The sequence below is a fragment of the Vulpes vulpes genome, chromosome 14 (assembly GCF_048418805.1).
Source record: "Vulpes vulpes isolate BD-2025 chromosome 14, VulVul3, whole genome shotgun sequence".
Taxonomy (NCBI): Eukaryota; Metazoa; Chordata; class Mammalia; order Carnivora; family Canidae; genus Vulpes; species Vulpes vulpes.
This window is the reverse complement of record NC_132793.1, coordinates 20,989,418-21,060,089: the sequence shown is the minus strand read 5'-3', so window position 1 is coordinate 21,060,089 and position 70,672 is coordinate 20,989,418. Positions and strand designations below refer to the sequence as shown.

Below are 70,672 nucleotides of genomic sequence, written 5' to 3'. Positions count from 1 at the left end.
GATAAATAAGGGGCTCAACAGTTGCTATTACTATATTTAATAATGAATGTAGGTGTTTAAATGCACCTATAACAAAATGTTAAAATAGATGTTTTTTGGAAAGCAGTGATAGATACCTGATACCTGTACCATATGCTGTGTTTACAGTGGAGATGGTAAAATACCTGTAGCCTGCTTAAACTTTTTCACTCATGTGGAGGGTATAAGCCAGGGGTTAAGAGTTGAAGGAGGAGAATTTTTGGGTGCAAATTTCTTTGAAAAGAGCCATGGGTGTTTTGAGTCCCCCAGAAGAGAGAGTAGTGGATGCCACATGGCCCCTTACCTTCTGGTTAAGGAAGAGGGTTTCACCTATAGGGTGACAATCCAATGAATAGGACAGACCCCTGCCTGGAAAAATCCAAAGGATGGGATGCTAGTAGCAAGGTGCTTCGGTGATGGAGCAAGGGAGAGGCGGCTGAGTCAGGTGTAGTCTCCTAGAGTTTGCCAGACGAGCAATGCTTGTCTGTCTCCCAAGGACCAGACGTGGGCCATACATAAGAGAACTGGGATGAGGTCATCTCAGATTCTAACCAAGAGGAAAGGGGCCCCCTCAAGGTATAGTGCTGAGGAGGAGAAAACTAAGAGCTGGAGGTGTACATAGAGGAAGAAATGTTAATAGGTACATGCGTGTGGGGGCTTGGTAAATCCAAAATCTGTAGGGTAAGCCAGCAACTGGAGACCCAAGAAAGAATTGCATTTGAGTCCAAAGACAGTCCGCTGACAGCATTTCTTGCTCCAGGGGATGTTGGTCTGTTTTATTTATTAAGTCCTTCAACTGATTGGATGAGGCCCACCCACAAAGAGGGTTATCTAATTTATTCAAAAGCCGTTCAATTTATTATTTTTAAAAAATACTTTGTTTATTCATGAGAGACAGAGAGAGGCAGAGACATAGGCATAGGGAGAAGCAGTCTCCCTGCAGGGAACCCAATACAGCACTTGATCCCAGGACCCTGGGATCACAGCCTGAGCAAAAGGCAGACATTTGACCGCTGAGCCACCCAGGTGTCCCAAGTCCTTCAGTTTAAATATTAATCTCATCCTTAAAGCACCTTCACAGGATACCCAGAATAATGCTTGACCAGATAGCTGGGTTCTGTGGCCTAGCCCATTTGACACATAAAATTAACCATCACACTTGCCAAGACTATTTTCCATTTTAAAAATTGTAGCTACATTTGCATCCTGAGGCTCCATGAGAAAGTACCAGAAACCAGGTGGCTTAAAACAACTTTATGGTCTCAAAGTTGTAGAAGCTTAGAAACCCAAAATCGAGATGTTTGCAGGGCCATGCTCCCTCCAAGGCCTCTAGGAGAGGCTCCTTTCTTGCCTCTTCCAGCTTCAGGTAGCCCCAGGCATTCCTTGGCTTGTGGCAATATAACTGTCATCTTTGCCTCTCTCTTCACATGGCCATATTCCCCCTATGTTTTTGACCAAATTTACCTCTTTTTATGGCCCATCCTGATGACCTCATCTTAACTTGATTAAATCTGCAAAGACCTTTTTTTTTTTTTTTTTTAAGACCTTATTTTTAAATAAGGTAACAGTCACAGATACCGGGACTTAGGCTTTTAACCTTTTTTTAGAAAGGGACACAATTCGACTCGTAATAGTAGCTATCCTTGTGGGTATGAAGTGATTTGCATTTTCCTGCTGGCTAATGGCAGTGAGCATCTTTTCATGCGCTTGTTGCCATTTGTACGTCCTCTTTGGAGAAATGTCTACTCAAGTCCTTTGTCCAATCTTTTGAAAATATTTTATTTATTTGAAAGAGAGAGAGCACAAGTGGAGGGAGGAGCAGAGGAAGAAGCAGACTCCCTGTGAGCTGGGAGCCCGACGTGGAGCTCAATCCCAGGACCCCGGGATCATGACCTGAGCTGAAGGCAGACGCTTAACTGACTGAGCCACCCAGGCGCACCCTTTGCCCATTTTTGAATTGGGTTGTCTCTTGTTGGGTTGTAAGAGTTCTTTATATATTCTAGATATTAGACATGATTCGCAAATATTTTCTCACATTCTTTAGGCGTGTTTTCACTCTTGATAGTATCCTTTAATATATTTAAGTTTGTAACATTAATGCATTCCATTAGCTTTTCTTTTGCATCTTGTGCTTTTGATGTCACATCTAAGTAAACCTTGCTAAATGTAAGGTCATGAAAATTTACTGCTATATATCCTAGGATTTCGTACTTTTAGTTCTTAAATATAAGGCTTTGATCCATTTTGAGTTAAGAGCTATGTCTTGATCAACTCACAGTAACCTTGAAGATCTCTTCCTGGCTCAGCTCTTCATAAAATCTTAAGAGAGCCTGGCTTCCTGGTAGAGTTGTAAAATTCAAGAGTATTCATGAATTAACTCCAAACACAATTTTCTTAAAAGGTCTATAGCAATCTTTGGTGAAGTCACCAAATGTAAAATATTAATAAAATGATATTTTGAAGTTTAACCCCAAATTAAAACAGCTAGGGTAGAGATTTTCAGTTCCATCTATGAAGGAGTAAGTGCTATGGGAATTGTCCTCAGCCATAAACGATTGGAAAAGCATAAATTTGTGAAACAAATGTTTTCAGACATTGGACATCAGGAAGCAGAGAACTGAGTTCCCGAGAAGGGAAAGAGATAAGGAGAAGCAATTGCCCCATCTTACTGAGGGTGTTTTCCCAATCTGCAGCACAGACTGGGGAGCCCGAGCCTCACCGAACCACAGAATCTAGGAGACAGACTTCAGAGTTCAGGAAGGTGGCAGTGGCTAGAATTTGTGGGAAGAAGTAACAGAGATGAGAGAGCTGCACAGAGACTGAGCTCCGAAAGTCTGCAGAGGGTTCCCTTGACCCCTCAAGTGAGTTCTGATTAGGCTGTGTGGACTTGAAGCCCGTGTGACCAAGGGAAGAACAAACAAAGCAGCGGCCCCCCAATAGTTCTGCAGCTCACAGAGAGGTCAAGGAATAGTTGAAGTTTCTGTTAGGCAGAGTAGACAGGGCTTGTAATACACAGAGCATTGGATAAAATCCTCAGGTCATGCCTTTGCAATTGGACTAAATTAGTACTAGAACAAAGGCTGCTGGCAGCCAGCCATAAATAAAGCTTGATAGTAAGCCTCCAACTGGTCTGTAACTTAACTGATTGGCAAAACAAAGCCCAGCTCTATTTAAAGAAATACAACAAAACCTAGCACTCAATCGTATAAAATTTACACATTGGCATCCATAAACAAACAAACAAACAAACCCACACAAGCAGACATAGAAAATACGACCAGAGTCAGGAGAAAAATAAACTAGTAGATCCAGAAGGGCACAGATGCACAGATGATGGAATTAGTTGACAAAGATCTTAAACAGTTGCTATTAACATGATGCCCAAGGATATAAAGGAGAATATGAACATAATGAGGAAAAACATAGGATAAATATTTTTTAAATCCAAGTCAAATTTCTAGGGATGAAAAGTACAGTTTTGGGACACCTGGGTGGCTCAGTGGTTGAGCATCTGCCTTCGGGTCATGGCCTGATCCCAGGGTCCTGGGATAGAGTCCTGCACCAGGCTCCCCGCAAGGAGTCTGCTTCCCCCTCTGCCTATGTTTCTGCCTCTCTCTCTGTGTGTGTGTCTCTCATGAATAAATTTTTAAAAAAAAAGAAAAGAAAAGAAAAAGTATCTGAAACTAAAATAACTAGATAGGATTAACCGCAGATTGGATCCTGGAGAGGAAAAGTGTGAGGGAAGTTAAAGGCACAGAAATAGAAATTATTCAGAGTGAAGCACAGAGAAGAAATATCAGAAAAGAAAGAAATAGAGTAACCTATGGGCACCACCAACCACCAAAAATATGTGTCAGGAAGAAAGGAAAGAGGGAAAGAGAAAATATATCTGAGGAAATAATGGCCATTCCCCCAAATGTGATGAAAATTATAAAGCCATAGATCCAAGACTCAGCACCTCAAGAAGAATAACCCTGAGAAAGCTGCACAAGCTAACACACATCATAGTCAAGGTGCTGGACCAGTGACAAAAAAAGAAACATGGAACAGATAGCAGCCAGGTGCCTGCCAAATGATGCACATTCTTTTTTTTTTTTTTTTTTTTTTAATCTATTTGAGAGAGAGAGAGAGAGCATGAGAAGGGGGAGGGGCAGAGGGAGAAGCAGACTCCCCGTTGAGCAGGGAACCTGACATTGGGCTCAATTCCAGGACTTTGGGATCATGACCTGAGCTGAAGGAAGATACTTGACCAACTGAGCCACCTGGGTGCCCCCATGACACACATTCTTAATCAGAACAGAGAGGTATACATCAAGCCCACTGGAGGGGGAAAGATACTTTCAAACAAGGTGCCCAGCACTGGCTATGAGGGCTCTTTATGCCATCTCTGGATTGAGGTGAGGTGCACACCGGCTGCCATAGACCATTGTTGGATTGTTGGATTATGAATTAATGAGGTCTTCATGTATTTCCTAACGTGTACTCTTTTCAAAATATCAGATGCCTGCATTGGGTATTTCTCCTGCCCCCAGCCCAGGGGCTATCGGGTCATTGTAGCCTCTCAGATATGTATGTGGACTCAAAGCCAGGTTAGAAGGCATTTCACTTCCCTCCATAGGTTCTTTGTAGTATGGTTACCTTGGAGGAATTCCACTTCAGTTAACCCTGAGGAGCCCATGAAGCATGCTCTAGACTGGAGCAAAGAGTCTGGAAAATGGAACTCGGTTGAAATCCTAGCTCCATCACTGCAGAATGTTATGACTTGAGACAAGTCACTTCACATCTCAGGGTGAGTCCGACTTCTCAGGAAGACAGTATTCCAGTTCTTCCCAGAGGCCTTCATGTTCAACCTTACAGCACCTGCTCCAGGCTCCAGTGGTCTGAGTTCAAGGCCCAATCCCTTCACCTCACTGACACTCTGATCAAGTGACTTCACTTCCCTTCATCCTGATATCTTGATTTCATAATCTATATCCTATGAATGATAATAGACTCTATCTCCAGTGTTTATGGGGGTTTCATGAATCAATATTACTAATGTAAACTGAACGACATGGGTATGTGCTAAGTAAATAAAAGCTGTGTGCTGATATGAAACAATTTGTACAAACTCTGGGCATGTGAGCTGGAATGTGGCACAGCTGGAATCAGCCTCTCTTCTCTCTGGAGGTCCATGAGCAAGAACTGAGCCCTCCTAAATTCACAGCTGTTGTGAAAAGATGCTAAGGGGAGGTGGGGGGATGCTCATCTCAGCATCAAGGCCTCCCAGGTAGAAATGGATGACCTGGGATGATTTAGCTTGCAGATGAGGGGAGGACAGGTGTGGTGGTCCTCAAAGACTGTAGATGAATACAGGCACAAAACCAGTTCCTACTCTGAGGATAAAACCGGACATTTCAGTGGAGAGAGCATCTAACCTATCATCAGGAAGTCTGGTTGCCCCGCCAAGGCTGGCTGACCATTCTTGTCTGGGGTTCTTGGAGGGTGCTTCTCAATGAAGCTAGAGAGTCATTCAAGATAATACATATGCAGCCCCTCCCAGACCTAATAGTCCTGGACTCTAGTATTTCTATTGGCTTTGAGATTTAACTATTGATAAATGTGCTATTCTAAAGTTTCAAAATTTGAAGCTTGCCAAGAACTCTATGAAAAGCGTCTGGCCAGATTCCCTGGGCTGCCTCCTAATGAAGTGCTCATTGGCCTGACATTGCTGGAAGAACCTCTCCCCCCTCCCATGGATTATGAAACACAGGGGTGGTGGTTTCAGCTTCTGGCAAGGTCATAAAAAGGCAATTTGTCCGAGAGCTGTCATTGCTCAAGAACCCAAAGACAGACCTCCAAACCCTCTTTTGATATTGCCGGTGGATGCCCTTGAGACATCTGGACCTGGACCTGAGTATGCCCATAATCCAGTGGCATCTGGACTTCATTTCAATGGCCTAGAGGCCTGTGAAGTCATTCCTAAGAGTGCTTTCTTATGTGCCTCAGCCAAAATAAGCGTGGAGAATCCTGGTCATGAGGTACTTAAAAATTTATTAGGCTCTGGTATTAAATTATAGTGTGACCTGTTATACATGGATTCAGATAAGCTATGGTTCAAGTCAAGCTCTCCCTCCCACTATGGCTCTTTGACCAGCCATGGAACAGACTGGTAGTGATCCCTCTGTCCCTGGAGGCATCACACAGTGCCTACATGACCACTTATGTGGAAAATACTCACAGAGAGGGTTCTCGAACCCAGTGGCATAAAGGCTGTAAATGAATGCATTGAAGGCCTGGGAGGGGAGTGTAAGGGAAGAAATGTGGCCAGCCGTGGACTGGTGAGTGTGTGACAGCCACTATGCAGTTGAGCCAAGTGTCAGCATGCTGGGAGGCAGTGCCAGTATGGCCAGATTGTCTGATTTTTCTAAGAGAAGGTGGAAACCTGGATTTGTATGTAAAAATCTCTTGATTTTTAGATGTTGGCAACTAATAAGAATACCAGTTGGAAATTCTTTTAATGCTGATGTGTTGTTGTTGTTGTTGTTGTTGTTTTTGCCATACCAGTTTGTTTGCAATATCGTTTTGTTTTAGAATGTTTGTTTTAGAACGCCAGTTGGTTTGCCACTGATGCAAGCGAAAGTTATTCTGTGCTAAAGACCAGTGACAGGAACCTGCAAAGCCAACCACAGGCCGAGAACAAATGCTTGCTCTAAGGAGCATCGGTAGGCCTGAAGTCAGAGCCTGCAGGTGCCTTCAAACTGATCTCATCTGGCTACGTGTAGCCCTGCTGTGGAGACAGGAGCACTGGCCTGAGAGTGAGGAGGCCCAGGTTCTGGTCCCAGCCCTGATGCTGCTTCCTTGTGTGACCTTGGGAAAGTCTTGGGACTTCCTTGGCCTCAGTTTCCCCTTCTGGAATTGGCCCAGAACATCTCAGGTCCCTGATAGTTCAGATGGTCTAGGGTTCCTGAGAGGAACCCAAAAGGAGAATCTTTAAAAATCAGGGCTTGTGGTTCATTTGGGGTGAAATGGCTATCCTCAGGACTGGTTGTGCATCTCTAAGGAGTTCCAAAGCTAAGAAAAGACTTCACCAGACCTTCGTGCCAAGGGCTTAAGGCTGATGGAGGTGATGGGTTGGCATTCATGAAGCACCAGTGGTGAGTTTAAGTGGTGATAGAAGGCAAAGTGGGGCTTCCATGACAGATGGAGTATGGCAGGTGGAAGGTCACGTTGGAGGCCTGGCTTCTGCTCTCTGCTCTCATTCACTCTGACCTGAAAAGACCTTTCCTATCTGTGAGCCTCAGTCTCCTATTTCAAAATGAGGAGTTTGGGGGCACCTGGTGGCTCAGTGGTCAAGCCTCTGTCTTTGGCTCTGACCATGATCCTGGGGTCCTGGGATTGAGTCCCGCATCAGGCTTCCCCTGCCTATGTCTCTGCCTCTCTGTATGTCTCTCATGAATAAATAAATAAAATCTAAAAAACAAACAAACAAACAAAAACAAAAGCAGAGGTTGGCTAGCTGGTTTCTGAGCCCCTTTGAACCCCCGGAGTTCTATGATCCTAATGAATTATGTCGCAAAGTTGTAGTTTCATCATCTGCACAAAGATACAACTTTTTTTTTTAATTCAACAGCTCTTTCTTAAGCACCCACCGGTGACAGGCACAATGGGTGCAGCTAGCACACCCTGCCTTCGTGCTGCCTACTGTCTTGAGGCACAGACGCGACCCGTCAGGTAAAGGAACAGTGAACCTAGCAGAGTACAGTGAGGGGAGCACAAGTTTTCAACAGGAGCCTGGAACCTAGTTGGGGTGGCACGGGGACAGCTTCTTTGAGGAAGCGACTTGAGCTGAAATCCAAAGGGTGCTGGGAGGCTAATGAGGTGAGGGGGACAAGACGAGCACTGCTAGAAGAGGAACAGTGGTATAAAGCCTACAACCAGAGGGTACAGACATATTTGAGGCACTGAAAAGACCCAGCGCTGCTCTGAGCAGAGGCTGTCAAGGTTCGGGGTGAGCCAGGCCCTGCAGAGTCTCGTCATCCTTGGAGAAAACTTGGATCTTCGTGCTGAGCATGTAGGAAGCCTCTGGAGGGTTTCCAGCATGGAAAGACAGGGTCCGAGCTGTGTTTTGAAAAGACTTTTCTGGGGACCCCTGGGTGGCTCAGTGGTTGAGTGTCTGCCTTTGGCTCAGGGCCTGATCCTGGAGTTCTGGGTTGGAGTCCTGCATCGTGATCCCTTCAGGGAGCCTGCTTTTCCCTCTGCCTATGTCTCTGCCTCTCTCTGTGTGTCTCTTGTGAATAAATAAATAAAATCTTAAAAAAAAAAAAAAAAAAGAAAGAAAGAAAGAAAAAGAAATGAAAATACTTCTCTGAATCCTGCCAGGAAGAGACAGGTGATGGTGAAAGGGGACGATAAGTGGGGATTGAGGGGAACAGAATAGATTCAGGGGATGGGTGGGGAGGTGGTGACGGAGTGACAACATCCTGGTGAGACACAACAGGGGCCTGCCTGGAACCATAACAGCCAAGAGAGAGAGGTCAGACTTGAGGGTGCTTTAGGATTTTGACCCCTTGGGGCTTGGGGGAGATGGAAGGAGGAGTTGGGGGCTGACTCCCTGCAGTTGGGGCAGGTGCACCTGCTGGGCAAGCTGGTCCCAGGTCTCTGTGCCCATCCCAGCCACCGTTGCTGACATAGGCAGCCTCTCAGATGGCTCCCAGCGCTCCCCTGCTTCTGGGTTTTGTGACCTGCTACAAAAAGAACACATCAGAGCTGATGGGTGTAGAGGTTGGGTTCTAAAGGGACTGTGACCTCTGTTTGACACTTTCTCTCCGTCTCTCCATAGCTCGCGCCAGGGAGAGGCCCACGTGAGTGCACTTGGACGTGGATGTTCAGAGGCCTGTCAACAGCTGCCTAAGTGGGTCTGGAATCTGATCGCCCCCCAGTCAAGCCTTGATATGACCACCACCGAGGCTGACACCGTGATTGCCGCCTTGCAGAAAATCTTGAGTCAGAACCACCCAGTGAAGCCACTTGCAGATTCCTTAACCCACAGAAACTGAGGATTAATAATCATGTGTTATTTCCAGCTGCTGAATTTCGGGGTGATTTGTTAGGCAGCCATACATCATCAATACAGCCCTCCCTAAACCGGACCGCACCCAGGGCTTCCCTGGGGCTGAGAAGGGAAGGGTTAAACGCAGAGCCCAGGCCTCCAGGCCAGCAGCAAGGTTAATGCCTCCAGCTTGAGGGACAGTTCATTACAGAGTTATCTAGTGGCTCAGCCAACATTTGGGTCTGCTGCCAGCTGGGCCTCAGCCCTCCCGTGGTGCCTGTCAGAGCAGGGGCCCTGGAGGGGAGGCATCCTGGAAACAGACAGATTTATTAATGGCCTCGCTTCCCTGCATCTGCCCATGATGTGCCAGCTGCAAGTAGAGCCAGCAGGGTGCTGTGGCCATGTCCTCGGCGGGGGGTCAGCGCTGCCTCCACTCCTGCACTGCACTGCATTCCAGAGCTCAGGGCCCCAGTCTGCTATGTGGTGTCCACAGAGGGGTGCTGACGGGGCAACCCCAAGCCCCAGACGCTGCCAGTAACCACACATGTGTATGGAGCACCTCCTGGGTGATGAGCCCTTATATTCATCATTTCGTTTTACCCTCGTGATAACCCTGCCAAAGTGGGAATGTGCCTGAGCTCTGCCCCTTTGCAGGTGAAAAAAAACAAAGTCCAAGGTCATGTAGCTGGAAAGCACAAGACCATCTGACTCCAAAATGTGTGTGTCTCCATTCTGCCTCCTTGGTTGGCTCTGGTGAGGAGGGATTTGGTGCCTTGGTGGTTGGGGGAGCTGCTTCAGGGAATACGGTGGGAGAGCCAAGGAGGCAGGGCCCCATCTGACTCCAGCAAAAGCAGCTCTCCTCTCCCAGGTTGTGCCATTAAAGGGACTATGTAAAATTTCATTTCACAAATAGGTAGCATGGTGTTTCAGAAATGTGTGGTCTGAACTGAGAAGAGACTGGTCCCAAGTCCCCATTTACTGTATGACCTGGGGAGCTAATAATAGCCCTACTTCATGGGAACCCATGAAGGATTCGATTAAGTCAAACAGGCAAAACCCTTAATACAATGCTGGGAACGTAGCAAATGCTCAGTGGTGATGGTGATTGCAAGGAAGAACCTGCCTTTATAAAACGGATCTGTGTTGGGCACCTGGGTGGCTCAGTCAGGTAAGTGTCTGCCTTCGGCTCAGGCCCTGATCCCAGGATCCTGGGATTGAGTCCCACATCAGGCTCTCTGAAGCCTGAAGCAGGGGAAGGGGAGCCTGCTTCTCCCTCTGTTTCTGCCTTCCCCCCATCTCTCATGAATAAATAAATTTAAAAACCTAAACAAAAATAAAATAAAAGGGATCTGTGGTGTTGGCAAAAAAATGGTGACTTTAGGTAGTTGGGAGAGTTTGAAGGTTTTGAACAGAATGTGCTCCCTAGAGCTTGTGCTTGTTGAGAAGCCCCTACCCCAACACCTGCCACACTCGAGGGAGCTCGATGGTCTGCCAGAGAACTTAACTTAGGAAGATAAGCCTGGTGGGGCTGGGGCAGGGAATAGAGGACAAGAAATAACCATTGTGGGTTTCCTCTGACAGCAGAGTCTAGGAGAGGGGAGTGGACAGCAATGAGATTACAACTGTTACACACATTTCCCGGAGCCATAAATCCTGATTCGTTTTACCCAGTTTACCAAAGGATTAAGCTGACACAAAAAGGAGCCAAAAGTAAGAAGATGGGCCGCCTTCTGGGACTGACTGTGTAAAGACCTGAGGCCCAGCCTGGGAAGGGACAAAGCTCCTGCTCTGAACCCTGTTCTTTCCCCAGCACCTCTGGACACAGCCTGTCCTGTTCCTACTTGAACTCCTCTGGCAAAGAGGAGCTCAGATCCATAGGGAGTAGCCACCTCTCAGTGCCCAGAAGAGCTTCTTGCCCTGCAAAAGCAAACCTTCCCCCGACGGCTTCATTCAGTAGTTCAGTGGGTTGTTACGTAGCAGCACACTTTTACTGTATTTATTTCGAATCCAATAAAAATACCAAATTTTCTTGTCAATTTAAGCAACACAGTTGTGAGTTATTTTGAGGTGTCTTTATAGAGAAGTATGTTACTTTGGAAAGACAACTGTTTTGTTTTTTTCTCCAAATTTTACATCTTTTATTGCTTTTTCTTGCCTTACTGCACTGGCTAAGACGACCAGCAGATGTTGAGTAAATGGGTGCAGTGAGCATTCTCGACTTGCTTCTGATCTCCAAAGGGCAAACTTGCAATATTTTATTATCATGTTAGCTGCAGACATATCTTTATCAAATTATTGAAATTCCCTTCTGTTCATAATTTCCTAGGTATATGAGTTTATTAGTTTTAAATCATGAATAAGTTTTAAATTTTCATTAAATGGTTTTCTGAATGTAGGTTTTGTCCTTTAATCAGTTTGTGTGCTGAATTAACCTGAATTCCATTTAATTTAATGGATTTCTTTCTTTCTTTCTTTCTTTCTTTCTTTCTTTCTTTCTTTCTTTCGAGAGAGCGAGTGAGTACAGTGGGGAGGGGAGGGGAAGAGGGAGAAGGTGAAAGAGAATTTCAAGCAGACTCCACGCTCAGTGTGGAGCCCAATGTGAGGCTCTATCTCACCAAACTGGGATCATGACCTGAGCTGAAATCAAGAGTCAGAAGCTTGACTAACTGAGCCATTCAGACACCCCAACCTTAATGGACTTTCTTTTTTTTTAAGTTTATTTATTTATTTATTTATTTAATTCATGAGACACACACACACACACACACACAGAGAGAGAGAGAGAGAGAGAGAGAGAGAGAGGCAGAGACACAGGCAGAGGGAGAAGCAGCCTCCATGCAGGGAGCCCAACATGGGACTCGATCCCGGGTCTCCAGGATCATGCCTTGGGCTGAAGGCAGCATTAAACTGCTGAGCCACCTGGGCTGCCCCTTAATGGACTTTCTAATGTTAAACCAACCTTGTATTCCTGGCATCAGTCTGTTTGGATTGTGGTATCCTTTTGTGTATGATGGATTTTTGTGGCTAACACTTTATCAATGATTTTTCATTTCTATTTACAAGTAAAATTGGCCTGTAACTTTCCTTTCTTGCCATATCTTCATCCTGTTTTGGTATGCAGGTTAGCCTCATAAAGTGAATTAGAGATTATTCACTTGTTTCCTACTCTCTGGAAAAGATTGTCAAAGATAAAAATAGTTTCTTCTTTGAAGTTGGGTAGAACTTGTCAGTGAAGCCATGAGAGCTGGAGTTCTCTGTGTGGAAAAAAGTTTTTAACAACAGATTCAATATCCTTAATTGTTGAAGAATTATATAGGTTTCCTATTTTGTCTCAAGTCAAAATTGGTGCATTATGCCTTTCTAGCATGTTGTTCATTTCATTTAAATTTTCAAACATATTGACTCAAAGTTGCTCGAAACATCCTCTTTTTTCTTTAGTGTTGGCAGTATCTGTAGAAACGTCTCTCTTTTCATTCCTAATATTGGGGTATTTGGGGGCCATTTATGTTTTTCTCTAGACCAGTTTCATTCAGGGGTTAGTCAGTTTGTCTTTTCAAAGAACCAACTTAGTCTTTGTTGAATTAGTTCTGTTTTCATCTTTGCTTTCTTATTTTATTAATTTATGTTTTTGCCTTTATCACTTCTTCCTACTTTTATTGGATTTGTTTTGATATTCTTTTCCCAATATCTTAGGGTGGATGTTTATCAATTTACAGCTTCTTTTCTTCTTTGACATATGAACTTAAGACTATAAATTCCCCTCTACATACTGATTTACCCCATGCCTACAAATTTTGATATGAATTTTCCTCATTATCAATTAATTAAAAATATTTTCTAGTTTCTTGTTTTAGCCCATGAATTATTTAGAATTATATGTTTACATTTTCTAGCATTTGGAAAACTTCTAATTATCTCTATTGATCTGTACCTTAGTTATAAGGAATAGCAGTTTAGATAATATGCTCTATGGGCTTTTGGTTCTTTGAAATTTGGTGAGACTGGCTTTATAGCTCAGGTCAAATTTTGTAAATGGTCTTAAGTGCTTGAAAATAAAGTGTTGGATGCAGTTGTCTGTACATGTCATTTGTTTAAATCCTTTGAACAAAGACTATTAATGCTCATTCTTACCAGATTCTTCTCTTTTGGGGGTGGATATAGGTGGACTACACTTTTCCATACTCTTGGAGACAAGAGAGGCCATATGACCAGTTCCAGGTAAAGAGGTGTGAATGGAAGTGACAAGTTTAAACTCTGGGCCAAAGCATTTAAGAACCAGAGTGCCCCCTCAACGTTTTTTTCTTCTTTAGAAGTACATTGAGATGGTAAGGCAAGTGGTAAGAGATGCCTGGATCCCTAGGTCACTGCATGGAGGAGAACTGCCCTAAGAACTGCCTGACTACTGCACTTTGTGTGAGTAAGAAATAAACCTTTGTTGGTGCAGCCCTGGTGGCTCAGCGGCTTAGCGCTGCCTTCAGTCCAGGGTCTGATCCTGGAGACCTGGGATCGAGTCCCACATCGGGCTCCCTGCATGGAGCCTGCTTCTCCCTCTGCCCGTGTCTCTGCCTCTCTCTCTCTCTCTCTCTCTGTCATGAATAAATGAATAAAATCTTAAAGAAAGAAAGAAAGAAGAAAGAAAGAAAGAAAGAAAGAAAGAAAGAAAGAAAGAAAGAAAGAAAGAAACTGTTGTATTAAGCTACCAAGACTTTGGATTTTTTTTTTTTATCTCTGTTGCAAAACCTATCCCTATACTGACTTTTTCCTCCACATCCTGCCAAACTCTGAGAGAAATGTATTGAAGCTTCTGTTCCGATTTGGGTTTGACCATTTCTAATAGTTCTGTCAGTTTCTGTTCTGTACATTTCGAACTGTCATTAGATGTTTTAAAATTAGGATAGTTTATTAAAACACTTTTTATCATACAGAGCCCTTCTCATCTCAGGTCATACTTTTAATGACAAAACTCCTTTTATTTTATATTAATATAGTCAAGCCACAATTCTCTTGCAAGCTATATTTTATTCCATTCTTTTACTTTCCATCATTTTATATCCTTATGTTTCCCAGTGGGAGGGGTGATGTGAGGAAGGGGAAATTTAGGGTGAATTCCACATAACTTCCTTGAGTGCCCCTGTGTATCAGTCACATGGCTGAGTTCTGAGTTCCTAGAAGGGAACAAGATACTGTCTCCTCTCTCCAAAAGGTTACAGTAGTAGCAGAGATGAGTTGGGTACTTAAACAATCATGTGAACTTTAATAAGTGCCAGACACCTGATATGCGCCTTTGTAAATCATCCCTGAGTGAATGATGTGAATTGCCACGAGAGTGCCGAGAAGAGAGAAATTATGTCTGATGGGAATGGATCCAGGCAATCTTTGGAATGGCATTTGAGTTGGGCCTTGGAAACCAGTAATTTTCGGATGTTCAGAGAAAATGGAGAAGGTAAGAGCAATCCAGGCACGGAAGCAGCATGAATAAAGGCATGGAGTGTCTTTTTATGTTTAAACAGTTTTATCGAGACATACTTCATATACCATAAAGTTCATCCACTTAAAGTGTACAGTTCAGTGTTTCAAAGCATATCTAAGAGTTGTGCAACCACCACCATAACCTAATTTTAGAACTGTTTCATCATCCTCAAAAAGAAAGTACTCATTAGCAGTCACATTCTATCCTCTTGACCCCACCCCCTTCCTGACCCACCCTCTGGCCCTAGACAACCGCTGATCTACTTTGTGTCTATTTTATCTATTCTGGACATTTCACATAAATGGAATCATCCAACGTATAATCTCTCATGCCTGGCTTCTTTCACGTAGGCCTAAAGTTTACCACGTCCATCCATGTTACAGCATGCAGTAGCTCCATATTCCTTTTTGTTGCAGAATAACATTCCACTGTATGAATGCCCCACATTTTATTACCCACTCGTGAGTTGATGGACATTTAGGTTATTTCTGCTTTTTAGCTAGTGTGAATAGTGCTGCCATGAGTACCTGTGTTCAGCTTTTGTGTGCAGGTATGTTTTTGTTTTCTGATTCCACTAGGAGTAGAACGGGTTGAGTCAAACAAACAGTAACTGTGTTTAACCTTTTGAGGAACTGTCAAACTGTTTTCCAAAGTAGCTGCACCATCTCCTTTCTGGCAGAAGCCTATGAGGGCTCCAGTTTCTCTACATTCTCTCTCACATCTGTCTTGCTGATCATAGCCATCTGGTGGGTGTGAAGTGGCATCTCTGTGATTTCAATTTTCGATTCCCAGTGGCTAATGGTGTCGAGCCTCTCTTCATGTGCTTATTGGCAATTTGTAGATCTTCTTCTGAGAAATGCCTATTTAAGTCCTTTGCCCGTTCTTAAATGAAGTTACTTGACTTTTTATTGTTGAGTTGCCAGGGTTCTGTATATATTCTGGATACTAGACTCTCACAAGATACATGATCTCAGATATTTTCCCCAACTTATGTGTTGTCTTTTCACCTTCTTGCTGGTGTCCTTCAAAACACAAAAGTATTAAATGTTTATGATGTACAATTTATTAGTTTTCTCTTTAATCACTTGTGTTTTTGGTGCTGTATCAGTTGTTCTATTTTGTAACCTAGGTGCTGTTCCCCTGGGTGATTCAGGTTGTGGAAACCCATCGGGCTCTTATGGTTTGTGCACTTCCCTGCATATGTACATAAGACTTCCATAAGCAGGGGATCCCTGGGTGGCGCAGCGGTTTGGCGCCTGCCTTTGGCCCAGGGCGTGATCCTGGAGACCCGGGATCGAATCCCACATCGGGCTCCCGGTGCATGGAGCCTGCTTCTCCCTCTGCCTATGTCTCTGCCTCTCTCTCTCTCTCTCTCTCTGTGACTATCATAAATAAATATATATATAAAAAAGACTTCCATAAGCAGGTTTTAAAAGAAGCTGATAATAATAATTGCAGCTTCCTCCACTGTGTCACGGTGAGGACTAGATGAATGAATGCATGTACAGTACTTGGCATAGGTCTGGCCCCACCTACCGCTAACAGATGGCAGCTGCTATTGGCATCATTGTCAGCTCTCGCTCTACTCCTTATTGAGTGGGTGATCTTGGCCCCAAGTCACTTCACCTCATCAAGCCTCACTATCCTCATCCGTAAAATGGGTTAGTGCCATCCACTTCATCAGGGCCAGCAGGGGCCTCGATGACATAAGATACAATATCGTCAAGCTTGAAGTCTGCCCCGAGGAGGCCCTCATGAAGGCTTAGATTAATAAAACAGGAAAAAAGGAAAAAGAAAAACCGGAGTCATGACTGAAGAGAGACAAACTCTCAGCACCATGAGAGTCTGAGTGGCTGCCAAGAGCTGGCTGTGGGCCCCTCTGAGATTGCATGAACAGGGCTGGCCAGGCCCTGGGAAGGAATGAAGGGGGGGTTGGTTTCCAGGTGAAGCCTAGCCTGGTGGTGCCAGGGCACCTGATTCTTTGTGAAGTCATCAGAGAGACCAGGCCTCCTTCAGCCCCTCAGCCCCCCACACTGGTTGCCCCTGTTCTAATCCAGGCTCCTCTTTGCCCAAACAACCCCCTCACCTACCCCTGCCCCCTACCTCCACATCCCCTATACCTATCTTGCCCTGGAGGTTCCACCAAGGAAGATTTCTCTTCCCTTTCCCCCTTCCTTGGACCACTCCACATCTCCCTGCTAAGTCACCACCCTGGTGCTCCCACTCCCTCCCAGGCAGCTGGAGAGAGATTCCTAAAGCACCAAGGGGAGCATTGTCACCCACTGCTCAGCACCCTCCAGTGGCAATGGTTGCCAGAGGATAAAATCCTTCTCTGGTCTCAAGGGCAGGAGCAAGTTTTAAAGGCCTTGCAGATTTTGCCATTTTGTGTGTGTGCATGTGTGTGTGTGTTTGTGTGTGGTGGTGGCGGTGGGGTGTCATTAAACATAACAGACAGATAGAAGAGTTACACATAATAAGTGTATGGCTTGATGAAGTCTCCCAAATGAAACATGTATGTGTAAACTGGCACCACACTCAAGAATCAGACCATTACCCACATCCAGACACCTGCCCCCGGTGCCCCTTCTAGTTATCACCCATCCCCTAATGGTAACCACTTCTTATATTATAGAAGAGTTTTGCCTGGTATTGCACTTCACAGGAATGAAATCATTCAGTGTGTACCTTGTGTCTGGCATCTTTTGCTTATTAACACGTCTGTGAGATTCAAGCAAGCTGTTGCCTGTGGCCAGACGTTGTCTTTTCTCATTCCTATGCGAGGGCTTAGAGCCACTACACCACTGTGTATATGTCTAGTCCACTAGGGCTGGGCCTTGAGGTTGTTTTCAGCTTTGGGATATTATGAAAAAAGGCCATTCTTGCACATTTTGGAGGACATATGGACTCATTACTTTGTGTGTGTGTGTGTGTGTGTGTGTGTGTGTGTGTGTGTGTGTGTGTGTGTAGACTTATTTCTGTTGGGTAAACATCCGTGAGAAGAATTGCCACCTCATCGAGATAAATGAACATTCAGCTTTCGAAGATGCCGGCCACAAAGAGTTTTCCAACATGGTCATACTGATTTACACTCCTCTCCCAGTCACATATGAAAGTTCTTGTTCCATATCTTCATGCACACTTTGTGTGCATGTGTGTGTAATATAGACAGAGAGATTATAAATATATATACTCTCTTTTTCATTTTAGCCCTTCTGGTGAGTAGGCTGTGTTATCATATTGCGGTTTCAATTTTGATGTTAGGGAACTCTCTTGAAGAGAAAGAATCGAAAATAGGATTTTGAATATAAAATGAAGTACAAAAGTGAATATTTATTAAGAATGTGAAAAGAAATCATAACAAATTTCTGGAGATTTTCAAGCTTCAGATTCCTTTCTTGTGAGATTTTTTTGAAGCCTTTTCCCAGAAATGCTTACATTGAAGTGCTTCCTGATAGCAACCTGGCTCCCCTCCCCGCCTGGAGTGCTCAACAGCTGCACAAGAGCTTTCTGTGAACAGGCCCTCGTGTAAGGGGTCCAGCAGCTTCCTAGGAAAGGACTTCTGGCCCCTGCCCATCTCCTACCATCTGCTAGCCTGATTCCTTTTCTTTAGGGTCTCAACTTCCATGTAAGCTTCTCAGGAGGCCTTTTCTGACCTCGTTGTATAAGGCCATGTCATGAGACAGATGATGACCCAACAGGAGGTTAGGAGCAGTCACTGGGACCCAGCCTGCCTCTTGACTCCACCGTCTCCTAGCTATGTAACCTTGGACACGTCACACAACCTCTCTGGGCTTCAGTTTCCTCCCTTGTGGAGTGAAGTAAGCCATGCTGGCTCCCAGTGATGGGATGTCCTGAAGAACCAGCAAGTTAATGCACGTAATGCACTTGGAAGGGTGCTTGTCCCTTGTTTGTAGGATTGTCATGATGGTCCCCGTTATCATGAGCCACGGTTCTCTCCTCTGGCACATGTCCCCTCACACTGGTAATCTGCCTCAGTGCTCTGCAGGACATGTCTACCGTGGTGCTTGCTGTATCCCCAGGCCGAATGTGGCACCTTGGCACACATCAGGGGCAAAGAAGATGTTGAGTGACTGGCTCTCCTTGACGGATCTCACATTCAGCCAGGTATCTAAAAGCCACAGCTAAAAAAAAAAAAAAAAAAAAAAAGCCACAGCTGTACCTTGGTCTATCTTCATCACTTTCCTGCAGGCAGCAGCCCCCCACCCCATGGTCACCTGTAACAGCCACTGATTGAATACATGAGCCTCGGCCACCTACCCCGATCTCACCTTTCTCGGACTTGGAGCCACAGTTTCCTGTTGGCTTCTGTGTCCACAGCCCTTTACAGTTTACAAGGCCCATTCCCTTCCATAACCACATCTCTGGGTTAGGTAACAGGGCAATGATTGGGATCCCCAGTTCTACAAAGGTCTGGAGAGGGTGAGTGGCTTCCTCAAAGTCACAAAGCATGAGAGAGGGGGAGATGTGACACACGCCCAGGACTCTGGGATGGGCTGCCCACCCTTCGTCCCAAGGTATCTCTTGTCCCTTCCAGTGAGCGTCACAGGCTGAACATAGAGTAGGCACTTTGGCTTGTTCAGAAAGAGCAGAAAGAGGACAGGCTGAGCTTCCATTGTTGGCTCTGGGACTGTGGGCATGGCCTTGACCCACCTGTGTGGCAGTTTTCCCATCTGTAAGAGAGGTTAACTTACCAAGTGAAGGCAGATCTGTCTCAACTGACCCAGGTGGTATTTCTCCTTGGTCCTTCTGTCTGTCTGTTTTCTTCAGCATAACTCTGGAAGAAGCTGGCATGGAGTTAGGACTCATGAACAATATGGAGAGAAACTGGGATTTCCCTTCCAAGCCTCTGGTGTCCTTCTTGACACAGAACAGTGTCTGGGGGCAATGCCTGGAGAAGCATCTCCTCTGCCATCTTTATTTATTTTATTTATTTATTTATTTATTTATTTATTCATTCATTCATTCATTCATTCATGAGAGACATACAGAGAGAGGTGGAGACATAGGCAGAGGGAGAAGCAGGTTTCCTGTGGACAGCCTGATGCAGGACTCGATCCCAGAACCCCAGGATCACAACCCCAGCCGAAGGCAGATGCTCAACCACTGAGCCACCCAGGCGTCCCTCCTCTGCCATCACTAAAGGCTACTGATGAAGTGTGGCCTGCTGCTGGCAAGCCCAGATGATCTGTGAAGATCTTAGTGAATGGTTAGGGGTTTACCAGCCCCTGGAAACCCCCTGCCACTGCCACCTTACAAGGTGGGCAACAAGCAGACACGATCTTGGCGCTTCACAACTCCTATCAACTGTCTCCTTTCCCAGTTGACAGTGGGAGCAACTGAGGCCCAGAGAGGGAAGGGATTTACCCAATGTCACCCAGCACCTCCAGGCAGACCTCCCAAATCAGAATTGAGTCTGTGATTCTGGGTCTCAGCCTTTTTTCCCCCCCTGCTCATATTAATTATTTTTAAAAATAGCTTTATTTTTATTTTTTAAAATATTTTATTTATTCATTTATGATAGACAGAGAGGGAGAGAGAGGCAGAGACACAGGCAGAGGGAGAAGCAGGCTCCATGCCGGGAGCCCGATGCGGGATTTGATCCCGGGACTCCAGGCCAAAGGCAGGCGCTAAACCACTGAGCCACCCAGGGATCCCCTAAAAATAGCTTTAAGATATAGTTCACATATCTTGCAATTCGCTTTTTTTTAAAGTATACGGTTCAACGGATTCGAGTACAGAGCTGTGCATCCACTGCCACAATTGATTTTAGAACATTTAACCACTCCAAAAAGAAACCCTGTACTCTTTAGGTGTCAGTCCCCTTCCCTCCCCCAGCCTCTGTGATCCCTCCATCCCCGATAGACTGGCAACATGCATCTATTTTCCGTCTCCATATGTTTGCCTTTTCTGCACATTTTGCATACGATACATGGTCTTTTGTGACCGGCTTCTTGCACTAAGCATACTGTTCTCCAGTTTCATCCACGGTGTACCATGTATCAGTACCTGGTTCCTTTCTATGGCTGAGTAATAGTCCCTTGTACGGGTGTGCCACGTTTTATTCATCCAGTGATGATTTTTTGGACACTTGGGTTGTTTCCACCTTTTGGCTATTGTGGATGCTGCTGCTATGAACGTTCGTGTACAGCTTTTTGTGTGGACACACGTTCAGTTCTCTTGGGTGTGTAACTAGGAGTAGAATTGCTGAGTCCTCTGCAGCTCTGCGTTTATGAGCCCGGGCTCCTGGCTCTGACTTTCTCAGACCTTGGGGGTGCTGACGGGAGTCGGGAGGCTTGCCATTCCCAGCATCCAGGGCCTGGGGACACAGTCCTCCCTTCCACTTTTCAGGGTCTTCTGCAGGATGCATGAGAGAGTCAACTGGATCCTAACTCCCATTCTCTGCCATCAACCTGCTAGGTTCCTGGGTAAGCTGTTTCACATTTCTGAAGAAATGAGTCTTCCCTGAGTCTTCCCATCTGGGAAATAGGGTGGTAATCTCTATGGTCCATTCTGAGGATTAGCTGAGATCATAAAATTACAGTTTGTGTCCGCCCATTCATTACATGCGTTGGTGGCTGATGTATGATTGTTCACAGCAGGGGAGATAACACAAAATCCTTGCCCTTAGGGTCCTGTATTTACACAGGAAACCTCTTGCTTAAGCCTCACAGTGGCCCTGGGGGGTATGCCCTCCCGGTATCTTATCTCCTGGAAGAAGAAAAAGAGAGAACTCTGGAAGCCAAGTCTTTTTTCTCCATCCACCTTTGGACTTAATTTTAGAACCTTGGAGTATTATATATTTTGAACTTTTATTGAAGCCCTACATGCAAAAAGAACACCATTGTGTGCGTGTAGTGGAACGTACCTGGTACTGAGTGCCCAGATGAAGAAAATCGAAACCCATCCCCATCCCCCCAAGCTCCTGAGCCCCCCAGCCCCGTCTCCCCTGCCAAGGAGAACACAGATGAGTTCTGGCCATTTGTGAACTTCGTATGAGCGCAGTTATATAGTTCACAGCCTTTTGTGTTTGCTTCTTTTGCTCAACTTCAGGTCTGGGGGATTCATTGTATCGTCGTGTGTCATCACAGAGCCCTTGTACTCAAGGCCCTGCATATCATCATAGTTGTCAAAACTTCTGCTTTTAATGGATCTCTTTGGGCTTTTCTTCTTGAACGAGAACCCCAGGTTTCACACTCTGGCGGGCGTGTGTGTCTGTGCATCTGCCTAGGCCTGCGGGGGAGGGAAGGGGGAGGCCGGGAGAGGGTATGTGCTGACCCAGTCCTGGCTCTGGGATACATGTGTTTCTAGGAGGCCGCCGCCTGGCCCCCCTCCCGAGGCCCCTCCCATTTGGACTCTGTCAACATTCTGTTATTCCAGGCTTCGCGTGAGGCTGAAGGGTGAGCTGGCAGGCATCCTAGGTAAGCAAGAGCAGCGGGAGAGGAGAGGGACTTTTAGGGGTGGGAGGATGGGCCCGATTAGATCCCCACTGAGGGCTGTCAGGGCTTGTGTGGAAGGAAGACTTTGCCCCATGCGCCCTGGAACACCATGGGAAGGGAGGGTCTGAGGGCCAAGCAGGCCTCCTCTGGGCCAGGCTGTGCGCGGGGGCTGCCTAGGTTCAAATCTCAGCTCTGTGACTATAAAATCCATAAAATGGGGCCAACAACCTGGTGGGATTGTCCGAGGAGGAAAGAGCTCGACACATGTGAAAGTTCCCAACCCCAGAGTAAAGTTGGCTCTTAAGATTATGGTGCCAGCTAGGTTATGTGCGTCATCTTACTGAACCTGCGTACCGGTAGTGGAAGTAGACGCCACACCATCCCCATTCAACAGATAAGAAATTGGAGGTACGGAGAGGCTGAGAACCTGCCTGAAGCCACAATGTGAAACTATGGCAGAGCCAAGCTTTGATCCTGGGTCTGTTTGACTCCAGCGCCCAGGCCTCTGACCCCAGGGCTGTGAGCTGCCATGGAGCAGTGCACAGCACTGTACTCTAGGGACCCAGACTCAGCCCTCCCCTGGTTCAGGGAGGAGGACCTCAGGCTCATTTTCTTTGTCCGTAAAATGGGCCTATATGAGCAGCAGGGCCTTTTTCCTTCCTGGGTTCCTGGCTAGTGGGCTCCCAGGGGTGGGACAGGCAAGGAGGTTGGCCAGGAGAGCCCTTTGAATCTGCTCAGCATTGGCAGACTTTGCTGAGGCAGCCTTGCCCTTGCTTTTTTGGAGGGAGGCAGCCAGGCCCGGAGGCAGAGGCAGTATCCTGAGTCCACTTGGTGGCCCCCCCCTTGCAGGAGGTGCCCTGACTCTGCTCTTGAGGTGCTCCAGAGCAGGGGCCAGGCAACCAACAGGTGTTCCTAATCCAGGCTGCTGAGTAGAGCAAAAGCTACCTGTGATACTCCCAGGAGAACCAGAGGTGGAAGCCACTGGCTGCCATCCGGGAAGGCTTCACATTGGAGACCCTCCTTGAAGCAGGGTTTTGAAGGCTGTTTAAGAGTCCCTTAGGTAGAGATGACGGTAAAGTTGTTTTTACAGAGGGAGCAGCAATAAGCATCAGCTACTCAACTCCATCCCCACCCCGCACCCTCGTTTAGCCATCTGTTTTTCAGGGGGCTGGAAGCCCGGAAACGGTATTTTCTAGAGCCCCTTGCCAACTAGTTTCCGGTTAGGCTCTGCCAGTGGGGTGAAGGCAGGAGGATAAGAGATGCCAGCGCACCTCTAGCTCCTGCCATGGCCAGGTTGCCTTCAGCAGACTTCACAGATTGCAGCAGCTCTGTTGGTTCCAGGGGGTAGGCGGTGAGTGCGGGCTCGGCTGGGGGCTCCCGACTACTCTGGACGACAGCCGCCTTGTAACATTCCATCTCTCTTCTTCTCTTCGTGCACTTGGGATGCCTTTGGAACCCATTTCTCTTATCCTCTTATCCTGAAATAGCCCAGTGGTTGCTGTTTTCCAGCTGGTCACTAATTGATAAAACGTCCAGGCCATGTAGGCCAGAACAAGCTGTAGTTTTCAAGTGCCAGAAGGATTCAGTACCCAGAAAATGTGATGTCATGTTTTCGTTTTGGTTTATTTTTCAGATGCATGTCATGTGTTTCAACAAGGGTTCCCCGAGGGCAGAGACTGTCCTCTATCATTTTTTCACTCAACAAACACTTATTAGTGGCTGGTCAGTGGGGACTGAGATGAGTGACCAAGTTCCCATACTTTTACAACCAGTCTAGAAGCCACCTGTGGCTATTGAGAACTTGAAATGCAGCTAGTCTGAATTGAGATGGGCTGTCAGTGTAAAATATAAGCTGTATTTCGCACACTTAGTGTGAAACTAAGAATGTAAAAGATCTTTTATATTGATTACATGTTGACATATTTTGCACATACTCGGTTAAATAAAATGCCTTATTAAGACATATTTTACCTATTTCTTTTTACTCTTTTTAACGTGGCCACCAGAAAAATTTGAATTACATAGGTGGCTTGCTCTTGCAGCTCACATGCTATTTCTCTTGGACAGCTCTGGTCTTATGGGAACTGAGCTGAAACACATTGGTTTATCGATTCAGCATTTGTTGGAGTCTATTTAAGAGACAGGCTTCAGATAGAATGTTCTTGAGGACTTCAGATAGGATGGGAAAGGGGACAGATACACCAACATAGAACTAACATTCACTGTGATATTTAAGCTGGTGGTCCATGTTCCAGGGCTTGAGGTTGCAGGGGTGGGGGAGGTGGGCTGAGAAGAAATCTAGGAAGGCTTCACAGAAGAAGTGACTTTGCGTTAAGCATTATAGGATGAGTAGGAGTTTGCCAGACGGATAAGGAAGAGGAAGAGCACTCCAGGCCCCGGGAAATACCCATGCAAAAGCTAAGAGGCTGACAGGTGCACAGGGTATTTGAGGGATTCAGGAATTTCACTGTGGTGTAAACGTGATTGATTGGAGGAAGAGGCTAGAGATGGAGCTGGACTGGGTAGAAGCTTGAATGCCAGTCAAGTTTCGACCTCGAGGAGGGGCTGAGGCTGGGGAAAGGTTCTCAGGAAGGACGTGGCTGGTCCCAGTGTGAGTGAGTTCATCTGCTTACCCTCCTCAAAAGCAGAAAAAAGGACCAGACCAGACCTCATTTGAATGTGCAAAGCAAACGCTTTTATTTCCGTGCTCACTCTTTGTGGCTCTACAGCACATCTACTGCCTGCTCCGAATCCAAAAGTATTTATCAAACCATAGATAATTACTGCAACATTTGTAAGAACATATCGTGTTGGCTTATTTTGTGATCCTTCCCTGTGCAAAGCAGAAAGTTCTACGTGCATCAGCGTGACTTTCTTCAAGTCCCCCGTTGAGATTCTGAGGGCCCTGGAGGCTGTGACCCCACTCCGGATAGAGCATGCTCCCTCCCTCACCCCTCTTCCAGCCCAGTCACGTGGAAAGAGCGGGGGACCCAGTCAGAGATGACAGCCCATGGGCTCTTGAAGTGTAGTCAGGGCAAGGGCTGTGTTCCTGGGCCCTGGCCCTGCAGAGAGGAGGTGGCTGCGGTGCTAACCTTGTTGGTTAGTGACCAACACAGGCAGCTAACTAAGGCTCTGGTGAAGTCCAGGCATTGCAGTGAGCAGGTGCATGGGTAGGACAGGGGCCTCTGGAGCTCTTCTCTAAAACTATGGTCTGAAGGGAGGTGCCTAGGTGCACATGGGGGACCCAGACAGGGCTGGGGGTGGGAAGGTGGTCATAGGTGGGGTTTCACACTCAGAGGCATCTGCGCCTGTGGCCTTGCTGTCACTTGCGAGGCTGGGTCCTCTAAGGCACTGGAAGAGCAGAGCTGAGAGGGCCTCGCACATGAGCTGAGTCAACCACTCCATTGCCCAGTGAGGGACGTGAGGGCCAGAGAGGGCAAGGCAGTAGCTGGCTGGACCTGGGGCTCAAACCCAGGGCTTTGACCCCTCCAGTCTCCTCCCCCACCTCATCCCATCCTCTCTGATCAGGTCCCAAATGGCCTCTGTAATAGTCTCAGGTCGGGCCTAGTGCCGTGAACAGGGAGCTGGACTCGGAGTCAGAGTTATTTATGTCTGTGAATTACTTTCCTACTACCCAGCCTTGCAGATATCCTGCTGCTGCAGAGGGGCTGCCTCTCCCGCCTCCAAGCCCCAGGGTCTTCATGGGGAAAGCAGCTCCTGTTGTACCATCTCCCCTGGTGACTTCGGTGCATCAGTGGCTGTGTGAGCCCTAGCAAGCACAGGAAGTGCCCGGCACATAGTAGGTGCCTCACAGTGGTGGTTGACCGGGGGGAGGATTGTTGGGCCAGGGCTGCTGAGATGTGAGGGGAACTTGGGTCTGGCCCTTCCTGGGACCCCACCTGCACCTGCTCTGGTTCTCCCAAGGGTTCCTGGGGCCTGTGTATTGCCTGGGATCTGGTCAATGGGCACACTCTCTCTTTTGCTGGCTCCAAGGGGCTCTGGAGTAAATCAAATAATATGGTGGGTGGTCAGTGGCTTTCCAACGGCCTCTGGGTTATAGGGGAAGGCATGGGTCCCTCTTCCCCCATCACAGACCCAGTCAGCCAAGGGCAGTTCTCCCACTGGGGAGGCACAGAATATTCTTCACAGTTAAAGGGAGATGGGGATCCAGGCTCAGGGGCACCAGATAAGCTAGAAGTACATTCCATTCCAAAGAGGCCTCACAGGCTCTGAGGTCGGGGGAGGCCGAGAAGGGGCACATTTGCGCACTAGCTTGGAACAAAAATGGGGGTTAAGTCAGGGGCCCTCCGCTGGCTGAGGTGGGGCTGGGCATGCACCCCTTAGGCGGGACCAATGAGGACATTCCTGAAGCCTTTCACAGCCTTTAGCTTGTCGCTCTCAAAGTTCACCACCAGCTTATGGCGGCCCACGTGGCGTGGCAGCAGGTCCACTCTCACCTTGACCTCCTCCCCTGCCTCCACGGGGTCCAGGCTGTGGAGAGAAAGAGCAAGAGGGTGAGGAGAGGAGCCCAGCCTGGTCCCTACGTTGGGGTCAGGCCAGCATGACGTGGGGCTACTGGGAACTTAGCACAGAGCCTCTGAGCGTGCAGAGCTTCCTGCCAATGAGAAGGAAACAGGCCCCACTCACTGCCCTCTAAGAGCCTGGGCAATCTGCCCTCCCACATGCAGAGGGGCCTGTGTGTGCGTGTGTGCATGTGTGTGTGTGTGCACATGTGCGTGAGTGTGTGGAAGTGGATGCTGTGCCTGGGGGGAGAGTGGGTATACTCGGGGAACTACACGTGTGAAAATGCAGAGCTGTACACACACCATCCGTGTTACCTACTGTGTGTAAGTCACAGTACAATAAACGAGTAAATACATATGCTTGTGCTTCTGAACGTAAGCATGTCTCCACGAGGACACACGCACACATTCGAGGACACTTGTGTTTACATGAGGTCTTGTGTATCCAGAGGCGGGTGCTTAGTGATTAAATGTGTTAACTGTTCAGGTTCATGAAGACACATGTGCAGGGAGCAGCTAGTGGGGTGCAGGGGTGCTCAGAGCCGATGCCAGGGTGGGAACTGTGCCTAAAGGGTCAAGGAATGGTCACATAGGCTTATTATGGCCAGGTGCGGGTGGGGGTGCAGGCAGGGGTGCAGAGACGAGAGGAGGGAGTCAGGAGCCAGGGTTTGGTGCCTGAGGGCAGCCCCTCGCTCCTTTGCACCTGCCCTGTGCTCCCAGGCCCCCAGGCCGGAGCGCCGGACACTTACACGTCCATGACCTTCTGCTCCTCAGTGAGGCCGGCCCCTTCCATGGTGAAGCTGCAGCCTAACAGGGGCGAGGTGAGGGGGTTCCGCAGGGACGCCTCAGCCACCAGCTTGCGGTTCTGCTTGGGCTCTCCCAGGATCTGGGACAATATACAGGACAGATGTCAGGGGCAGCCCTGAGGCAGAGGAGCCCAGAGCCCCTCCGGGGCAGGCCGGGGCCCGGCTAGGCCATTTCTGTATTTGCTGTGATTTGGCCCAGTGTTGGCCCAGCTCTGGCACGATCGCGCCTCACCTCTGTGCCTGTTCCCTCATCTAGAAAATATAGACGTTCGCAGACCTGCAGCGGGGCTCCTCAGGACTCGGGGGGGAGGTAGAAAGTGCCTCCCTCGTTCTAGGGTCTGGAGTGGAAAGGTCACAGGCTTTGGGGCCAGGCTAGTCTGTACCCTTCTCAATGAGTGACCCTGGGAAAGTAAACCACCCACTCTGAGCCTTGGTTTCTTCACAGGAGAGAAATGCCTTACTGCAGGGCTCTCGTGAGGGTTAACTGAGCGGAGATGTGCAAGCTCCCAGCAGAGTGTCTGGCACCCAGGGCTCAATCCCTCCCCCTCTGCTCTTTATCATTTATTTGAAACTGCTGCATTTGGGATTCGGAGGCTGTGGCTCCTCCAAGCAAATTGCTGTGATGCCGACGCTGATGGTGACAAGGTCAGCCACTATGAGCCCTTATGATGCGCTTCCTGCTATGCACACACCTAGGTGCTAGTATTAACTCCACCTTGCAGACGAATAAACTGAGGCCCAGAGGGGCAAAGTAACCTGCCCAGGGCCACCCACGCACAAACCCTGGGAGTCAGACTCCAGAGTCTGCCCTAACTCCTCTGCCTCTCCACAGCCCCCACCAGAGCTCTGGATTCTGAGATCCCTAAATTCCACACCCCTACCCACTACTCTGGGATTCTAGGATTCATTCCTAGAGGTAGGAGTCCCCAAATTCTTTTGGCTTCACGATGTCTTCCTTTGACAGAGTTAGGATTTGAGGAAGCCTGCGGCTTCAAAGATCTAGAGGCGGCAGGGCTGCTGGTGTGTGGGGGGCCTGTCCTGGGACCCTGCCCCTGCCCCCACACCCTGCCATCCCTTACCCGGATCTTGATTTCTGGATTCTCCAGATAGATGTCCCTCTCGGCCAGCAGGTAGTTGTTGGCGGCTTGTTCCACGAGGAGGCCCCGCACCTTGATGAGGTTCGACTCTGTCAGACACTCACAGTACTTCTCATAGAGGATTCGAAGGGGGATGCTCTTCTCTGCAGGAGGGGAGACAGAAGTCTCGTGATAGCTGATTCACGGCCCCCACCTCTCCTGTGGCATCTCCAGAGGCACGGAGACAGAAAAGAAGGTGCTTGAGGTCACATAGCTAGTGAACGAATGGGCAAATCCCAGGGCTTTCCCTTATTTGCCCTGGCTCGGGGGTTTCCAGGGAGGCACTGGGAGGGGAGACAGAACAGAGAAGTGCTGGAACTCCAGCAGGCCGGGGTTCTAATCTTGCCTCTCTGCCCTCTGCTGGCTGGTGATGCTGGCCAAGTCACTTCACCTCTCAGGACCTCAACTTCCTGCATGAAGCTGATGGGATTGTACCCATTTTACAGATGAACAAATACTTCTGCCAGTAAGTGCTCAGATCAGGAGACCTGGCTGAGCTCGGCCACCGACTGGCTGTGTGAGTCTGGGAAGGTGACCTCCCCTCTCTGTTTCCCTTCTATCCCCTGGGACATCGGACACTGGCTGGGAGGAACCAGAGGCCGTTTCAGAGCAAAAGCCACACAGTGATGAGGAGATGGAAAGGGCCAGCCTCTCCCACCACAGAGAAGCAAGGTGTGGTTTCTAGCCCCATTTCTCTGACAACACTGAGGCACGAGGGCATGAGGAGTCAGCTTGCAGGAGGCAGGAAAGAGCACTTCAAAGAGCAGAGGCCTGAGAATCTGCAGGCTCGTCCACTGAGTGCTTGCCCACTTGGTCACAGAGGACCTTGGGCAAACCCCTTCTGGAAGGCTCCTTGGACCTCCCCTGTCAAACGAGGGCACTGGAGGGCTGGTCTTGGGGCTCGGTGGAGCCCAGCCCACCTCTCCCTGCAGTCCAAGGGCCTCCATGGGAGACTGCCTTTTTTCCTGCCACCTGTCTCCTCCCTCCTCCACCGGTTCCGGCCACTCACCCGACTTCTCACACATCTGAGGAGAACCTCATTATTTGCTCATGGTTTTTCTCTCAGTCCACTTGCTTTCTTTTTAACCTTTTTTGCCTATGGATACTTGTCGTCATTTGTGGCAAACCAGTCTCATTTTACTATAAACAGAAAGTAACTGGCAAAAACAGATAGAAGCCAAGTCATGCTCGGTCGACTCCGGCTAGGTACTCCTGTCTGCCGAGGGCTCTGGGCTGAGGGGAGGTCGGCGAGGGGTGGGGTGCTGGGCCTGCCAGGGCCGCTGAAGGACGGTGAGGGCCCAGTGGGCAGCCACCTTCTCGCTGCTGGTCAAGGTCCTGGCCCCCCGGCTTGCCCGGAGCCCCAGCAGTTCATACCCCGGGGTGGACCCACCCCCACCTCTGAGCAGATGACGTGGGGGAAGGAAACCCAAACTTCTGCCAAAAAAACAGAAAAGGGTGAAAATCCCAGAGTTGGGGCTCTGTGGAACCGAGTGGAAACTGGCCAGCTACGTGGGAAAGAAGGAAAACACTGCTCTCCAGGAGCTTAGAGGACATGACCCCAGCTATTGAATTTTCCAGAAGGCTGAAGCCAAGGTAAGGCGGGACCTTTGAGAACTGTCATCCATGGTCTAGGGACCAGGGCCTTGGCCTCAAGCCAGATGGCTGAGAGGAGAGGTTGTGTGTAGTCAGTGTCAGTTATTCCTTAGATGACTTGCCCTGTTCTAGAAGGTGCCCTGGGCGTGGCCACATTGGTGCACTCCCAGTGACCCACCTGGAGGGGTGAGGGGCGGGGGCAGGAAGGGGAGGGGAGAGAAGCTGCAAGGAGGCAAGGGTGGGGATGGCTCCCTCGCCTAGGCCTGGTTTCCTGTCCATTAGCACATTCTGGAAATTCCCCATATCTTATCATCAAAGAATAACAAACAAGGCAGCCAAAGCCTAGGGTCTCCGGGGGTGAAAGCGTCTATCTCAGGGCAAGCTTGGCATTGAAGGCCCCAGCCGGGCATCCTGGACCAGCCTCGCCCTGCAGCCGGGGGGGCAACACATAGGACCTCAGCCCTCCTCTGAGGTCTCCTACAGGCCAGGCCCCTCACGGGTCTCTGAGGCAGGAGGGACCTCTCTGCTGTGGACACGTCCCTGGGATGATGGGAAACATTGACGGGCTTTGGCCGAGCCTCCACAGGACAGTGTTGCAAGGGCCCAGATGGTAAATGCGCGGCAAAGTGTGACTCAAGGGGAAGGAAGTTATTCTGGCATCGCTGGCCCAGGCTGGAGTTCACCCCGTGCCACACATTCCAGGAAAGACAGTCTCTCCCTTTGAAGCGGTTCTGAACATGAGAAGAACCTGATGGTGTAACAGTCACAGGGAAGGGCTGGCAGGTTCTTCAAACATGAACCAGCCTTCGTACAAGTGGGGAACCTAAGCCCTGGAACGGAGAAGACGAATACCCAGGAGCCCACAGCCCATTGACAGAATGGTAGGAGCTAGAACTTGGGTGTCCTGGCCACGGCGTGCACCTGTAGGGTTGAACCTCTGCCCCTGCCCCTCGGGGCCTGGATGCAGAGGTGACAGTTGGGTCCTTTGTGTGCCATTGAGGTTGGCAGGGGATCAGGAGCTACTGAGTTCAGCACCAAGACTGCCATCTTGTCCAGTGTGTATCCAGGACAGACCCCTGGGGCTTCTCTGCCTTCCCATGGTCAGGCCCCCATTTCATACTTTCCAGATACTTCCTGAGCACACAGTCTCCTTCAGCCCTCCTGGCAGCCTGTCAGGAGGATGTGCTGTCATCCCACTGAATGATGGGTGTGAGTCGAGGCTCCGAGAGCATGTTCACCTCACCCAAGTTTATCCATTTAGAAAGTGGAGGAGGCCAGGGACAAAGCCAGGTCTGGCTGGCCTCAGGACATGTGTCCTAGCAGCCCTAAGTATTGGGGCCCAGCACTGGGGCCATTGGCTTTGCCCCCGAGGGCCTCCCCCCGGCTCAGGGACCCTGCTAGACGGTCTGCTCTGGGTGTGAGGCTCCAGGAGTGCCCATGGTGGGCCCGAGATAGAAAAACCAGGAGATGGCACCATCTACAACACAGACTCGAGGCTTAACAGGCCCTCTTAGGAACTCCAAGTCCGTGGCCCTGGCACCAGAAGTGATAGGGGAGGGCGGAGGCAGAGGCGATAAGGGGAGGACACGTGGGTTTGACAGGAGAGAATACAGGACTGGGGGGGGGGGGGGCAGACTCCACACACACGGAGCCCTCCTGGCGCTGGGCCCCTCCAGCAGCTCTGCATGGGAGCATGCTGGCTCCAGGCATCGAGCACCTACTCGGTGCTCGGCCGCTTCCCCGCACCAGACGGTCCCACCCTGCCGGGTCCTCGTGGCTCCCTCGTGCCCGATGGGGACACTGAAGTTCAGGGAGGCATTTGTCCAGGTCACCCAGCGAGTGGGACCCTCCTCTCTGCACCCCAGCCATGAAGAATGTTCACGTTGCCCCTCAGAGGATGGTCAGAAGGCTCCACCGCTCCCTGGTGCTCTCCCACCGCCAAGACCCCTTTGCCTCCTCACGCCTGAAGGCCACAAATGCACAAACCAGGATCAGGCTGCTGGGGGGCAGGACCCAAGGCTCTATGCTGCCTCACTAAGTGACCTCAGTGGCCACAGCTCCTCAGGGCCTCAGGAAGACAATCAGGTGCCATGAACCAGCCAGGCAGGGAAAGACACCAAGGGGACGTGAGTGCAGGTTTCTGACCAGGAAGCCCTCTTCTCTCTGAGGCTGAGAACTGCCAGAGGAACAGGAGAGGCTCTTGCAGGGGCCTTGCAGGGAGCCAGAGGAGAGGAATTAGCTGGGAGCGGGCAGGAGAGAGTCCAGGAAAGCAGTCTGAGGTCCCATGAAGATGACGTGGACCAAAACAGAATAGTTGCTCAGAGTATGGGTTCAAGTCACAGTCCTGTCACTTCCTAGCTGTGTGGCCTTGGGAAAGTTCCTTCACCTCTCTGTGCTCAGTCTTCTCATCTGGAAAATGGGGCAACAAAAGAATCTACCTCCCACTTTTTGTTGTAAGAATTAAATGGGTTGCTCATTATAAAGGACTTAGGCAGGGCCTGGCCCAGAGGAAGTGCCACAGAAACATCTGTGAGGTGAACTGCACATGCCAAGCGCCCAGGACACTACCTAGCACATCGTCGGTTGACAGTCAGTAACTGCTCCAGGAACACAAGGCCTTACCGGAAAAGGGCTCCAGGGAAAGATTGAGCAGGTCCTTGGTGCCACACTCGGGCCCCAGGATCCCGTTGTAGCTGACGGTGCGGGCATGGAGCAGGAGGCGGCAGGTGTGGCTCTCGGACGTGTTGTTGTTGATGTAGGCAAAGACGTCAAAGTCACTGCCCATGCTCATGCTCTCACTCACGCGGATCCGCATGGCCAACCCAGTCTCCTCTTTTTCAGTCAGTTTGTTCAGGTGGTTGGCCTTTCTGAAGGCTTCTCTCTCCTCCGGGGACCCTGTGAGGATGGGGAAGAGAGTTCCGTTACGGCAAAAATAGGGACCAAGGGTAACGAGGCTGGGGCAGGGCAAGCTGGCTTTTCAGAGCCCCAGTGACTCTGGGCACCTCTACAGGAGCCCCTCCTCTAAAGGAAAACGAAAGAATATTTTATTTACTTTCCCCAAGTAAACTCCTATATTCCTCAAGACCCTCACTCAATGATACCCCCTCCTCCAGGAAGACTTCTCTGATCACTCCAGCCCTAGGAGAAAATGAGTCACAATGTCTTCTGGAGTTTCACGGGTGCCTCTTGCCTATCATGCTTTTATTTAGCCAAATTGTTTCCTGTTTACGTACTCACACTTTGGAGCCACTCAAAGACTTAAGACTGTATTTTACTTACCTTTATGTCGTATCCAAAGCCTGGGTGGATAGTAAACACCGATACAAGGCAAACTTTCTCACCTCCCAGCATTTGCTCAGGGATTACTTCTACCTGAAATATTTTTCTTCCTCTTCCCTACCTGTGGAGCTCCCCTCCTTTGTGTCCCATTTATCTCTTGCCTCTCCTCCTTTTCGTTTCTTCCCCCGTGTTGCTGGGTACGCCGCTACTTCTCCCATCAAACCATCAGCTCTAGACCTTTCAGAAGCCAGTGGGGGAGCACCTGTTCCTTCCATTGTCTCCCTTCTGGCTAGAGCATGGCCACCTGTTACCCAGGCACCAGTCGGCCCCGGTGAGTCAGTGGGAGTCAGAGAAAGGGGTGGGGGTGATGGTTCCTTAGGCCCCTCTGTGAGCTCCCCCTGTGATCACAGATGGTTCGAAAACATCTACTGTATTGCACTGTTGGTTGTGCTCAAAAACAATTTAGGAAATAAGCCTTATCCTTTCTTCCCTCTCCTGATTTAACAGAAGATGCAAAAAGCAGCTAGCGGCTTCGTCTCTGTATCTGATTGAAGCTACGTGATTAAGCTGCTCTTGCTCTATTTCTCTTCTCCTGCCCCATCCATCTTCGGCTCACCTCCCCAGCTGTGTGTGAAATACTGCACGGATAAACACAATAGGGTTTCTGGAATCTGTCTTCCAGGACCGGCCCCTCTGGACTTCCAAGCCACTCTAGTCCAAATATGTTGCAATAAAAAAAAGGGGGTGGGGCGGGGTGATGGGGGTGGGATTGCCCATCTTCAGCTGTATTATAGGTGCCGCTACGACAAATACCCTTAATAAACGACACAGACATCATTCCTTTTTCTGTTCCGATGCACGCCTCTGCTACGGGACTGTCATCCCTTCAGTGGTATACAAGTCAAGCCAGCCAAAAAAGCAAGGTTTAAAAAAAAACCAGTGGAATCCTTCTATGGAATACAGAATTCTTTTCTTAAACGAATACTCCTGTACTACTGCCTCCCAGGATGCTTCTTTTCTAAGAAAAAAAACGGAGAGTAGCCCGCAGCTCCTTATTGCACGTGGGCTGCCAAAGCAAACACGCACGCCCGCGCGCGCTCCGGAGCCTGCCGCGTGGTCCGAGCCGCTGCCTCTCTGCGAGGCGGTGGCCAAGGCTCTGGGCAGCGGGGCACCTACCCTCCGGGTACTTGTAGTTGTGGGTGATGTCCTCCCGCTCATCACGGCCCACGCTCTTAGTGCTGATCTTCATCCCCACGGCCTGGGAGTTGTTGGTGGACTTGCACAAGGACCCATCGTCCTGCTGGATCCAGTTCACCACGTCGGCGTTGACCTCGGCGAAGACAAAAGCCGCGTCGTACTTGGTACTCAGATCACCCTCCTTGATGGCACGCACCGGGACCGGGCCACAGCAGTATGTCCCTGGTTGGGGGTAAGAAGAGAGTCTCGAGTCTGGGCTGAGGGGAGGGTGACCTTCCACATTTCAACCACAATGTAGCAATCTCGGGGACCCATTTCTAGGAAGGCAGCAGAAAGTACAACTTAAGAATGGAGACTCCAGGGGCACCTGGGTGGCTCAGTGGTTGAGCCTCTACCTTTGGCTCAGGGTGTGATCCGGGGGTCCTGGGTTCAAGTCCTGCATTTGGGTTCCCCCCCACACAGGGAGCCTGCTTCTCCCTCTGCCTGTGTCTCTGCCTCTCTCTTTGTGTCTCTCATGACTAAATAATAAAATCTTTAAAAAATTGTTTGTAAATAAAAAATAAAATTAAAATCACAGAAAACTACGTGATAGAGAAATGCCAATGACATATGGAGAAGTGACGGGGCCAAGAGGCAAAAGGCCACGTGCAGCCGGAGATCTTAACGCAGGGACCAAGGACCCCCAAAGTGCTGCAAATAAAATTCAGGAGTCCATGTACTTGGATGGAAAAACATTACATCTTTGTCTTCACTGAAATTTGATAACACATCTTTTGATTGTGAAAGCAGACAAACCCTAGTCTTAGGCACACTTATGACTTGTCACCCATAAGCAACACAGACATTTATATATCACTTTGGTTGTCATAGATAACTGGAAATGCCGCCTGTATGCATCTGTACCAGCACATTATGGAACTTACTATCTCTACCGCTAGATCTTGTTATGAAAAGCATATGTTATTATACCATAAATTTATTTTTAAGAAATTTTGATAAACATGTTTCAGTGTAAATAGTTTTCTTCGTTACCCTAGGTAATATATTCTCTGCATTTAAAAATATTATTCTGAGAAAGGATCCATTTGGTTTCACCCAGTTTTGCCTTCGTGTTCTGTCTCCCTCCCTCCCTCCAGGTCTCTCTCTCTCTGTCTTTTTCTCCCCTTCTCTCTGTCTCTGTTGCTTTCTCCCTCTCTGTCTCTGTCTCTCCTGCACACACATACAAATATATAATAGGAAATGACTGGAATGGGTGTGAATGTTAATGTGTGTGAATGTTACTATTTCTTTTGGCGGGGGGAGAGGACGAAGGTGTTATTTGATTTTTTTCTTTGCACTTCTCCATATTTTCTGTTTTCCACAATGTGAATTACTTTTCAAATGATAAAGAAGGGGATCGCACACTGTCGGAGAGGACCCCCACACTTGTGCAGACCCGTCAGTGGTCTCTGGAGCCAGCGGGACTGGGGTTAGAACCCTGGCTCTGCTACCCCCGGCTGAGGCACTGTCGGGGAGTTCTCTCCAAGGCTTGGCTTTTCCGCCTAGGGAAGGGGGCCACGCATACCCACCTTCGCTCTTCTCCTGGGGCGTGGGGTCCAGGGCCTGCCACCCCTCATAGCCAGGCTGCAGGTCCGGCCTGCTCATCCATGACTCCACCCAGCAGTGGTAGTTCCTGTTGGAGAAATGAAGCGAGGACTCACACTCAGACTTTCCCTGTCACCTCCCATGGGCAGTCCAGACTCGCCTGGCCTGGGCTCAGCCCAGCATGTCCCCAACGCTTTTCCTTGTTCTTCCTCCCCTGGGCCCTTGCCAGCTGCTCACTCCTACCCCGGGAGTCACTGTCAGTGCCTCTCCCACAGCCCCCCACCGTTCAGTGGCTTCTTGAGTCCAGCTGATGAGTCTTCCTCCCTTCTGAGCTGTTCCTTCTTTTCTAGCTCACGTGTTCAGGCCTCGTCATGGCCTCCTTGGACCACACCCCAGCCCCTCACCTGCAGTCTCTCCCCTTCTCACCTCCTGCCAGTGTCATCAGTGTCTCTCTCTCAGTTTGAAGCGTTTGGTGACAACCTGTCACCTGTGGCATCAAGCCCAGACCCCCTAACCTGGCATTCCAGACTCCCGAAAAATCATTCACCTGATGCTTTTTCATGCATTGTGTGTTGACTTTCCCTCCTTTGCTCATGCTGTGGCTCCTACCTGGAGAGCCCTCCCTGGGCCCTGTCCCCCTTGTCCAAATACTGTTCAACTTTTAACCCCAGTTCAAAAGTGGCCTCCTCTGAGAAGTCTTCTTAGGTGTCCCTTCCAGGAGACCCTCCCCAGTAGGCCCCAGCTCACCAGATCATCTCGCTTTTCTCCTTCTGGATCTCCCCAGACTTGTTGTAGACATACTCGATGAGCAGGTTGCTGTTCTGGTCATGCGCCGAGTTAAAGTTGGTCACCACTCGGGTGGGGATGCCGAGGCACCGCAGCACTGGGGGTTGGGGAGAGGACAGGATGGAGAGAGGAATTAGAGGATGAGGATCTGGAGACATCTGCCCTGCTCTGGGCATCCACCTGCCCACCTGTATCCAGGGCAGCACTGTACCCATTACACCATCCAGGTAAGGGGATGGTGCCCACCTCACTGGTCACTCCATGTCCACTCTGCCTCCTCACATCACAGCTAAAAAAGAAGACCCCCAAAATGCAAGACTGACATCAATGCTCCTCTGCTAAACCTTCCATGGCTCCCGGTGGCCCTTGGGGTCAAGGCCTGACCTCTGGCTATGGCCCTTGGCCCCACAGTATTTGGCTCCAGACCATCTCCTGGGCACTTTGCTCCAGCCACACCCGCTGCTCCTCCAACACTCTACTCTCCTGCCAGCCACAGGCCATTGGCATATGCTATTCCCTCAGCCTGGAAGGCTGCCCACCAGGTTTAGATTGCTCCATCATTTGCATTCATAGCAAGAGTGGGGATTCATCATTATGCTCAGTGTAGGGGCACGTGAGGGATCCTTTAATTTGTCCTCCAAGGGCAATGAGGGATCTGCCTTCCTTTATATGCCCAGAGCCCAGCACAGGCCTGGCATAGACTAATTTGTCAAATGGATGAAGGGGTGGATGACGTAGAGAGAAGGGGAGGAAGAAGGGGATGAAGGAAGGAGAGAAAGAATGGTAGAGATTCAGGACAAGGAGCCAACAGTGGAACATGCAGAAAAGGGAACAAGGGTCGGGGGCTTCCGTGCAAGCCCTGGCAGCTTTGGCCTGTGGGCTCTGGGACTGGCCCCTCGCCCCCTCTGGGCCTTGTTTCCTCCTCTACCACATAAGGTCGTGGTACACGTGGGGCCGGCAGTCGTGCTGGGGCACCCCCGTGAACGTGGAGGGCCCTGCACTCACGCCAGAGCACAGCTTACAGGGGTCACAGTGACAGAGGAAAACGAGGCAGGACAGCAGCTGGCGCCTACAGACCTCCGGGGAGGGAGGGAAGCCCCGGGCACGATCCGGGCCTGAATAGTGGGGTGCTCCAATAGTGGCATTGGGATACTTTTTCACTCCCCGCTTTTTTAATGTGCTTTTTGAGTGTTTTGTGAAAGTAACACATTCTCAGGGTGTGATAAAGGAAATAAATATCTTGTTTCAAAAGTGAGAAGAAGAGCCCTGCTGAATGTGACCTGTGGGACTTTTGTCTTTTAGTTTTGATTGAGATTAAGTCTTGGGGAAGGCGGGTGGAGAGAGCATGTGTGTGTAGCCTTTGCCCTGGATTCTGGCCAGGAGACACGAGGGCCCCTGAGAGAGGGGAGGAGGGACAGGGTTGGTCCTCCACCTCCTGCTTCGTTGCTTCCCTGTGGCGCACGCAGTAGACGGTCTGCCGCCTGTAGCAGGGGCTGGTGTCCTGACCCCAGGCCTTGCCCCAGGACATGACAGGCCTCAGCATACAGACCAGGTGTGGGAAGGCCTGTCCCTGCTGCCTGAGGACCAAGACATCACCCCTGTCCTAGAGATGGTGCCCCCAGAGGCCTCATCATCATAGGCTGAGGCCAGGATGCTGCCCCAGAACCGGAGACACCTGATTTCAAGCCTGGCTGTGCTGCTCCCCAGCTATATGACCTTGGGCAACCACTTCCCCTCTCTGAGCCTCCATTTCCTCCTCTAAGAGGAGCTAATAATAGCAGTTGGGAGTGGGGGGGATGTGGTGGTGATTCAGAGAGGCTGTGGGGTGTAGGCAGTCTGGTCTACCCCGTGCCCAGGGAGGAAGTGCAAAGAGTGGCGTGGTGCCTGCCACTGCAGATGTCTCTGTAGTCACCGCTGGCTGACTCTTGGACATTCCAAAAAATGCTCCAGGATCCAGCTGAGGAATCCCAGCTTCCCCTGGGAACCTGCAAACGCAAGCCTAACTTGAAGCAGAGACTGCTAAGTGACATCTCCCTGCGTCCTGAGAGCGCCCTGTGAATTAGGTCAGTCATCAATGGCCACTTATAGATGAGGATACAGATTTGGAGACACCAGTTCTCTCGCCCAAGTTCATGCAGGGGCTGGCGACAGAGCTGGGACTAAAACCAGGCAGCCGGACACCAGAGTCCCTGGACCAGTCCAGCATGCAGCACCTTGGAGAAGCCCCGGGGGCCTGCTCCCCTGAGCCAGTTTTCCCTGGCTCTCTCACACACCGGGCTGGGAGAAGGCTGCAAGGGACCCAGACTCAGCCCTGGCCTCGGGGAGAGAGCGGTCTGGAGCAGGACCTCCAGAGGTCACAGCCTTGGGAGGAGGGAGGCGTCTGCAGGTGGGCTTGGGGACCCAGGCCGCAGATGGTGGTGTGTTTCCAGAAAACCCATGGGGTTCTCTGAGAAGGGCATTTCAGACCCCTCAGAGGAAGGGGTCTGGGGAAGTTTGCACAAGAAAAGGGAATGCATGGATCCCAGAAGCGGACAGGCATGGGTGGTCTGGCCATGGCGAAGGGGGAGCAGAGACAGCCCAGCTGGGAGCCCGGGCCGCACCGCCCTGTGCAGACTGCTGGTGCGGAGGACAGCCCTGGGATGCCCTGACACCCTTCTCTGGGCCTGGGCCCTGGTCGTGGAGTCAGAGAAGCTTCAAACCAGGACCAGCCTCTTAGATTTCCTGAGCCTAATAAATAATAATAGCAGTAGTCATAATCGTAATAAGAATAATCTAGCAGCATGAAACAAGTATTTGCTGTTGGGTGCCTGAAATCATTTCCAGCACTTCCTGCATTATCCTCACAACCGCCCCAGGATACACCGTCACTACATCGGGTTCAGTGTAACGGAGCTGAGGCTCGGAGAAGCCCAGTGATTACCCAAGGACTCAGCTGGTAAGAAGCAGAGCTGGGATTGGGATTCAGGCCTCGACCCCAGAGTCTATGTTTTTAACTGGTACGGGATACAGACCCATTCTCATAAGCACCATCACCAACCTGGAACAATCTTCAACATTTTCTGAACTCGAATTTTTTTAAGACTCTGTAAATACTTATTTTACATTTTGGTTCTAAATTGCTTTCTCTTTCCTCATCTGCATTTTAGAAAGTGTTTTCTCTTTCTTGACATCGATATGGCTGTTATTATTGAGTTGCTACTAAGAGCTGCTATTTACTTAGAGCTACACTGGGCTAAATTGTGGGCCGAGCAGCTTTCTATCAACCCGCCCTAGGAGGGAGATCCTATTGTCCCCTTTTTACAGACAAGGAAACCAAGGTTCAGAAGGAAGTCATTTGCTCAAGGTCACAGAGCAGGTGAGTGTTACTGGGGATTTTTAATTCAGGTGAGCCCGGCTCCAAAGCTCATCTTCTCAACCCTGTGCCCAGGCTGCCTCCCCAGTGACGTCCCTCGATCCTAATAACCACCTGCAGGGTAATTGTTGGAAAAAGGACCAGAGAGGGACAGCTGCCAACTCCAGGCCACGTAGTACATTGGTGGCATTGGAGGCAGAAGCAGGACCAGAGCTGAGGGTTCCTGATTCCCTCGAGTGCTCTTCCTGCCCTCCTCACAGGGCTCAGGGAGGCTGTGAGCAGGTTCCAGGTCCTCCCCACGTCCAGCATGAGCTCACCTGTGCAGGCCACAGCAGCGAAGACCCAGCACTGGCCATACTTGACATGCTGGCAGCCAGAGGTCTTCCAGCGCCGCAGGATGTCCACGCTGCCGATCCAGAACATGGGGCTAATGCCGTCCTTATAATTGTTGTCCCAGCGTCCCAGCAGCACACCCTGGTCATCGTTGCAGTTGACCTGCAAGCAGACGGACATCAGAGGGGCCCAGCCTGGGGAGCAGGTGCTGTGAGCTCAGTGCATGGTGAAAGGCAAGGAAAGGAATTTAGGAGAGGGAACAGCCCATGCAAAGATCCTAAGGTGTGACAGACTGGTATGTGGGAGATGGTTGGGGCTGGAGTCCAGGGTGTGGGAGAGAGAAGGGGAAGGGAGGAAGTGAAGAGGGGTCAAGGTCGTGAAGGTGATGCTGGAGATGTGAATTGGTCTGTAGGGTGGCAGGAGACTGACAGAATGTGATCAGAGTTTTACCAAGACTCACTCTGGCCCCTGACCACATCGTGTTGTTCCCCTCAAACTCCCATTGCCTTGAGAATTAAATCCAGCCTCCCGATGGTGGCCGATGGTGGCCGATGAGGCCTGCGGGATCCAACCCGGGCCCACCTCCTGCACCCCACTTCCCCTCGTTCACTCCACTCCAGCCACGCCAGCCTCCTTTCTCCTCCTCAAACCTGCCAAATTCCTTCCTTCCTCAGGGCCTTTGCACAACCTACTCCCCTCCCTGGAATGCTCTTCTCCTATTTACTCTATCAGCATAGGGATCATCACTTAGGGAGGTCCCCGCCTCCTGCCCCGCCCCTGACTAAAGTTAGACAGATAGACACCCTCACACCTCCAGCTTCCTTCAGCACTTGCATCAATCATCATCTCTGTGACTCATGCACGTGGTATCTCAGTTCATGTCTGCCTCCTCCCGCCCACCCACGAGAATACAAGCTCTCTGAAGTTAGAGACCATACACGTCTTATACCCAGCTGTATCCCCAGTGCCTAGGACACGTGGCATCTGATAAATATGTGTTGAATGAGTGAATGAATGGATGAGTTGCTTTTAGGGACCACATGACATTACCCTTATTTCTGTAAATTTTGTCTTTCCAAATACAAGCTGTCTTAGCTGAGACTTCTTCATCCCCTGGGTCCCCCCACTAAGCCCAGTGCGGAGTGCAGCCTCCATCATCCCAGGAAGAGGGGAGCCTATGGGGGCCCATCATGGGCCCAGCCACTCGCTTACCATGGCGCTCACCACCCGGCCCACGTATATAGGATTGCTGCGCCTGGAGCAGTCACGGCAGGCATTCTTCAGGAACTTGGGGTTCCTGTCCAGGATCATCAAGCAGATGTCCAGGATTCCATCTTCAAACTGTGTTGGTGGAAACAAGAGAAGGATGAGGGAAATTAGAAGTCACCTCCTCCAGGAAGCCTGCCCTGAAGCCCTGCGGCTGTAGATCCTCCCTGTTCTGGGTCTGCCACATTTCTGTGATGCCAGCTTTGTCTGGCCAGGATGGGGTGGGATGGGACAGATGACTGAGTCTGTGAGAAAGAGGAAGGGATATACCTGCATTCAGGGCCAGCTGGGGGCTGGGGGTCCTGGGAATCTGGAGTAGAACCCAGTGTCCCTGGGGCTTCCCTCTCCTCAGAGTCACCTCAGGCCCTTCCACTGCCCCTTTCCCACCTCTCTCTGCCAGTTATCTCATTTCTCCTAAGGCCTGACTCATCCTACACAGCTGATGAGAATCCTCTCCTCCCTCACCCCCCACCCTGACACACTGCTCTGATGGGAACTGAGGGAAATTATATATATTGCTCCTCTCTTTCCACTGCACCCAGATTAAAATCTAGACTTTTCCCTTTGACCTGCAAGGCCTTTCACAATCTGTGTCCCACCTCATTTCTGACCTTATTATCATTTCTGACCTCATTATCACCACTCATTGCCCCAGGGCCTTTGCACTTACTCTTTCCTTTTCTTGGAATGCTCTTCCTGCCACTCTCTGTATAGCTCATACCTTCTCATCCTTGCAACTCAAATGTTATCATTATCAAAAGTAGAACCCTCGCTCCTTGTCATATTACTCTGGACCACCCATCTGACAAGTTCAAAGGTGATCCATTCCCTGTTCCCCGCCTCTGTGGTCTTGTCCCAAACCAGGCTTCATCACAAGTCTCCCTCCATGGCTTTAAGTCCTTTTGTGGCTCCCTCTTCCCATCGGCCTGACATTCACAACCCGGCCACTGCTGATCTCTCTCGGGACTCCTTCAGACGTCAAGTGCTCCCTGAGCTGCTGAATTCTTACAAGGTAAACTTTGCCACCTCTGAACTTTTGCTCATGCAATTCCCTTTGCCTAGTATACTGTGCTTCCATCTCCTCCATAGCCCAGCTCAGATCTTGCCTATTTCTGGAATCACCCTGATTCCCATCAGGAGTTTTTCATTTCCTTCCTCTAGGTCTTATCATCCTGGATTGTGATGGCTTCCGGAAGATTTGCAAGGGCCGGAAGATTTGCAAGGGCCGTGTCCACTGGCCAACACAAGCCTGGACACAGAATAGGAACTCAGGAAATAAAAGAAAGAATCTGGCTTTGTTCCATTTCTCAGGAGAATACAGAGCCTCAGAATTAGGAGCCAATGTACATTGTGATATATTTTAGGTATCATGCTCATTTCATGTATAACTCACAGCAGGCTACAGGTGATTGGGCGGATATTTTTGCAATTAGTATACTCAATATTCGGATGTGGAAACTGAGGTCAGAGCCCCACATCATACAGGGAAGACTTCCCTGTGGTCCCAGGGCAGGACTCTGGAGGCCTGACTATGGAAACCTTAACCCAGGGGCTATTGGGAAAAGTCTCCAGAACCCCACCCCAGAAGGCCAATAACCCCCAACACACCAGGAGGTGGAAGGACCAGGAGTGTGACAGCTCTTGCTTTATGAGTTTTTGCAGCAGTGTCTCAAGAATATTCCCAGGAGGCTGAATGGCAGAGGAAATAAGATCCTGAATTTGAACCACCAGCCTGGGCTGACTTGCTGGAAGATGAGGAGCCACAGGGAACAGAGATGAGCCACCTAGCTAAGGTAGCCATGCCCTGGCTGCCCCGTAGATTTGTAAGAAATAATAAATGGCTGTCATTTTAAGCCTATAAGTTTCAGGCTTGTTTGTTATTCAGCAGTAGCTAACTGATACAACCAGTGATTCGCAAAGTATGACCACTGATCAGCAGCATGTGAACCTGTAAGAAATGCAAATTCTCAGCCCACACCCAGACCTACTGAAGTAGAAACTAGGGGTGACACTCAGTGATCTGTGTTTTAGCATACTTTTCTGGTGAGTCTGACGTATATTTGAGTTTGAGAACCATTGATCTAGATAATGCTATAAAACCTCCTCTCAGCACACACTTAGCACTTGGTTAGCATTTCTATTATTTTGATGCATGGCCTTGCATATTCCCCTTCTCCCTCCTGGAGCACCCGCTAACACCACAATTCCCCAAAGCTCTCCTAATTCTTTCCCCACTTAGAATCTGGGGCTGCCATTCCCATGATGGGCAGGGTGACCCTTTCTTGTATGACCTCGGGCTTCGCCTGGACCCTCTGTGTTCCTCCAGCCATTTTGGGGCCCTTGAATCCCTGGAAGCATTGGGTGGGCAGCTCTGAGACCAGTTCACACCTCTGCAGCTTTGACCACCTCAGAGCCAGGGCCCAGCACACAGTATGGGCCTGCAGTGGTTGGGAAGGACAGGATGTGGTCTTACCTGCCCAAAGTTCCAAGGGATGCTTTTGATGAACTTGACTGAACCCTGGTAGATGAAGCCCTGCTGGCTGAGCACATACTCCCGCCGTTCCTCATCTGAGTCCAGGTACACAGCATCCGCTGGGGGTGGGAGGGAAGGGGCCTCAGCTCTGGGTCTGGTAAGGCACAGGGTCCCCACAGACTTGGCAGCCAAGGTGCCAAAACCCAAGGCCAGGCTGGAGTCTCAGAGGCCCTTCTATCTTTGAATCAGAAAAGCTAATCATTAATTAATAATCCTATATCCATGAGATAAGGTGTTTTCAGCTAGAATTACCAGTAGCTGCCATTCCTCCAACACTTGTCTATGGTAGGTGTCTGATGTATATTAACATCTAACCTCTGCAAGAGCTTTATGAGAAAGGGACCTTGAAAGCTCCATTTTACAGGCAGGAAAATCGATGCCAATGCAAGAGATAGAGGAGCACTCAGCCAGGAGTCAGGAATCTCCTAGCTGATGCTCACTTATTGTGGGACCCTGGAGAGATCACCTCTCCACCCCCCTCACTGGAGTTCCTGAGGGTAAAATGGGATGCAGATTTGAAAGGTGCTTTGCAAGTTAAGCCCGGAGCCAGTGTGAGAAGGACCTTGATTCAAGGCAGAGAGAAAGCCTACTAGGGTCACTGTGGCTCAGGGGAAGTGGGATCTTGTCCAGCTTGGGGTGGGAAGGAGGGATGGTCAGGGAGGGCTCCCTGGAGTAGGTGGCTGGTGAATGCTGTCTTAATAAACGACTAAAATTTAGATCCTTGGAGTCTGGTGGGATGACATTCTAAGCAGAGGACCAGAGAGCACAAAGGGACAGCTGCTAGTATGGCACTTAGTTCCCCATGGCTGATGACCACAGAAAAGAAGGCTGGGGCAGTCGGGGCCAGATGGTGGGAAGTCAAAGGTCAAGCTGGCCTTTACCATCTCCATTTCACAGGTGAAGAAACTGAGGCTGGGAAGAGGACATCTAGAGCTACATTATGACTTTGGTGGGCCCTGTGCATTTTTTGTTCCAAATAAATAAATAAATATAAATAAAATATTTAATAATATTTAATAATATTTAATATGCTTATATATAAGTAAATATATATATACTATATTGGTATAATGGCAAATATATTAATATTACAAATTAAAACATTCTCTGACCTAAACTTTCATATTTTCTTCTGATTTTAAAAGAAATCAAAACATTTTTACAGGTCCCTAAAAATACTGTGCCACTGGCCTGGAATGCAGCTGCTCCAGCCCCTTGGGGCCCTGGACTCTGTCGACCCTGCGCTCTCTCAGGCCCCATCATCGGCAGCCCCCACAGGCAAATGTGAAAGTGGCCAAGCAACTTTTGTCTTATACATCCTGTGCTGGGGCTCTGAGGACCGCAAGAAAAATTAGCCTTCTGGAAAATGAACTCTGTAGTAATAAGTCAGCTGACAGGGTGGAAGAAAGAACGAAAGAGAAAGGGAAACTCATGGTGTTTCGTCATGGGGCTGAGAGCGTTGTCGCCACCCGGACCCAGGTGTTAGGGACTGTGCCCTCCTCCCAGCTCTGCTGGTCAAAGTGGGGGCCTTGGGGACCAGAGGTCCCACACATAATTGGCACTCACTCCCGTCCTCCTTCCGGTCCTTACTGAGCTCAGAGATAGAAGGATCTCGTTTCAGGGGCAGGTCCCAAAGGGACAGCAGAGTTCCCACCCAACACCCCCACCTCCACCAAGGGAGGCCAGCTTCCTGGCTCCACAGGGCCAGCTCCACACCCCCTCCACGCTCCCACCCTGAGATGTCGGGTCACTTTAGTCACTGTGCTGCTTGGCTGACAGCCACGCCAACCCGCAGGGTGAGGATGGGGCAGGGCTGGAGGAAAGGCCAGAGGAAGGGGCTATCCCCAGAACTTCGCTCCCTGTTCCCTGAACTCCGAAACCCTGCAGTGTGGGTGAATGGGGGGCCACTGGCATCTTCCTGCTGCCGGGAGGGCTGCCATGGGCCTGGCTGCCAACTCCCTGTAAGCTCTGCAGATTGACAAAATCAAAACAAGTCTACAGCGAGGTCCGGCAAGGCCGCCTCTGTCCTGAGCAACCATTCCATGTGGCCCCAGGGCATGTGAACAGGGTGCTCCATGTCATACCCTTCCTGGGAGGATCCACTGGGGCCCACCTCATGTCCTTGGGTAGAGTCCTGATCAATGAACTGTCTACACTGGCAAGATACGGGGCACTCGGGGCACTCGGGGCTCTTATAAAGAAGTCGGGGTGCTTGGGTGGCTTAGTCAGTTAAGCAGTTAAGCGTCTGCCTTTGGTTCAGGTCATGATCCCAGGGTCCCGGGATCATTGGCTGTTGGGCTTCCTGCTCAGCAGGGATCCTGCTTCTCCTGCTCCCTCTGCTCCTCCCCCACCCTGCTCATGGGCACACACTCTCTCTCGAATAAATAAAAATCTTTAAAAAAGAAAGAATGAATGAATGAACAAACAGATGTGTATGTACAGCAGTGTGGAAAGATCCCCAGGATGTATGGTAGAGGGAAAAGTGAAATAAGTTGTGGGTTGATGGATACCGTGCGATCCTTTTATGGTTAAGAGGGACAGAGAAACCCATTACTGCGGCAATGTCTCCAGGCACATCAAATCTAAGGAGATGAGTCCCCTAAGACAGCTAATAATGCTGTTCCCCAAGGAGGAGAGTCAAAGTGGGGGCTGTTTCCCTGCAGTACTTACAGCTTATATAAAAAGGACATCCTCATGTCTTACTGTTATAATTAAAAATAAAAGCCAAAATATGTAGAAGAGAAAATAAAAAAAATATTTCCCCTCAACTATGTTATAAAATGCCCCAAAATGGAGAAGAAAAAAACAAAGCAGCAGCCCAGCAAGAAGCTGGCTGTCTGATACTTGGAGAGGCCAGAATTTGTGGCTGGGCCTGGGCTTCGAGGAGGGACACCCCATTCTTAGGCTGGGGCCCACCCACAAGGCCTCTCTGCCTCTCTGTGCAGGAGCAGGAAGGAAACTGTGAACCCAAGACACCTCCATGCCCAGGTCAGAACGCTAGGGGAACACGTGGGCCTCAGACATGGGGCGAGATGCCTTGGGAGCTGTGGGGCCTTGGGCACGTCATTTTGCTTCCAAGTGCCTGTCTCTTCCTGTGTCAGGGGAGTAAGAAGAGTACTCATATTATAGGGCTTTTGTGGGATGGGAGCGTGGTCCTACATGGAGGGGAGCTTCACTCAATCCGCCTTGTTGTCTCTTGTGCCTCATTCCCCGCCACCCTCAGTGCCCCATGGCTGGTGTAGCCCTGTCCCCGCCCCTGCACACCCCCCCCCCCCCCCCCCCCCCCCCCCCCCGTGGATCATTAGGCTCACCTGGGCACCAGCTGTTGAAGAGCAGAGTGAAGTGGCCCAGCACGAAGCTGGAGCCCTGGTAGCCGGTGGAGGCCTCCAGGCTGAGGCGGTACAGGCCGACCGGGGCGTTAGGCGGGGTGCTGAGCTGCAGCGAGAGGACGCTGTCCTGCTGGTCCATCACCACGGCCGTCCAGGCACCCTCCTCCACAGCACTGGACAGGGAGAAGCGGGCCTTGGTCCCGGCTTCCTCGCTGGGGTCTGGGCCTGACAGACAAAAGGCAGTGGCTGTGAGCCCGCCGTGGCCGGCGGGGAGGGAGCCAGGCTGGCAGGGGCCAGGCCCATGCCGGGGGTCCCAGGGGTCCGGCTCTGACGCTTAGTCCTGCTGCGGACCATTGAGGGATCTTTTGGCAAGAGGTTTCATCTCCCGGAGACTTGGTTTCCTCATCTAGAAAGTGGAGATCGGACCCCAACCTTGCGGGGTCCTGTGAGAAGGTGTGAAAAGCCCCAGGCACACAGCGGGTTCCCAAGCAGACAGATTTCTCCTGGGAGAGGGGACAGCTTAGCCTGGAGCAGGGTCTCACACAAGCCCGTCCCCTTCTCTGGGCTCAGTGTGCCTACCTGTGGCACGAACAGGAATCCTTGGGGAGCATCCCCACCTGGGTCCTTTATGGGCTAGGGTGCAGCTTCTCCTTTCAAAAGCTCAGACTCTGAGCAGGATAGGACCTTGGTCCTCCTCTGATGTCTCCATGGGAGCCTGAGAGGCCCCTATCTGTCAGGTGCTGGTTTGTCTCCCCAGTGTCCCCTCTGGCTTTTGACCTCCGTGTCTCCATGGGAAGCTCCAAGGAGGAGTCATGACCCCCCCACCCCCACCCCACAGCCTTTTACACTTCATGAAGTGCCTTGGCACTTCCTGCTGCCCCTGAGACCCCCTGTACAGGTAAGAAAACTGAGTCTCAGAAAGAGGAGGGTCTCCCAAGGATATCCCAGGGCAAAGTTAGCATCTGAGCCCGGGTCTCTAGACTCTGGGCTGTCCTCCACAGTGCTTCTCACGCCCATGCTCCTTCGAAGGGCTCTTGAAGGCCCAGTGAGACAGGGAGCTTGCCTTCAGCTCCTCTGCTTTTTCTGGTGGGGGGAAGGCCCTGCCTGTGCAGGCGGGTCTGAGTCATGGGAGGGCAAGGAGGGGCTGGTCATCCACTTTGGACTTGGGTGGCTGAGAGGAGAAACAGAACCTTCTCTGCCTGGTTGGGCAACTGCCCAGGAAAGTTTATTTTTATTCTTCAGTCTCCCTCCCTGTAGCTCTGCCCACCTGCTGCTGACAATATGGGGGCCTGTGCACTGAGGGGTTCCCTCCCTGCACCCCACCCCCTCCTCTCAACCCTCCAGCCCCACCCACACCCAGGCCCAAATATAACCCTGAACTAACAGGCATGACACAGGCTTCTAGGGCCCTGTCTGGGTGCCAGGAGTCGGCTGTAAGCCTTTAAATGCTCCTGGCATCTGGGTAGCACTGGGCCCCCAAGAGCCAGCTCGGGTCTGGTTCCCCTACTCAGAGTGCTGTGTAACCTGGGCTAAGTCACCAGGCCTCTCTGATTGGCAATTTTCTCATCAAAAAAGAAAATAGGCTTAGAAATCATGTCTGGGAAGGTCTGATTCTCAGTCTGAAGCTGGCTGTGACCCTGGACAAGCTATTTTGCATCCCTGTGCCTCAGCTTCCTCATCTGTAAAATGGGCTTAGTTACAGGCAATTACAAATACCTCCTCTTAAGGTCACAGTAAAGCTTAAAGAGATAGCAGTACATTGCATCGTGCCTGGCACCCAGTAAGTGTTCAATAAATGATAGCTATTGTTTGTTATCGTCACTCCCACATCCTAGCACAGTTTAGAGGACCTGCAGAGACTTCATAGAAAGCATTCCAGACAATGACTAGCATGGTAATCATGCAGGGTACGTGAGCATTCCTCCGTGGCACCAAAAGTTGCTATTAAAAGTCAGAATCCTCAGGCTAAACGACGGATTTTGAGGACTGGAATGAAATGTAGAAATAAACTCTTTCAACTGAATCACTTTACAGATAGGGAAACTGAGTCCGAAAGGGACCAAGTCAGGGCGACCACATGGCCCAGTTTGCCTGGGACAGTCCAAGTTCGCAGCTGTGGCCCTGGCATAATTCTCGATGGTGCTCTTTCATTCTCCGAAATGCCCCTGTTTGGACAATTGATGATCTGGTCACCATGGTAAGAGCCGGGGCCAGGGCCCACGGCCACTGTCACTGTCAACATACCACCGTCAAGCACAGATCAGGAAACACATTTCCCTTTCTCCCCATCCTGGGACAACTGCACACATGCACACCCCTTTCTTCTAAAGGGCCCTGGGCAAGGGGTGGGGGGATGAGGACAGGCTGTCCCCCTTGTCCCACCACTGTGCCTGTAAGCTGGTTTCGAATACTCACTGGCTGCCATGCCACATGGTATTCTTTGTGGGGTCGGAGATGCTTCAGGGACCTCTCTGGGCCTAAATGACCTGGAGAGTGAGGAGTCCTGGGGACTCTCCTAGACCGTGGTTGGTGGAGGTTGGGGAGTGGGGAGTGGATGAGGGAAACTTCCAGAGGAAAGCCATCTTATAAACCTCATAAAAGTTCTTCCCATTTCTTCAGGCTGACCTCATTCCCACCCCACTCACCCTCCCAACCCTAGCCCCCTCCCTCATTCCCATAATAGGAATAGTGTTTGTCTATTGTGGTCTGTACCCCATAACAGAGCCTGTCAGGTCTCCCAACTATCTGGACAAAACACACAGCCCCTCGGAGTGTGCAGGGTCAGGCCACATACTCTGCTCGCTGAGTGACCTTCCCCAGCTCTCTCCCCTCTCCGGGCCTCGGTTTCTCGAAAGAGGTAGGCCAGGCTGATCCCAAGCTAGAATGTTCCAGCATAAGAGCAGGGTGCCCAGGCTAGGCATGGGGCTGGGTGCTAATTGCAGCCAGGCTTTGAGGTGAAAGGTCTGGCTTCCTGGTATTGTCCCTCAGGCTTTCCCAGCCCATCGGAGTTCTTGGTAACACAGACAGGGAAGTTGTGTGCCTGCAGAGATAGAGTCCTTCTGAGACTGCCTGCCAGGGCTGCGGAGGTGATCAGGCAGATTGGCTAGGGCTTGAGATAAGTCGGTGGACACTGGAGAACAGAGATTAGTTGCTGGGTTGGGAAGAGCAGCTGTCCCTACCCCAACCCTGAACCTAGGGCCTAATTACCTGGCACCAGCCTGCCTAGATGAATGGAGGAGAAGAAAGAAAGGGGCTGCCTTGAGAGTGGGGGAAGAGAAAGAAGGTGGGAAGTCACAGGTAGCCCCCACCAGCAGCTCCTCTACTGTTCCCTTTCATAAAGGACTGTCAGCCCACACCAAGGCCAGGGGTGGAATCCTGCTTTGTCCCTCACTCACTGTGTGACCTGGGCAAGTAAGTTGACCTTTCTGAGCCTCAGTATTTTCATCGGTAAAACAGGGTCTCATTATGCTTCGGAGATGGGAGGATTTAGGACGAGCATGCATATGGTGGGTGCTCTACAGCTGCTGTGATTCTCCTCATCCCAAGCCTGGCTCTTCTCAGGGTATCCTGTTATGCATTACAACCTTCCACTTTACAGAAAAAGAAACTGAGACTAGAAAGATCAGAAGTTCCTGGAGGCTCCTTAGGTCAGTTAAAAAAGGCGCCAAAGGTGCTGGTTGTGTGTCAGAGGGGGCACCCCTGGATAGTGGGTGTATCCCGCCAGAAGGGGAAGGGGAGGGAGGAAAGGCCTGGGGTGGATATCCAGGGCCAGTCTGCAGGCGCATTGATAAGCCTTATCACAGGGCTGCCAGGTAAATACGGGCCTCAGCCTGTTTGCTGCTCTCTGTGCCCTCATAGGTCTCAGAAAGAACTGGCCTTTCTCACCCTTGAGCAGAGTCCCAGCCAGGCAGCCCCTAGCTGACCTCAAGGGAGTGGTTCCCTGTAGAAGCCAAATCCAGAGATTTGGCATTCAAGGCCCCTTTCCCTGGAGTGGCAACTCAAGAAGACTGGGCATGGGGCATCTGTGGATGGGGTGGCTGGGGCCTCAACGTCCCTTTACCCATGCCTGGACCCCCTGGAGCAAGAGCAGCAACAGCTGCTAATGTCTACAAGGCCCTCCCCCCATGGCAAGCCCTTCCACCCTAACAACCCTCCACCACGAGTGCTTTGCATAGGATAAAACTCAAGCTCGGAGAGGCTTAGCAACTTGCCCAACGTCACACAGCAAGTAGGCAGTTCAGTCTGCACCAGGGCCCAGGTCTGTCTGTCTGTCTGTCAGCTCCCCAGCCTGAGGCAGCCCCCTGAGGCTTGGAGAAGGAACTATAGGAATATGAAATGCTCCCCTCAGAGAGACGGAGCCAACTGGGTTCTCTCCACCACCTGGACCCAATGGGGTTGGTCTGGCTCTGTGGATTTGGGGAAGTAGCTGTTGGAAAGCTGTTTTGATGTGAGGAAGAGCGGGCAGGATCTGGATGGACCTTTGTGGTAGGCAGCTGAGCCCCATCCCTTGGTGATAACAGGTTTTCGGAACCCGGGTGTGCAGCCCTCTTGTTTATGAGGCTGCGTGGCCCCGGGCATCATCCCTCCAGTCTCTGGACCTCAGCTCCCTCATCCGTTAAATGGGGCTGCTGGCTGCTAGGAACTCCTTGCGGGGCAGAGGAACGGAGCCGCGTGCCCCACTGTCAGGGGGCCGGGAATCCCAGAACAGAGCAAGTCAGGCCAGGCGAGGGGCTGTGGAGCTACTCACCCGTCACGGCGCTGAAGGTGAGGCTGTCCACACTGGACTCATAGCTGCGGCCGGTGAAGTGCAGGGTCAGCCAGAAGGGCTGGCCCCGCCGCACCACCAGCCTCTCCCGGCACAGGCCGGCCGTGTGGTGGTCACGGCCATTGGCTTCCAGCTCCAGGTCACATTTCTCGAGAACCAGATCTACGGAGACAGTGGGAGTGGCGTGAGCCATGGTGGGTGGCCTCGGTCAGCCGGTTGTGATGCCAGGACTCCCGGGACGTGGGGACCCCCGGGGCCATCGGGGAGCCAGCCCTCTCTAGAGAATGGCTACCAGCCTGCCCCCTCCCCATCTCCCAGCCCGCCCTGTCTCCCCGGGACTAGCCGGGCCACACATCCCCAACTCTTGACCATGACCAGGTCACAAGGTCATGCCCACTGGGGCGTGTTGGGAGAGGTCTCTGCCACCTTCCAGCCGTGTGATCTCGGGCAAGTCCACTTTCTGGGCATCACTTTGCTCCCTTGTCCACAGGACCCTCATGAACCACTGGGTATACGGTGCCTGGCACGTCACACATGCTTACTTCAAGGTGAGCTATTCTGGTATTACTGAAGGATTCTTTTGGCAAAAATGAGGTGGGGGGGCAGCCCCGGTGGCGCAGCGGTTTAGTGCCGCCTGCAGCCCAGGGCGTGATCCTGGAGACCCTGGATCGAGTCCCGCGTCGGGCTCTCTGTATGATGCCTGCTTCTCCCTCTGCCTGTGTCTCTGCCTCTCTCTCTCTCTGTCTCTATGAATAAATAAATAAAATCTTTTTTTAAAAAAAATGAGGTGGGGAACAGTATTTGGCGTAGGTTATTTGCACAGGCTCTGCCTTTTAGGTTCAATTTTCAATTTACCGGCAATACGGAGTGAGGAACGTGTTCAGCAGAGCGCTGGGACGCAATCGACAGAAAGAGACACTCTGGGAGACAACTGGCGGAGGGGCCGGTTTCCTTAACAAATAAATTGCATGGAGAAAAACATAGTCGAAGGGAGAAACTATAGTTTAAGAGAAACGAAAGAGACATTTGGGCTTACTGTGCTGTGCGGGCCTCCTCTGGATCCTTAATTTTTTTTTTAAGATTTTATTTATTTATTCATGAGAGACACAGAGAGGGGGAGAGAGTGAGAGAGAGAGAGAAAGAGAGAGAAAGGCAGGGACACAGGCAGAGGGAGAAGCAGGCTCCATGCAGGGAGCCGGGCGTGGGACTCGATCCTGGAGCCCCAGGATCACGCGCCCAGCCGAAGGCGGTGCTAAACCACTGAGCCACCCGGGCTGCCCTGGATCCTGATTTTTAAAAAACTATTCTAAACTTCTCTCTACTTTGATCTATGTTCAGCATTCTCCATAATAAAAAGGTTTTTAAAATGACGGGGGTTTGGCGTCTTCTGGACCTACGTTTTGATCCTGCTGTGCTGCTGTGTGATCCTGGGCAGGTCTCTCTCCCTCTCTGGGCCTCCTCTGAAGTCTCAAAAGGCCGCTGTGAGGACTAGGAGAGGAGGTTGTGCACCCTTTCCCCAAGGCCCGGCCCAGGGCACAAGTCGGGCATGTGAAAGCTCTGTTTATAGTTTCAGAGGGAGCTGAAGACCAGGGCGGAGGCCAGGGCGGTGGTTGGTGGAGGTCTGAGGGAAGCCCAAACCTCATAAATCTTGACCAGCTCAAGGTCACGATTAGGAAGAGTTGTGGGTTCTTTGGAGAGTGTGTGGTCCAGCGGAGGCCAGGGGCACGGTTTGCCCACAGTCACCCAGCAACTGGGTCCTTCCACCGGGGCATCGACCCAGGTCCCTTGCCTTCTGCCAAGGAATATCCCAGAGCATCCAGTGACTGCTGAGGGAGGGCTCTGACATGGCTCATCTCCACTCACACCTCACAGCCCACACAGGTACAAGCACCCCTCCACGGTGCAGAGGGAGGTCCCACGGCAAGCGGAGGCCTTGGGATTTGAATGCAGGGCTGTAGGTTGGGGATCCTGTACTTGGAAACCACCTCATTCACAGCTCAGGGTTTGTCCTCCATCCCCCCACTCTTTCCTTCCCCTCCTTCCACCCCTGTGTTGTTCAGATGTGGGACGTCCCCCGCCTCCAGGGAAAACTTCCTGCCGCCCTGCTGGGGTGGGGAAACACTGTTTCTGGAAACTTCTATCCCAGAAAGTTTAAGCAGGAAAGAGACCACCACTGTCTCTTGGGAGACCAGACAGAGATGGTCAGTTCCTGGGCTGGGGCAGGTGGGGTGATTTCTTGGGCGATTGTCTGAAGAAGGATTTCCCGAAATCACACCCAGCTCCAAAGGTACAGAAAACACTGAGCAATAAGATCACAGGATTTCTGCACTGAGAAAGGACCCGAGGTCTTCCAGGCCAGTGGGACCCCTGTAGGAAGTAGCCACGGCGGTAAGAGGGCACGTAGCTTATCAGAACGGGCACCTCCAGGGTCTCCCGGCCTCACGGAGCCTCTCTTGGGGTCAGGGATGGGAAAATGCAGTGCAGACAAGTGGCCACCTAGGTCACCCATTACAGCCAGCACTGAGCTGGTTTTCAATCCCATATGTTGGGGAGCAGATCCCAGAGAGGGACAGAGGGGACTCAAGGTCACACAGCAGGTCAGGCAGGTCCTGGTTCCTCCCTCCTTTCCCTTCTCCATGGCCCCCGCCCCCCGATGTCCCTCCTCACATTCCTTCTCCCCCCTCCTGCACCTCCTTCCAGGGACCACCGTGTGCAGAGACCATCTTCAAATGGACTTGCCCCAAGAGTTAGCCACCCCACAGGGGCCAGCAGCATTAGTGCACTGACAACCTCCACTGCAGAAATCCCTCCCCGCCCCTGTGTGTTTGTGTGCGCGCGTGTGCATGTGCGTGTAGGGGGCGGGGAGCAGGTAAGAAACTAATCACGCCCCTTCTCCACTCCTCATGGCTCTCACAGATATATCAAGAGCTGGCAGTGCCATCCATTTTACAGGAGGGAAAACTGAGAATCAACAAGTGGCCAAAGACCAGAGTCGCAGAACCGGAGGGCTGGAGGGACCTTAGAGAGCAGGTCTGCCTTCAGCCCAGGTCCCCATCAGGTGCTGGAACCTCTTCTTTGGCCACCAGGGCCAAGGAGTTGGCCAGGCATCGCTTGCACACCACTAGGGAGGACGTGCACACCTCCTCCCAGCTGGCAGGAGCTAACCAAAGCCAAGTGTTTTGAGGCCGGGCCAGACCCCTCCACATAGCTTTGTGCCGCCGGGCACGCAGCAGGGACCCAGCCTCATTCATTGACTGAGGACAAGAGACAGCGATTCAGTTGCCCAGTACTTTACAGTTCACGACACACCATGTTGCCTCATCTGATCCAGGGAGGCAGGGGTTAATGATCCTGCCCTGGGGATGGGGAAAGTAAGGGCCCAAGCTGGGCCAGGACTGGGACCCAGGCGCTTCTCACCCAGCCCCTCCTTCCCGTTCCCGTCACTCCCAAACTGGGGACTTAGGGACTGAGCGCCCCCCCCCCCCCCCCCCCCCCGCCAGGTGTTTATCACCCCCCTCCCATGGCAGAGGCAGGACCACTGAGACTGGGGAGGGATGGCCAGGCGCAGGGCGCCCGAGTGGTGGCGGCGCTGACCCTCATACTCACCCTCGGCCATGGTCAGGTGGTGGCGGTGGCTCCTCTGCCTGGTGGCTGGACCCTGCAAGTGCGACCACTGTCAGGCGAGCACTGGCAAGCCTGGGAGAGATGTGAACTTATAGCCCTCGCTGGGCGGGCAGGGGGCGGGGCCGCCGCCGAAGGCGGGGACCTGGTGGGGCCACCTTTGCCCAGGCTGGGCCCAAGCTCTCGGCTGCCCCGCTCCGCCAGTTAGGGTGCCCCCAGGGGCAGGAGCCAGAGGGAGGGAGGGAGTAGTGGATGGGCAAGGGCGCCCCCTGGGGGAGTGGATAGAGCAGCAAGGGGACAGCGAGATGCAATTAGACCGGGACACACAGGCACACCTGGACACATAATCAGACCTCGGGTAATAGAGACACTTAGACACAGAGATGTACACATGCAGGTACAGACACAGAGTTGCAGCAGGACACAGCTTACCTGGATACACAGACATGGATCAAACCCAGATCCAGAAGACACACGTGTGTGTACACACACACATTCACTCAAATGAAGATATAGAGGGACACAGACACACAATCAGAGGCATTGGGATGTAGACACTCAGTGACACAGACACACCCCAGCAGATACAACAGACAAACCCCGACACACGGACACTGTGACATGAACGTCAGATTAGAATCAGACACACAGGGGATCCCTGGGTGGCGCAGCGGTTTGGCGCCTGCCTTTGGCCCAGGGCGCGATCCTGGAGACCCGGGATCGAGTCCCACATCGGGCTCCCGGTACATGGAGCCTGCTTCTCCCTCTTCCTCTCTCTCTCTCTCTCTTTCTGTGTGTGTGTGTGTGTGTGTGTGTGTGTGTGACTATCATAAATAAATAAAAATTAAAAAAAAACTTTAAAAAAAAAAAAAGAATCAGACACACACACGCATGCAATCAGAGACACACGCCAGGATATTGATACAGCCAGATACACACGGCTGGGTCCCCATCCAGAGCCACCCACAGATAAGCAGGTGTCCAGGTGCACCCAGCTCACAGACAGACCTCACAGACACTGACACATCATCACCGGGTGTGGACACAGAAGCAGAACGGGGCACCCATAGACACACGAGCCTGCACATACTCAGAGGGACCCACACGCAGACGCGGACTCAGGTGCAGACATGCAGACAGGCCCACGAAGACAGGTACACCCACACCTCTTCCGGTAGCCAAGCTATGATCTGACACTCCCATCCACCCCTCAGCCCCCCTCAACATCCATGCACCCATCAGGCCACTTACGCCTCTTGCCACCACCCCCTCCCCCCACTTCATTGAGCTTCCTTGCAGATCCACCATGTGTCAGAAGGGACCAAAGCCAAACTTCCAGGGACTCAGCCTCTGGCCCCTGGACCCCAGCACCCTAGCTGTGTGTCTCTAGCTCCCCAGCCTTCTGTGCTTCTTACCTGCCATAAGACCTGAGCAGGGAGGGTCCCTGGAGAGCCTGGGGCCTGTCTGCCTTCCCCAGTTGTTGTCTTTTTTCTAGAACAAATTCCTTATCTACCGTTGGATCTCGACTACCAAACTGGCCTTTGTTTCATTCCTGTGTGGCACAGTGCAAGGAGTAAACCCATGTTCCTTTAGTGGATGTTTGTCCCTGGGCCCAGTGGGCTCTGCCCGGGGTCTCAGTGAGCAAACCCATAACCCAGGGCTGACCCATAAAATATAACCCTGTGAGCAAACCTTGTAATTGCCCCATTTTACAGATATGCAGATGTTGTTACAAAAACTCTTTCCTGCAACTGGTAAGAGATCAGAGGGAGAAGCAAGGTGAGTGGGTGTCAGTCAAGAAACCGTTTTTTTTTTTTTTTTTAATATATTTTATTTATTTATTCATGAGAGACAGAGAGAGAGGCAGAGACACAGGCAGAGGGAGAAGCAGGCTCCATGCAGGGAGCCCGACGTGGGACTCAATCCCGGGACCCCAGGATCATGCCATGAGCTGAAGACAGATGCCAAACTGCTGAGCCACCAGGGATCCCCAAGAAACCCAGTTTTGAGTCCCACTCTGACCCAGAACAGTTGTGTGGCCACGGGCAGGGATTTGGGCTCTCTGAGCCTCAGTTTCCCCTCTGTAAAATGGGGACCTGGAGTGAGACTCCACCCAAATGACTGAGGTTGAACAGCTAGTAGATAAGGAGCGCTTGACATCTGGAGTCCCTGAGTTTGGGAACAAAAATGCCAGTGTCCCAAAACCTGGCCAGGAGGGACAGGTGAGCTCAAAGAGAAACAGGAGGCCCGAGCACAGGCAGGCTTTGCAAAAGAAGCTCTGCAGGCTGCATTTTTCTACAATCCTGCCCTTCCCTGTCCCAATCGAAAGGGTATATTTTGCTTTTATCTGCTATTTTCTGTTTGGAAATGATGGGTTCTTCTTCACTTGGGACTAATTTCCCTTTGTTGCTTCTGGGAGCTCCCTGGAGGACAGGAACCCACTTGAGTCTTTTCAGAATACTCCTCAGGTTGTTCCTGGTAAGGGGCTTGACACAGAGCCCCAGGCCTGTCCCCGACCCAGATAGCTGCCTCTTCTTCCTTCCTCTCCCCTTTCCAGAGAACTGTGGCCACCTGAGTGATGCAGTGACTTGAGCAATCAAGGGACAGTTGGGGTCAGCTGGTTTCCAGGAAATGGCAGGCAGGGGCCAGAGCCCAGGCTGGGCCTAAACACGTGAATTCCAGGCCTGGTGACCACGGGGCCCCTTGCCCCACTCTAGGCTTCAGTTTTCCTGTTTGTTCAGAGGGGCTGGGAAACCCTGCCTTGTTTTCCCTTATTGGACAAGTAAGGATTCAAAACTCCACTTTACTAAAGGAAAAACAGAGGCCCAGAGCAGGTGATAATGGGCTCAAGGTCTTCAAAGAGTATAGGCAGGGCTCTTCACCATCCTCTGTGGGAGAAGTGCCGTGCAATGGTCAGATGGGGAGCAGCTGAGATCACTCTTGGCTGTGTGTGACTCTGGGCAATTACTAGACTTCTCTGAGGCTTGGTTTCCTCCTCTACAAAATGGGTATAACAAGGAGCCCCACCTTTGGGGATCAGAGATAAAGTCTGTTCAGTACTAGGCACAATGACAAGTGCCCAATAAATGTTACCTAAAGTTTTTTTAATGATGATACCATCAAGAATCAGGACTCCCCTTCTTTCATAAAAGGGATAGTCTTATGTGTAAGTAAAGCAGGTTGCAGGCAATGTAGAACATTCGGGGTAGAGGTGCTCAAACTCCCCACAGTCTAGGTAAGTCTTGTAGCCAGGTCACTGACGGATGCCTAAACCCCACCATTAGAGAGATCATTCCTTCGCCTCCCTAAGGATCTCCAAGCCTCAAGGTAGAGACAAAGGTGAAGCTTGAGAACTTTTGAATAGCCCCTGACCAGTCCGCTGTGGCATTTAAACCTCACAGTATGGTCTTCATCATTTGTTAAATAAGGAAACTGATGCTCAGAGCAGGGAAGTGACTTGCCCAGGTTCACACAGTCAAGAAGTGGGGGCTTGGAACTCGGGCTTGATTCAAAAGCCTGTGCTGGCTCTTCCATGGTTCAGAGGGCTGTCCTATTCCACATGGCCCCTCAGGGGTGGGGCCTCAGGGGCCTGGGTCATGTTCAGTCCTACAGTCCTTGGCAAGTGAGGCCTCCGAGGGCAGGGGTCCATGCTTCTGAGCCATGGTGTCTGGTGTAGGTTCAATAAATGTTTATGGCATGAGAGAAGGAGGGTTGAGTCAGAGAGAGTTGAAGGAAGAATGGTTGACTATCACCTTATATGTTTATTGATATTTCTGTTTTCTGTGATTGCCCATTTTTCTGCTGATCATTCAGCAGAAAAAATTCAGAATGTAGAAGAGTTTAGAGATTTTCCTATTCAAAAGTTTATGACTGATTTCTTTGAAGCTTTGGAAAGAAGGAAGGAAAGGAAGAAAAGAATAAGCTTCAGAGAGTTTGGGTAAACTGCCTGAGGTCACACATCACAGCGGGGCTCCTAGGCCCTGGTTGGACTCAGCCATTTCCCCCAAGGTCAAGGGATCCCCAGGCCAGAGATGGCCCTGGAGGGCTGAGCTGGAAAGAGAGGGAGGGCAGGGCAGTAGCGGGTGGGACCATGATAGGGCATTTGAAGGCCTCAATTTTTCTACCAACTGATGACTAATGACAGATGAGCAGTGTCTGGCATGAGGGAGCCCAGGGGAGAGCAGGGCCAGACTCCCCTGAGGTGGAATGGGGTGAGGTAGGGGTATTAGGACAGAGGACTTATGAAAATGTCAAGGCACAGGCGTGACCTTTCAACTGGTGGCCTGTCTAGGGCTGGGATCTGGGTGGCCTGGGGGTGGGGAGCAGAGAACAGAGTGCCCGACTGGGAAGGGCCCTCCCAGTGTGTCCATTTTACAGGTGGAAGCACTGACCCGGCCATCTTGTCTGCAGCTCTGCCCTCACAATGCCCCTTAGCTCTGTGACTGTGGCCACTTTGGTTCCCCTTGGTGGGGCTCCAGTTTCAGTTTCTGTGAAAGCAGGAATCACAGGCCAGACCTCACAGGACTGCCGTGATGATGAGGGGAGCCGTGGGGCCAAAAGGAGCCTTCTGAGGAGCTGTCTGCACGGCCCCTCCCTGCTGAAATACCTCGGGGCCAAGTCAAGCTCTTTGCCTGGCTTTCCGAGGACAGATCTGGCCCAACATACCCTCCAATCTCATCACGCGTATCTGCACCCTCCAGCCTCACCAGGCACAACACCGGCCCCAGACATACCCAGAGGTTATCTGCCTCTGGGCCTTTGCTCGAGCCACACCCTCTGCCTGGGACGCCCTCCCGCCTTGATCTCTCGGAAGTTTCACCCAAGCTCTATGCCCTTCCCAGAGGCCACCTCCTCCCAGAGTCCATCCACACCAGGATTTCCTTTCCCACACCGGCAGGGCACTGTCACAGCCTGCCATGAATAAGGACCAGTATATGCATCTGTCTCCCTCCACCCACCTGTTCAATAAATGTTTGTTGAGTGAGTAAGTGACCTGTGGTAGTGAGAGAGAATGAGAGAGAGAGAGGAAGAGAGAGACTTGCTCAAGCCTGAGCTAACTCCAGAGTCTTGACTGGCAGGATGTATGGTGCCAGTTGCCCATGGCAGGACCAGGAGAGCCAGGGTGTGGTGCTGGGGCCTCTCTCAATTCTTGTTGTGTCCACCAGAAATTAGATGTTTGGGCCCAACTTACATCTCCTCCTATCCCAGGAGTAGAAAGACCCCTTGCTGAGCTCGGGGAGGGCAAACAACTTTCCCCAGGCCACACAGCAAGTTACAGAAGAGTTGGAGTGGGGCCTCCAAACACGATACAAAAGTAAATTCTGGCCCTGTACCTCTGTTCCCAATTTTGAAAAGGTAGAAAGTTGTTTTTTATTTAACTTGCAATGTCCCAGGGAGCAGAGTGGCGTGTGGATGGTGGGACCAGTGGTGAACTGGTGTGGCAGGGACTGACCCGGGTCCCACGACCCCAGGCTCCAACCCCGGCCCCCTCTTACTGGCTGTGGGGGCTCAAGCCTGAGTCTCCTACAAAAGGAGACTCCAAACCCCTAATAACCTACTGGGCTATGAGGAGGAGATCCGAAGAGGAAGTGAAAGCCCCTCCCAAGGAGAAAGTGTGTTCTATAATCCTATTATCCTTGACCCCACTGAGTAGTTTCAGTTGTTAACTCTCCAGATACCCCAGGGAGTAGAGAGTTGTTGGACTTTTGGAGAGCAGATTCCTGACCATTTCAGGCAGCAAGATTTGCTCTACTCATGGGAAAACCCACTTCGGACCAGACCCGCTACGCATTATCACTTACTTGGCATACAGTCCTAACTAAGAGGTGACATCCTAGTCTGATACAACAGCCCCCAAAGATTAGAAGTTGAGAAATAAGGATCAGAGCAAAAAAGCACTAGATACGGTGCTGAAACAAAAAGAGAGAAAGAGTGATTGAAAAAGAGAGATGCACTCAAAAAGCTGTACGAGCAGCAAGCCACACAGGAGCTTGGACTATGGTCACACCCGAGGTCGTTAGCTTTGGGTAAATAGCCCAGATCACTCTGTCCAGCCGCACAAGGCAATCTTCAGCATTCATGACAATGACCCAGAGGCATGAGGACACAGGCTTGAGTGCCCAAGAGACCCCGGTTCATCTTGGTTTACTTTGGTGTGTGATCATGGGTAAGTCAAGGCACTTCTCCAAGCCCTGGCTTCCTCATCTATAAAACAGGGACAAGACCAATAGTGACCCTTCATGGGCTTTCTGTGAGGATTGACACTATGCCTGGTAGCAAATAAGCTGTCAAAAAGAGTGGTTGACTAGTTGACAATAAAAAGGCAAGATGTACTGACATGTGCTACAACATGAATTTCAGAACCATTACCCTCTGTGAAAGAAGCCAGTCACAGGAGACCACATATTGTGTGATTTCATATACATGACATGCCCAGAATAGGCAAATCCATAGACACAGACAGTAGATTCCTGGTTGTCAGGAGCTGAAGGGAGAGGGGATTGAGGAGTCATTGCTGATGGGTTTGAGGTTTCTTTGGAGGGGGGTGAAGAAAATGTTTTAAAATCAGATTTGCTGATAGTTGTACAAATCTGTGATTATACCAAAACCCATTGAACTATGTACTTGGAAATGAATGAATCTTACTGGGTATGAATCATATCTGAATAGCATGGTTTTTAGAAATAGTAGTTGATTTAAAAACAAACAAAAAGTCAAGAAAAAGCTTTGCAATCTTTTGCAAATAGTACTCCACTCTCATATCAAAAGCCGAACAGAAGCACTTGCATGTGTGCCCAAGGGAAATGGACCAGGAGGGTCTTTAGAGTATTTTCTCCTATGACAAATTGGCCACAACCTTAGCGCCCAGGAATGGTGGCAGTTGAAAAAAGGAAGAGGTAGCCTTCTGCTCACAGCCGTGGAATAAACTCCAAGTCATAATGTTGAGCAAGGAGAAGAAATGGCAGGATATTATGTGGGGAGTGACTTCCACATGACTGTTCACTTTCTATGAGAACAAATAAGGAAATATATGTAAAGTATGTAAATATAAGTATACAGAAGATTTGAAAAAGTCCACTCCAGATTGCTGACAGTGGTGGGAGGGGTTTGGGGGCCATGACTGGGAGGGTGGGCGGCAGTATTAAAGTGGTTTCAGAATTCTCTGGAAGTTGAGAAAATTGTTAAGTGGGGAAATGTTTGTACATATCTCTTAGGTCATTAAAGATTGATTTTTCAAAAGAAAAGAATCATCCATTTTAAACTTAGAATCAAGCTTTTATAAAAATGGAAATACTCTAAAACAAAGAAATTTTGGCAAAGTAGGTAGAAAACCTATAGCTAGAGATAAAAGAGAACAGAAGTGTGCCAAAAAAAAAAATTGCACAGCCAACCCATAAAATACCTTTGTCAATATTGGCACAAACTTAACAAAATCAAACCCACAAACACAGCACATGAATAAAGAAGAAATTCATCATGAGAGCTCCCACATCTGAAATTCAGAATTTTGAGGACTGTGCACTGATTTTCCGTTTGCTCCACAGCCCTACTTATGTCTTACAATGTTTCTGGAGCACCCCTACACACACACACACACACACACACACACACATGCACATGCACATACACTCAAAGAAAGTGCTTGAAAAATCTTTTGCTTAGTTGGAAAGAGGGTCAGAGCAGCGAAGGGACTTGCCCAAAGTCAATCAGCTTGGGAGGGGCAGAGGGTGCTCTGAAGTCCACGCTTATAAGCAATCTTGCTAGAATTTCATGCAAAGGAAGTTAAGGCTTGTGGTGAGTGCCTGCTAAGCTCCCATTTGGGGCTGCTGGAGACACAGGGGATGAACCACCGGATTCTGCAGCCCTCCCCAGCATCTCTGCCCCACCCCCACCCCCTTAGCCTGAGTCATTGGTTGTCTGCCTGACACACCCAGTTCAGTCAATAAGAATCAAACACACTTTCTTTCATGGAAATAAATGACCCTCTAGGGCAGTGGCTGAGCTTGTCTGACTAAATCGAACATTTGTCTGGCTGAACCGACCACTTGTTTCTCCTGCCTGTTTGATGAGCCACTTGAGTGACTCTCTGCCCCAACCGAATGCGTGGAGGTCTGAAGCAATACTCAGCTTGACCCACTTAGCCTGAAGCCACACCTTCCCATCCAAGGGGGGCCTGCAGTCACCGTGTCTCAATGTCACAGGAGGTGGGAAGGTTGACCTCATTCCTGAAAGGGTAGACCTTAGTGTCCAGAATAATAAACTCCAATGCACAAGGGTCTCCACAAGTTCATGGACCCCTTTTTGTACAGCTTGTCCATGGGGTGGCTTCTGGGTAACTGCCCTTTTCTATAAGTTTAGTGGTCTGTCAATCAGTAGCCCTACCCAACAGGAGTAAAGGGCAGACCTGGGACCCAAACTCAGCCAATTAGAACCTCTCCTGGAACGTTGGGTCTTCCTTTGGGTAAATACCTGTGAGCCATCCCCACCTCCTTCCATTTGAATTTTGGGATATTAAGCTGCCCTGAGTCTGTGCCTGTTCATGAAACCAACGAGCTGAATGGGTGCAACCACACTTCCTTCTTGTCATTCTCCCCACAACTCTATGGGGTTTAGAGATTATTGTCCTCATTTTACTGAGGACACGGGCTAAGAGAGCCTAAATAACCTGTTCTGGACCATACAGCAGGGACCTGAATCCAAATCGAAGTCATGAGGGAGCCACAGCTGCCTTTCTAGATCCCTAGTTGCAGTGATGAGAGGGGAGCAGCTCGGAAATGCAGGTTCTAACCCATGGTCTTTGATAGATGGTTGATAAAATCAGGGCTTCATTGTCTTTTGCCAGCCTCAGTTTGGCCACTTGAGAAATGACGACATTGGACCAAATAATGAATTTCTGATGCTTCTAGAGTCTGTGCTTTCCACATGCTGTGACTGTAAGAGCAGAGTCGTCAAGGCTTGGTTTTCTGATAAACAATTCCAGGGAAATAGAGCTGGTGGGGGAGGGGACCCCAGCGCTCACCCCACTGCAGCCCCCACAGAGGGCTTCCCGAGCTGCCACCCAGCTGGTTGACCCCCAAAGGAGCAATTTGCACTTTCTGCTTTCCTGGCCTAAGATAAAAATACCCCTGTCACATTGGATTAGCATCTCCCCTTTCGCTGAGAATCTTCTCACGGATACAGCCCCCTTGCTTTGTCAATATTTTCAGAATGTTCAGGTCTCTAAACCAGACCTGACAGGTTGCGGTCTTTTTTTTTTTTTTTTTTTTTTTAAGGCTGAAATAAGATTAACCCTGTCTTTTCCTGGTGGAGGTGGGTGGTTGGCTTGCTGGGGGACAGAGAAGTGGAAAGAGGGAGGTGACTGATGCCCCATCTCAGGTGAGGACAAATCCCACATCAGGACCTACCTTCATCCCGGGTCACCACCCTCCATGGGTGCTCAGGGCAGTATCCTGGCTTATCAGGGAGCCCAGCGGCAGAGTCGACAGCGGGCTTTAGGGTCAGCCAGCTTCCAGCTGCATGAACTTTTGCAGGTGCCTTCCCATTTCTGTACCTGTTTTCTCACCCCCCAAAAATGGGCATAACGAGAGCATCAACCTCCCAGACTCAGGAATACATGAGTTAGTGCCGGGGACAGCACTGGGCCCAGGAAAAGCTGTACAAATGTTGGCTATTTTTATGACTCCTACTATTCCCAAGGGCTTGGAGGACCTCAATTCCTTTTGCTCCCTTGGGCGTGTGAGAGAGGATGCCGGCGTCAGTAGGCCCCAACTGTGCCAGCTCCGCGTGGAGAACATTTATGCACATTATCGCTTTGTGTTGGCTTGTTTCCAGCCCCGGCTGGCTGCACAAAGACCCTATGTTGTCATTCTCTCCAGGAGTGCTCTGTCAGTCTGATGAATGGCCCCGTACCTCAATTTCCAGATGAGAAGGGTGAGGGTCAGAGAGAGCAAGGGGCTTGCCCACGGTCATGGGTGGAACTTTGGGAGCCAGGTTGGGCCCTGGGGTCTGCAGGTTGGTTCCCATTCCATCTGTCCCTTTCTTCAGGCCCCTGGTCCTGTGTTCTGACACATTCTTTTGTCAGCTGACCACAAAGGGCACCTCTACTCCCCACCCCCACTTGGCTGCCATTAGTAGCCCTGGGAAAAGTGCATCTTTCTGGACCAGTAGGTCCAAGAAAGCCACTGGAATCGCCTTGCTGGCTTTCAGATAGGCCATCCACTGTGGTATCCTGAGAGACAGGGGCCAAGCAGGGCTTTGGCCTTCATTAACCTTCCCTCCCAGGTCCACAGGGAGCAGCAGATGCTGGCTCAGCCACCTCCAGTAGCTTCTGTTAAAAGCCTTTCCGTGGCCTGCCCTGTTACAGGTGGGGAAACTGATGCACTTGCCCAGGACCAGGCCTGCCCAGCTCCAAAACCCATGCTTTTTGCAAAATGCCTTTCCCCTGGAAGGAGTCAGTTGTTCCCTGGGGTGTGAGTGAGGACACGGGGAGAGCAGGGCAGAGGCTGCTGTTAGTGTCCAGGCCGGAGAGGATGGGGCCCCGGGCTACGGAGGTGGTGGGGCCCTGTTCACACCTTCGTGCCTCTGCCTCTGCTGTTCCTTGTGCTTGTCTGTCCTTCCCAGTCTCACCCCAGGACCACGTGCCCCTCCCACAGCCAGCACGTCACCAGCTGTGTGGCCATCATTCACTAACCACAACCATACGCTGGGATCTACATTGTCCATCCCTCACCCCCCTCAACCCTCATGCCAATCCCAGGAGCAGCACGGTCAGCCTCGTGACTTTAGACCTTGTCTGTGTACTGATGACTTCCACGTCTTCAGGCTTATCCTCAATCCTAAATTCTAGATTCAGGTTTCTGCGTCCTCGACTCTCCGATGGAACCCCGACCTGCGCCTCGAGAGCCGCCCTTCCCAGTGGATGGAAATGCCACCACTCCATCTGCTCCGGCCTCACACCTTGGAGTCATCCTTGAGTCTCAGGGCACCTGGGTAGCTCAGTGATTAAGCATCTGCTTTTGGCTAAGGTCATGATCTCGGGGTCCTGGAATCGAGTCCCACATCAGAGGCTTCTCCCTCTGCCTATGTCTCTGCCTCTCTCTTTGTGTCTCTCATGAATAAGTAAATTTTTAAAATCTTAAAAAAAAAAACCCTTGACTCTCCCCGTGCCACCTGCTCAGGCCCCACCAATATGTCAGCAAGTCCTGATGATTCCACCTTTCAAATATCTTCAGGATTTGAGCCTCTCTTTCAGCCTCTGCTGCCGCCACTCTGGTCAGAGCCACTGGTGTCTGTCACCTGAACCAGGTCTCTGGGCTTCCTTTCTTGTCCCTTCCCCTCTCCTTCCATCCACACAGCAGCCAGAGGGATCCCTTTAGAATATGTCAGATCATGCCACCCCTCTGCTCAAGAACCTGTGATGGCTCCCCATTTCACTCCAATTAAAGCCTAAGTTCTTTTTTTTTTTTTAAGATTTTATTTATTTATTCATGAGACACACACAAAGAGGCAAAGACACAAGCAGAGGGGGGAACCGGCTCCCTGTGGGGAGCCTGATGCAGAACTCGAACCCAGGACCCCAGGATCATGGCTGGAGCTGAAGGCAGATGCTCAACCACTAGGCCACCCAGGCCCCAAAGCCCAAGTTCTTATCAGGCCCACAAGACATCCATAGTCTGACTCCGTTGTTCTTTGACCTCCTCTCCTACCATCCTCCCCCTGCTGATCTCCCTGACATTCCTGCAGCACGTCAGGCATGTTCTCAGCTTAGAGCTTCTGCATTAGCTGTTCTCTCTGCCTGAGATGCTCTTCCCTGATGTGGTTACTTGGGCATGGTTGTGCGTTGGAGTGGGAGGCTGTAGTAAGCTCAGAGGAAACTCGGTAACGATGGGGTAAAGATTTGGCCAACACGCATTAGATGCTGTGTGATCTTAGAGATGGCTTAACTTTTCCCAATTTCCTCATTAGCTAACTAGCTCTTAAGTGAGCTGATTGTATCACTGAGGTTTCTGAGTTATCACAGCTTGTGGGGAGAGATAGGTCATGCCCTCAAAGCCAGCGGGTTCAGCCTTGTAATTTTATCGCTAGGGATGTGGAGGCCCAGAGAATGCTCACACCACCCAGAGACCCAGAGTTAGAGATTGCAGAGGTTTCTGGGAACCAACTTACTTACTGGATAGGTTATTTAATGAACATTTATTGAGCACCTCCTGTGGGTGAGCTATGAATAAGACATAGTTCCTGCTGTCAAGGAATTGTCAGGTCACTGGAGGAAGTAGGTTAGAATTCACTCACTGTGTAAACTCATAAAACTAATAAAACTCATAAAACTAGGGGACAGACTGGGGTTGTGGTGGAAGAGGCTTGGGGGCTGAGAGGAGGCTTGGGGGTTGAGAGAACTCAGACGGGATAGGGATTCTTTCTGTGTGGCAGATCAGGGCAGGCTTCACAGAGGAGGTGACACTTAATCTGGGTTTTGCAGGGATCCCTGGGTGGCTCAGTGGTTTAGCGCCTGCCTTCGGCCCAGGGCGTGATCCTGGGGTCCTGGGATCGAGTCCCACATTGGGCTCCCTGCGTGGAGCCTACTTCTCCCTCTGTCTGTGTCTTTGCCTCTCTCTCTCTCTCTCTCTCTCATGAATAAGTAAATAAAATCTTAAAAAAAAAAAAATCTGGGTTTTGCAGTATGAGCTGGGTTTGTCAGGCAGATAAGGCAAAGAGAAGCATTTCATGCAAAGAAACCTATCTGGGCATTCAGGGGTATGGGAAGGGGGAGTCCCCCAGCATGGCTGGACTTTAGGGGGAAGTAGAAAGAATGTCTAGGCTGGAGAGCTTCATAAGGTCCAGACGACAAGAGGCCTTGTATGCCAGGCTCAGGGTAAGCCATAGGGAGCCATGGGAAAGCCTTTAAGCTGGGGAGTGGTGTAGTTATCCCAGAGTTTTGGGAAGATAATGGTGTCATTATTAACGGTGGGATTTTAGAGCTTGAATTTAATGATTATCTTGATCCCTGGCCCAATTTTAAGGCTAAACAAATCAAGGACAAAGGGAGAAATGATGCCCATGGTGGGTCAGGGGCAGAAGCAGTATGAGTAGGAGTCTCTCTAGGAGGGCGGAGCCTGAGGCTGGGATGTGTTTGCAGATCCTGTGAGGCACACTTTCCCGGGGGGGATTAGTTCCCATCCTTCTGTGACATCTCTCTGTGTTTCTCCCCCGCCCACCCCAGTCCTAACCCGAAGTTTCTGAAAGCCATAGCTGATAGTGGAGCCCACTCCCCACAGGTTCCTTTTCTGGTTGTGTGACCCTGACCATATCCCTTCCCCTTTGAAGCTTCAGTGTTCTCATCTGGTTAATGGGTGTGATCCATGAAGCAACAGCTGACACTGGCTATCAAGCATTCTGGGGTTTCCCCCAACCCCCACTAAAGCCCCAAGGAGGAAGAAGACCAGCCATTATCAGGTATCCTGTCCACTGGCAGGAAGTGTGAGGCAGAAGCTGGCTCTTGGTGAGATGGGGAAACAGGCAGATAATCTGCCTCACTCGCCCAGATGTGGTGACGGATGGCACAGAGCTAAGAGAGACTCTCACTTTTCTCGTTCTGATCCCTATGCTCCTCTTAATGTGACCCTAAGATCTCAACAGCTGTATAAATCAAGGTGGTACAAACCATGCACTAGGAGCTCCTCACAATACCAAGGAGCCCTGAAGAAGGACAGACGCCCTTTTCTGGTCCCCACAAACACTTGGCCTGGCTGAGCCCAGCTGGTAGTAGTGACATCAGGTCTCCTTGCCCGCAGACCTCCCCAAGGCCTGACAGATACTCAGGAGGGGCAGGGTTGAGTCATCGATCCAACTGTTAAAGACCCTTGAGCATGACCCCACCCTGTCACAGCCTCCACAAGCACTCAAGCCTCGCACTTGGGAAGAGTCGCGTGGCTTTGGCACTTGGCCACTTTTCGCTGGAGAACCATCACCATGTTAGAGTCAGGATTATCTTAGGAGCTCAATTCTACCCTCAGGTTCCTAGAGAAAGAGCCAGAAATCCCTCAGGCAGCAAATGAAAGGGCACTCATGAGTTGGGGCCACTCTGGGCCCAGTTCTGTGCCAGGCCCTGAGGGAGACAGAGCAATGAGGCAGGCATGTTTTCTTTCTGTGGCTTTAACAGAACATCTCTGGTTTTCTCCTCATTGATGCTAATGGGTGTTCACTGTTCAAAATTTATAAACTACAGAAGAGCCAAAAGAAGAAAGTAAAAGCCACTTCAATTATTGTAGGGGCACCTGGGTGACTCAGTTGGTTAAGCATCTGATTCTTTTTTTTTGTTTTTATTTAAATTTTATTTATTTATGATAGTCACACAGAGAGAGAGAGGCAGAGACACAGGCAGAGGGAGAAGCAGGCTCCATGCACCGGGAGCCCGACGTGGGATTCGATCCCAGGTCTCCAGGATCGCGCCCTGGGCCAAAGACAGGCGCTAAACCACTGCACCACCCAGGGATCCCAAAGCATCTGATTCTTGATTTTGGCTCAGGTTGTGATCTTCCAGTCATGAGATCAAGCCCCACATCGAGCTCTCTGCTCAGCATGGAGCCTGTTTGAG

At 50.6% G+C, this 70,672-nt stretch overlaps 1 protein-coding gene across 1 annotated transcript; it reads right to left on the bottom strand.

The window, feature by feature from the left end:
- Positions 1-24,648: 24,648 nt before the first annotated feature.
- Positions 24,649-56,324, bottom strand: TGM2 (transglutaminase 2). Its single transcript, XM_026009687.2, has 13 exons — positions 56,065-56,324; positions 52,441-52,620; positions 47,676-47,918; positions 44,305-44,423; positions 41,778-41,906; positions 40,550-40,727; positions 36,842-36,977; positions 36,079-36,182; positions 34,490-34,732; positions 32,657-32,929; positions 28,385-28,545; positions 27,249-27,385; positions 24,649-26,467 (listed from the first exon to the last, which is right to left on the bottom strand). The coding sequence occupies exons 1-13, from the start codon at positions 56,072-56,074 to the stop codon at positions 26,317-26,319; spliced, it is 2,064 nt and encodes a 687-aa protein (XP_025865472.1). The 5' UTR covers positions 56,075-56,324; the 3' UTR covers positions 24,649-26,316.
- Positions 56,325-70,672: the final 14,348 nt, after the last annotated feature.

Bases quoted from the DNA above. Each gene is read 5' to 3' on its own strand.
- TGM2 (XM_026009687.2), bottom strand. The intron at 32,930-34,489 runs GTAGGTGCCCCG...CCATCCTCACAG, and splicing joins CAACTACAAGTACCCGGAGG to GGTCCCCGGAGGAGAGAGAA. The intron at 28,546-32,656 runs GTAAGGCCTTGT...CCCCTCCTGCAG, and splicing joins TTCCCTGGAGCCCTTTTCCG to AGAAGAGCATCCCCCTTCGA.